This window comes from Trichoplusia ni, chromosome 26 (assembly GCF_003590095.1).
Source record: "Trichoplusia ni isolate ovarian cell line Hi5 chromosome 26, tn1, whole genome shotgun sequence".
Lineage (NCBI taxonomy): Eukaryota > Metazoa > Arthropoda > Insecta > Lepidoptera > Noctuidae > Trichoplusia > Trichoplusia ni.
This window is the reverse complement of record NC_039503.1, coordinates 2168655-2240743: the sequence shown is the minus strand read 5'-3', so window position 1 is coordinate 2240743 and position 72089 is coordinate 2168655. Positions and strand designations below refer to the sequence as shown.

The window sequence follows — 72089 nt, the reverse complement described above, 5'->3', positions numbered from 1 at the left end:
GGATCGTAGTTTTTGAATAAGTCACCATCAGTACGACACTGAAGCCGACTGAAGCGAGCATCCCGCACAGGATGCGCGATCACCGATGCGATCGGTTATGGCGACTGAATACCATACATATCTATACCTACGTAGGTATGCAGTAAATATGGTACGGAGATGATGGACAAGATAAACAGAAGGCGATCATCATGTTCATATCGCCGTCTCGCTCTCGCGGCGGCGGCGCGGGCAGGAGGCGGCGCGCTGGGAGGTGCGCGCCGGTGGAGATGGTTATTTTTTTGTATCTTGTCAATGAAGGGACGGGTAGGGGCGGGCCGACGCCGGCGCAGGACTCAGTAGTTGCAGTGCGGCTGCGCTTACCATACGCACATGTTGCTTCACGGTGCGCGTTACGCTTAGTTAACCGTAAAACGATGAATTACGAAAGTTGTGAAAATAGAACAGTGCCAATAAAGCGCGAGGAGGATCTCGAGTACCCGGAGGATGAGGAGCAATACTACGGGTACGTGCCGGTAGAAGTCGAGCGACACTCTGAGGCACAGGGCTTCGCGCCCTCCTCGCCCACACACCTCATGGACCTGAGCAACGGCTCCGAGCGACCTTCGCAACAACATCCTTGGCCTTCCAACGTCGTCTTTGATGGCGAGGACCGCGATTACCAGCAAGCAGCTTACCCAACCTTCGATCAGCAATTTATAGATCAACGACAGAGACAAATTCCCAGAAACTACTGTTTACTATTCGACGATTCCAATTCACAAGATAGAGCGAGAAGCTTTTACGATACGGCGGAAATGCCGAAGATGGGCGAAGCTGTATATAGAGGAAACGATGACAGGAGAGACGAGACAGAAGAACAAAGGAGATCGAGATCGAAGAGGTCGAAAGCCTCACGAAAGAAAACTCAGTCGTTTGAAGAGATGCAGATACAGCGAGTAATGGCCAACGTGAGGGAACGACAGCGGACGCAGAGCCTGAACGAAGCATTCGCCAGCCTGCGACAAATAATACCCTCCTTGCCGAGTGATAAGTTATCAAAGATACAAACTTTGCAACTGGCGACGCAGTACATAGAATTTTTGTACCAGATACTGTCAAACAGTGACTCAGCGGGTAATAGCGACACGAATAGTGACGCGGGCAGTGAGCACGGCAAGTACCTCGCGCAGGACAAGCTCAGTTACGCGTTCTCTGTCTGGAGGATGGAAGGTGAGTGGACGAACGGGCAGACGTGACGAAACATGCACTGTGACGTCATGGACTAGGGAAACTTAAAAGACGCTTACAATATTCCATTATAATTGATAACAGTGATAAGTGAGGTGTAAATGACAAATAATAAGATTATAAATAAAGAAATTAATGATCGATGTGATAGTAATTAAGTAGCAATTAGGGTTTAAGAGAAATTAAATTGTAGATAATGTATACGTGTAAAGCAAAGACAATGTTAGTATTAATGATTTATTTCGATTAAAATGTGGCAACAAAACATACAGCTGTATACCAAAAATTTCATAACAATGTGCCATTCTATCAATGTAAAAAACATTTTTATTGATGAATATATTTCCAATAAACTGATTATATTAAAAAATTATGTAGCATTTTTATTTTGAGTCCTTCATGACATTTTATGGACTAGAACAAACACTGATAAACATTACTCTGATTTTCTATAAAAACAAATTAAGAAAATAATCGTAGTTGCAAATTTTTCATTGACATTTACATGATAAATATTAAATTCAAGTGAATAGACAAACAATTCTGTTAACTACAGTGTGCGTTATTCTCTGGACATCACAACTCATACATATTGTCAATAGATATTACATATTTATAATATAAACACATCCTTATTACTAAATATTTACACTCCTATTAAAACCTAGGTATGGGAAGTAGCTGGTAATTTAAGTAGATAATTATTATCTAAAAATTTATATCTCAATGTTACAGTAATTGGGATAGATCTACAAATATGTTTTAACTCTATAAGTAAACCTTTACAGGTTTATTTCAGTAGCATTCGTTATATAGGCAATTAGGTTCTTACAACGATTAATTCCTGACGTTTAGCATAAAATGTACATAACAGTTCAAGAACAAAAACAGTACCTTAAAGTAACAATTTAAAACAACCCCCTGCCCCCCGCCTTGTATTTACAATTTCTAAATACAATACGTCTATAATTAAAGGCTTATTTAGACGATGCGAGAAATGTACAAGTTGTTATACATTGCTGGATGATACTCCGATAGCAACAAAAGTCATTGATCATTGACGGCAATGTAAAGCAACTTGCATGCTACTCCTCGCACCGTCTAAAACGGCTTTAAAAAGGTAAATGGATTGCATTCTTAAATAATGTGGGTCCGGGTTTTAATTATATTATGCGTTGCAACCAACGTCGATGACTTTCCCGACGGGAATACGGGATTTTTATCTAATAATTTAAAAATATTATAATTCCCATAATAATAAACCCCGTATTATTAAACTTACAGTCAGCAAGAACATGCATATGAGATAAGTTTAGTCAAATATAATCATTCCTTTGCTGACCGTACAATAACTATTCCGTAGTTTACACACTAAGAGCCCTTGCAGAGTCCAGACTTTTATCGGATGAGCTTCAAATGAGCCTAAATTAACTGGTTGTCTGCTTATTAAGTAGTAGTCAATAACAGACAAACAGACGCTCTCAAATGTACATATCTAGTTTGTATATGCTCTCAAAAACCATTCCGATCACAGTAAACAGTAGCGCAGGCGTTGCATGATTCGCCGAATTGATGAGGCTTGAAGACTCCCCAGCCAATTGTCTATGGTCTCCAGCTCTATCGCTCGATAAGGGCCCCAATTCCGCTATTTACAATGGCAGATGAATTAATGGAAATTTGATTAAATTTGACAGTGTTTCGCCCCGTAGCTACTCTATGTCTACTTATTGTGTTGCAAAATTCAAATAGCGGAATTGGGAGGATAACCGGAAGCTCATTCTGAACGATATTAATTTACTGAATATGTACAAGGAAATTAAAACCTTAACAAATGATTTGAATTTTCGAATAAGGATCATCTGTTTTATTAATTCTGAATTAATTTTTTTATGCTATAATTGTACCTAACAAGTGATATACAATTTTTATACCACGATTGCACTAAAACCCCTTTATAACCATTCAAATTGGAGTGACTAACAAATTCATTTCATATTCATCACTATTTTACGGACATGATTATTCTATGTATCTTATTCTGTAATTACATAGTTAATTACCAAAGTGTGACCTTAAATTTATTGTTTAATTTCAATATAAGGGTATATGTCTCACTAATTTGATATTGCATAATATACTTAAGAGCACCTGAGGTGTTATTGTGGTTCTGTCATAAACTTACTATCATAGAAATATTATTACTGCACTTGTATATGGAACTTTATATCTAGTGAAATGAATGAAAGGAGATTGAAAACTTGTCACGGAATTTTGAACTCTATTGAGCAAATTATAAGTAGTTTTTGATTGAAATCATTCGATCATCAACAAAATCATAATGTGTTCATTTATTTTCATTTTACTTTGCGATTTACATTGGATGAGATTAATTGACGGAAATTCAGTTGCTGACATGATCTAATTTATCCTAGAACGACCTCACTTCCGCAATAGTAATTAATCTGCCTAAAAGTCAAAAGTATTTTCAAAAGTAATCTAGTTTTGTAATCAGCACAACTGCTGCGAAGAAAAGATATGAAGGGCTTCGCTCACGGCCTCGACCGAATGTCAGATGTCACCAAAAAGTAAACTGTCCAAAATATTATCAAATCGTTGATCGTTAGGTTTATTATTGGTATGAATTGGTATGAAAACCTCACATCTCCTCACCCTAAATCTATTTCAAACTATTTATTCAACTGTTTCGTTAATTACCTACTTTAATAGTGTACTATAATGTAAGTCCTAAAGTATTAAGGAACAATGAGCTCACTTTCATTCGTCCCCAGGTCAGATATCTGTAATCAAGGACGACTATTCAATTGAAATAAAAGAAAATCTCCCAGACTTCTTTAGTAATGCATAAGTCGCTAATGAGATTATGATAATATTAGTACCACAAGCTAATCCGCGACAACCTTGGGTCTAGCTCAAATTTACCAGTATTAATTATTGTATTTGGGAAATGATTAAAATCAGCAAGATTTAAAATTAATAGAATTTTCAAAGAAGTTCTACGAAAGCATATTATTTTTTTACAAGACATTCATTAGCTGAGATTTCACAAACATTTTTACCACATACATACAGACATTTATTACATTGCTTATATGATAACTTACAAGTAATATCGGGCTAAAGACTTACAAATGTTTATGACAAATTAATATATAACACTCGGTTTCTAAAAGGCTTACCAACACAAAAATGTTGCTAACCGCTGGCAGTGTTGTTAATCCAATCGTTGTTTTAAGTTAAAATTTAAATCTTGCAAAGGATTATTTATGTCAGTCGTTACCTAAGGTGATTGCACAATATTTTTTTTTACTACATTTCAGTGGCTTTTGGGTAAGGTGGGAGGGGCCTGAACCGCCCCTTACCTGGACCCGCCATTGACCATCCGCTAATTCACATTTAAAGCGCTGTCATTGGTTGTAAGTTTTTTGGTCAACCGATTACAATAGTAAGCTTCGAGCTTCTAGAAACTATGGGATCGTCGAGGAGCTAACGTCTCTGTCTAAAAAATGCTCACCTCTTGCGTCAAATCTTTGTTAAGCTCTTGTATTCCTTCCGTGTCGGTGTCAGGATTCCAGTCTTCATCTGTAGCCATCTGTAAGAAGGTTTCATGTCTAAAATGTATGTCTGTTATATAATACCAGTCTTTGTACGTCTAACTGGGGACATGCCTCTTCCCGTATAAGGGAGGTTTGAGCATTGGTCACCACGGTAGCTCACTGCGAGTTAGCAATTACAGATTCTTATTTGGAATCCAGGATGCGTCTCGAAGTTTTTCTTCACCTTTTTATTCGTGATGTCTTAGAATAATTAAGTAATTACATATAACTTTGGTACACATTGGTAACCAATCGTGCTAATCGTGCAAATCAATCTATGTAGAACCGCAAGGTAATGTTATAACAAGTACTGGTAATATCTGTGAGTGATCTAATACATATCTAGAACCTAAGTTTAGGTCGTATAATCGATTTTATGATAGGTAAAAAATCTGTATTTGCTTTTAAGTTCGTTTTTTCTTTAAACTTGAAATACATGAATCGCGAAAATTGCCAGTAGCAAATAACATACTTTACCTTCCGGTAGTAAAATCCCGTCGGCGTACATCTAAACAAAGTGAGTCGCGGTTTGAAGACAGGTCTCGTGTTATGTCCGTTCGTATGAAAGCTTTATGTAGTAGAAAGTACAAAGCGGAGGAAACTTTAGCCTTTCAAAGCAGGAACACTATATTTAGAACTGAACAAACGACATATTTTTGTTTTTGCATAATAACAAAATAAATATATTTAGTTCGTTGTGCGTCAGCGAGCTCGTGATTGCAGAATCCGTTTTATTAGGAATATGTTTTCGTTAATTACAATAAATTAGCTTAGCTGTGTGAGGGGGAAAAGTAATATATCCTTGGATAGAGATAGAGAGCACTATTCCTTGATCGTGAAACGCAGATTCAAGGTAGTTAAGTTCCTACTGATAATCAGGGATAGCAATCTTTCGGTTATCTTAGATAGGTTATTGAAAAAGGCCGTTAGTAACATAGACAAACTCACTAAGATACAAACAATTCCATCGAAATTACTTTCATAAAAAAAATCATACGAATATGTAGGTTGTACAGGATTTCTTTCAAGTGTTTTGTATATCATCACTGCAAGGCAAAGACCACGCTACTCTTACCATTGACCTACACTTTTCTGCTGACTAAAGCTAAATTGACCAAAAAATACGAATATTATCTATTTTTATGCATATTGTATTCTTACCACTCTCGGCGGCGACTGTTCCTCTTGCTTGTGTACTTGTTTGATGTGGTCCTTGAGTGCGAAGGCCCGCGCGTAGCTGGCGCCGCACAGCTGACACGAGAACTTCAAGTTGTTCTGGCGCGCGTGAGTCTCCGTGTGGACGCGGACCGCGTAGAGAGACGCGAAAGGACTGCAAGTGGAGAAAATATTAATTATAAGTGTATTAATTAATAGTTATTATAAGTGTGTGAGTAGTCAAAAGAGGATAATTATTCCTGTCCTCTTATGCATCTTTTCAACACAATAATTGGCCGGAGTGTTCCGCCCCATACTGAATTTTGTTGGGAATAATACAAATAGTGCCAATTTAATCTCCATTTAATTTCTATCCATTCATTCATCGGCCATTGTAAGCAGGAATAGTGGTTCTTTCGTAAAATGTGAAAAACAAATGCATAGTTATTTAATTCGTACATTTTTAGATACCGTAGACTTATAACTGGGTAAAACGTTAGGAATGGAAAAATTGTGAGACAGGAAATGTGTTTCACGGATAGTTTAAAATAAGAAAAAAAAATAAGACAGCGGTTACAATGCGGGCGCCGTCAAAATAACGAAGTAAGTATGAAAAAAAACAGGCTGAAATATGATACTTCACGATGAAATTAATTAAAAACTTTAGCAGATAGATACATGACCATAACGGTCACCAGTTTACCATCGTATTTGATTTACACTGGTATTTTCAGAGTATTTCATTAACTTACTACACTAAGGAATGCCTGGGTTATTCATTTTCTACACAAAAGGGATGACGACATTTTCTTTTTTCAGTATCCATCTTGTAGTTTAATGTGTAACAATGTACGTACTTTATAATACGTATTTTTAATTTGTCCGGCAAACATAAATTCATCAAACTACAGTGAATGAAACTTACGCGTGACGTCACGATTGGATATAAATTTTCCGGAATCGCTACGTCAAAAACCCTCCCCTAGACTTCAAAACAGTTTATTTTTGGCTATTTCAGTTTTTCGGGAAAAGAAAAATGATGAGTGTCTAATAGATTTTTTCTTTTTATACCCAGTCGTCATACCTATACCTTTTTTGAAAATGAACTGAACTCGACTTACCCTTACCGTCATCATCGGCCTAGCCTTTTACCAACTTTGTTGGGGTCGGCTGCCAGTCTAACCGGATTCAGCTAAGTACCAGTGTTTTACAAGGCGCGACTGACTATCTGACTCCTCACCCAGTTACCTGGGCAACACGGTACCCTTTGGTTATTGGTTACTCACTCTACGAAATTGAACTCTACTCACCGATTACAATGTTGGCAGGAGAAGGGTTTAGTGTGAGAATTCTTATGTCCAGCCAGTTGCACGGACGTCTTGAAGGCTTTCGGGCAGTACGGGCATTTGTAGGCGCGGACCTCGGAGTGCGTCAGTAAATGGTGGTTGTATACGCTGTGAGCTTTGAACCTATATAAGGAAAGGGAATCATATATTAAAACTTTTAATATGTACGCTCATTTGTGCGTGTGTCTCAAATAAAAAAGTCTTAGTAAAGTAAAGTAGTCTTCATTGACGGGCGGATAGACTTATTTTTTGGTTGGTAGTAGTAAGTTGTGTGGGAAGATAGAGATGTAACATGATACTCAATTTTATACACGGTACACTTATTTTTGATAGTAAACTTATGTTATTAATGAAAGAATATTGTTACTAAAAAAATTTTGTAAGTACTTTTGCAGTAAATCTTATGGGATCGTTATACACATAAGTAATGCATTATTCTGTTGTCTATTTTCAATCTTATACGTGATATTCATACGTATTGGATTGTTTTCTTAGAAACAGATTCTTATATGATCTTTTACATCTGTGCAGGCGACCTTAGACCTAAGAAACCGGGCTTATTAGCTTCTTTTGTCCAATATTCTTATTTTATTCTTCTATCCACACAACTAATTCGTAGTTATGTTTTAATTCATTTCTCTGCTCCTGATTCACACAATTCATCGTTGTATCTCCCATAAATAAACATTATCTTCCCATTCACAATTACGCGTGCTATGAGTACATACCTCTTCCCGCAGTGCGGACAGGCGTAGGGCCGCGCGCCCGTGTGGGTGCGCATGTGCAGCGTGAGGCAGTACGACACGCGGAACGACTTGCCGCAGATCTCACACGAGTGGGGCTTCTCTCCTATAAGAACATACAGGAGAATAATATTCAACAACTTTTAAACAACGCCATCTAGTCTCAAACTAAGCAAAGCTTTTGTTTAGTACTAGATTACTGATAAACATAATATATTTATACATTTGTAGATAAATTACACCGAGACACAAATCACGATTGTGCTCATGACACGAATTTTTGTCCTGGGTGGGAATCGAACTCACGACCTCCGGTATAGCGTCGGGATCACTAGCCTATATTAACAGTCTCCTCTCTTATTTGGAGTACATTTGCATAATTTAATTTGAAGTATAATAATAATTCACGACTTTTTGCAAAAAAAACATGGAAGAACATGTTTTTTTAGAATTGCTTCAGTTTTAAGTTTAGTAAACATAAACAAATTTTGTGTCGTCAGTCGGTATGCGACAGTTGTTGATAAATATCATATTTGTACAAGAATTTGGCACAAACCTGTATGAATCCTTTCGTGTTTGACTTTTTCGTGCGGCCTGGCGAACCTCCGGTTGCAATATAAACAGGTGTATGGAAGACTTTCATCTTGTTGACTTATTGGAACCTACAAATATAATTTAGATTGATTTGTGTCGCCTATAGTACAAATGGTTAATTAAAGATAGGGAAACCAATGAATGCCAATAATCTGTTGAAAGGGTCACTCGAGAATATTTCAGCCTAAAAATTACTAACGCCAAAAGTCTATTGAATAAACATCTTATTTTATTGGGTTTAAGATCTAGATTTAAATTACAAGAAAATCATATATTTGTGATTATTTCAGCACAGCTAAAGTGGCAGTCATAAATAAAGTCATGTCAACTTAACAGAACTCGTCATATATATACATTTGAATGTTTATGAAACCGCGACACCATAATGCGGGAGTCGTTTATAAAAAAAATGGTATATCACGTAACTAGCTTAACCAACATACCTTATCCATATTATGTACATTCATATGCATTTCAAGATACTCCATTGAGTTGAACTTCTTGTTACAGATACCGCAGTTCATTATATTGGAGGTCTTGTGTGAGTTCTGGTGTATCGTCCTGTAGTACTCCGGTATCATCTTGTCACAGACCAGACAGTGATATTTATCCTCGTTCACTTCTGAACCGTCTGAGTTTTCTACTGGAGCTTCTATGGGACGAGATCTAAAGGAAACACGTGAACAACAATTACACTTGTATTTTGGAATTTAATAGTCAGAACAATAAAATAATCTAAAACTTTCACATTAGGCTAAGCTTGTATTATGAGTACTAGACAACTGACAAACATACTTATACTAATTGTATCTCTTAATACAAACCCAGAAAAAATGATCGTGCTCATCACACAAGCATTTGTCTGAACAATGGTGGGAATCGAACGTACGACCCCAAGTATAGAAGACAGGCCCACTAACCACAAGACCAACAGGCCAGTCAAAAATAAAAAATGAGCGAAGCTTCGTCTGCTTCAACGTACTATGCATCAGTGCCATTGTGGAAGCGAGAGAGCGCAATATAAAGCGCGTAGCATCGTCTTTTACAGTATTGCTTTTAAAGATCGTAGTAAATCAGAAGGTTGGCCTTGTAACTATTTTCTACCCACTAATAACGGTATATATCAAGAACATACTCAAGAATCAACTTATCGAAAATAAAAGTGACTAAAAAGATAACAGTGTCTCGAACCAATTTCATATTTTTATATTATAAGCTGTTCCACTTTTCATAACATCCTACTGAAAAAAACTCACAAGCATATCGCAATACTCACTTAATTGGATCGTGCATCCGTTTGTGTAGCTTCAATGACTTGTTTGTTGGGAACACTGTACAGCATATCTCACACTCGTACGGTATGGGGTCATCGACGACACTGTCTTTTAAAAGAAAAAAATGGGTAATAATAAGGTTGCAAGAAGTAAAGGGAAAGTTTGAACTAGTTTTCATGTTTAGAGAATCGGGATGTTACATCGAACTAATTACTATGGCTGAACAAAAAATGTGGAAAGTGCTCTTTTTTGTAATAAGAACATTTTTCAATCGACTTGAAAAAGAGATGGTTCTCAATTCGTCTGTAGTTTTTTATGTTGGTTTCGTCATAGCTTCGGACGGGATGGCCAGGATTTTTTTCTTAAACTTGTATTAGCTGTCATTTGGTCCCATAAAATTTATTTAATTTGGCTGCTTAGATTTTCATTTAAACTCTGTCTGTGCAACTTGATCTGTTGGTCGTTGTTTAAACTAGTTGTAAAGTATATTTCTGAAATACGACCGATGAAGTTTAGATGAAGACTAAATTCTGTTGGTACATACCTGCTTTAACTTTGTGTACTTTCATGTGAGCGCTTAGAGATTTCGAGTTATCATAAGCCACAGGACAATGCGGGCACGAGTATTTCACTAAAAAACAAAGTAAAAATATATTACATAGTTTGTTCAGGTTCACTAGATATGTATACAGAATGCTATGAGTAAGTATGGTATGTTTCGAAGTGTTGGACATTTCAAATATTTAAGTTCTTTTAAAGCGCGAGCTGGTTAGTGGGAGGCCTTTGCCCAGCAGTGGGACACAGTGGGCTAGAGAAAAAAGGCCTATATCAAGACTGGCCCCACTGGCCTGTCCACTTCTTTGCCCAAAGTTTCTTTCCATATTCCCATACAGTAACATTTTAATTCATAATATAAACAAACTTACAGAAACATAAATGTAATACAACTACTGCACAAATTACTATAATGAATTACTTACATGTTTTACACGGATGGCTTTTGAACTCTTCGAGATTGGGGACGCAGACTTCACAAGACAAGCAGTGGTACATCTTGATCGCGAAGCCGCAGTCCGTTTGCACCTCTTTGACTGTAACCTTATGATAGTGACCCGGTTTTTCTGCCGAACATTATTTTATTTTAATATGATAAAAATAAACAATGAAATGAAACCATTTATTCTCCAAAAATGATATTTCATACTTTTACGTGTCTTTTTTGAGAACATTGGAGTCGACATTTCCTATCTGACTACCCTGAGAAAAACGGTCGAAACAAACTAGCAGTCTCAAGTCAAACATGTGATTGAGTCTCAGTAGTTATAATTGTAGATATTTTAATAAATAGTTGTGTGTTATAAACTTGATACTGGGCTGATTTGTCTATTTAATTAAACCATCCAAAGCACCTATAAAATGCATACAAAAAATATTTAAATCGGTCCAGCCGTTTACATACACACATGAGTAGAAAGATGATAATGGGAAAAAAAGCGTATTTTGATAATGGAAGAAACATTTGCAATGTCTCCAATAAAACCTTTATACATTTATTATAACAGGCCAAATGCATCATAATAATATATCGTTATCATAGCATTATATTATCGAATTATTTTAAACAACGACTGGTGTTGCCTGGTCCATCGACCTATTTTAATGATTTAAAACTTAGTAGCTGAAAGACAAAACGAAATAGAATCGTCTATTTTCTGAACTAGACTACCTAGGGTTGCCACAAGAATATGTATTATATTTATGGAAATTCGTCATACATAAAAGAAGCATATAGGACTGCAAGCAATGCAAATTTTATTGTCACGAGACATGTGTTGAACAATTCAAACCTCACCTAAAATTGACAGTTATTATTAAATGTGACCCTGACGAGTGACAACCCTATTCGAATAACAAGAGATTTGTCGACCTACACCAATAAATAACTCAGGTGTTACTTGTAACATTACTTCTAAAAGGCGGATCTAACAGACTGTTTCAATAATAATAGCTCGGCATACATCTAAATGCCAGAGCACCTGGCGAATCGCATTTTTCAACGGCAATTGAAGATTTACTGCCTCTTATTAATATGATATAGAATTATAGATATAGCTAGTTAAGCTATAAAACATATTCGGTCTACAAGTATCGTTTTTTATAGGCGTTAAGGTCGATTTTATTAAGGTCGTCAATCATTTTTGTTCCTGATGTGTCATTAGAATTCTTACGTGATTATTTCTGATTTTGTATTTAATTTCCTTTTTTACACTTTAATTTTCATATTCTTGCGGTAAGTTCTCTCAACGTTATGTTGAGAGGGCTCATATTTAATAAAGATTGAATTCAGAATCTAATTCTTTCACAGTCTGTTACCGCCATGTCAGTCTGTTAATGTCGATTACATCATTCTCAGACATGCATGCAAAAGACGATATATCTTACTTTCAGAATAAATGATTTCATTTATACAATGGGAAGCAGGCATTGTTTTAAAAATAAAAAATACTCACCGGCAGCAGCTTTAGCTTTATCCTTAGCGGAGGAACTACACAGTTTATCTATTTGTTTCACTGCTAAGCCAGCCCGCGATGTTTTATCTTCCGTGACAACTTTCCGTGGACGCTTTTGAATAACTTCTGAATCAACAATACAATTTATGTCAATATTAATAGCTTTATTTTGGGACATGCAATATATTGCGACTTCGAAATACTCTAATTTAAGACCAAAAAAAACAAAGCGTGTGTTTCTTTCTCATGAGAAAGAAGAAACATGGATCTGCTGATCTTTTAGGACGATTCAAGTATTAACGAATTTAATCCTTGTATCATGTGGCTCTACTATTACTAACATTTAATTCATATTCAGAGAAGATAGACCTAGAACAAGTTTTATGTATAACAAAAATTGTCCTCTGCGGGGATCGAACCCGCGACACGTCGTTCACAATGGTAATCAGCTACGTTTTCTTTACTAATCCGTCCGGCCACAACAGCTAGGACATTAAATATAAAAAGAAGGTAAATAAAAGCATGTTACCTAAAGGAATAGTATCTTTCTGTGATATCTCCTCTGCTTTGAATACCAGTTGTTCCTCAACAATATCGCCCGTGTCAGTGATGACGCGGCGCGGCGCTTGCTTGTCCGTCGTGACCTGAGTATCCTCACTCTCCACAGTGCGATACTGTATTGTACCCGTGCCTCCATCATCTAGAGGCTCCTGTAAAATTATATTTACAATTAGTTACTGACATAAAATGAGATATTGACTAGTTGTATAATATGTATCTATTTATTGAATATAAAATATTTAAACTAAAAAACGACTCTCAGAAAATAATATTATTTTAACAACAAAAACATATCAAATAAAAAACTATTGAGCCAAACTTGATGAAATTTTTGTGAGACATACGTATCTCACGTAAAATTAAAAATAAACAACAAAATCGGTTCATCTAGTCTGACGACTTCAGAATGAAATGCGGAACATCCTCTTTTTTGAACCGTGAATCTTTTCACAATGTTTTTTTGCAATGGTTGATAAAGTTTCGTATCATCAAGTATCAAGTATGCAATACGTAATACCTCGACTACAACTTCTTGATCCGTGTGGTAGTTCTGTATATGCTCTATAACTGATGAGAAGGATACTTTGCAGGTGTTACAGCTGTAGGCTTCAATGGTCTCTTCTTGTTGGGCACCCTCTGCTATCACTGCATCTGTTACTATATTCATATCTGCAATGCAAAATAAACCTTATTTTAAAACAGTTAAGTGCTATAATCTATTTTAAATGTTTTTACAGTTTACTTGGGTTGAATTTAAAATATATTATTAGATTTTTACTGTTTATCCATAAATGTATAAAAATAATAAGCTACTTCATCAAAGGAACTATTACATGCACAAAAAAAAATGAACAAATCAATTTGTGTAAACTGAAACTAGACTATATTTTATTTTATTTTTGATTTTGTTTAGAAATATTGTACTTATTTATGTTTTTATTACTATTTCCAATATATTTAATCTGGTAATCTGTCAGTATTTTGGTACCAAAGTTTTTGGTATGTTCCTTAGCAACATCAAATGACATACTTCTTATTTTCAAATAACAACATTATTTACCTTTCACAGTTGTCAAAGATATAGTACCATCTATATTTTGTTTTGTCACAATAGTGCTTTCAGCATTCACCTCCCCATCATCCTGTGTAATTATCATGTACCGACTCTCTCCATTCTCCTTCACGAGTTTTAGCTCCCTTGTTTGCAAGCAAGGTTTTGTCAACTGTTTACTGATAAACTCCACATACATCTTGTTGCTGTCATTCGGATCAACATGAGCTTCGTAACTATGTTCTTCATTGAAACTTGTATTGGCATTACTGGTAGCAATTTCTGTAAAATATATTTAAAATGTTTTTTTTTAAACATTCTTTGCAAGGGTTGCCTGAAACGGGTAAGTCGATTTTTTAAAATATTTATTTTCTGTTAATATCAGAGATATTAAAAACATAATTCCGAAATATGATAATTTCCAAAATACTTTTAAGTATTACAAAGTTTTTTTAGCTCCTCCTATAAATCATACAATCAAACTTTACTCTGTAGTTTAAGCATACATCATCATCATTTTCCTCTAGAGCTAGTATTAGTCATTATGATAAAGGCCTTGGGTCATGAGAAAATATTTGTTATTTATCTATAAATTCTTTAATGTACACAAATAATTATAATAGTAAAATTACATAGAAAGTATGTATGGCCAAAAGCCAAAGGCTATGATTCTATTATTTGTTGATTCTTTACCAAACATAACATTGATATCAATAGGATTGGTATGAAAAATCTTACCATGTTCATATTCTTTGGTTTGAGAACTTTGTGTATCTGCTGAATTTTGGTCATTATTCCCTTCTGTGTTTTCATCCTCATATATTATAGTATGCCGGAGACTTGGTCCTGGCTGGCAGTCATTCTGACCTATATGATTTATGAGCTCTAATATTGAAGTTGATTTACTATTGCAAATAGTACAATACAAGTTATCCAATACATTTGATAAGTGCTCCTGCAGTGATTCTCTACAGGTAAAGGTTTTATTACAACAGAGGGGACAATTTATGGAAAGACCTCCCATTTTATTGAAAATACATCAATTTAACGCCATTGCAGTACTTAGACAACAATCATTCTTGAGAAAGACGATTTTATTTTGTAAACATCACATTCATTCAACCTCATTTATGTGCTACATTCAGTTTGTATCTAAATTCTCAACACAAAACCATATTAAATCAGAAGAACTTCACACTAATTTGTTAAACATGAAGAATGCACCGAACGAAGAACGCACCATTTTTGTCAAAACTGACATAAGTCTGATTATGTATTACGTGTCGTTTATGAAGATAGGTAAGTGCTAAACGTGGAATTAATCGAAATAAAACCTAAGTCTCTTAATTAATTCAGAGGTGCAACAGTTAACTCTCGAGTAATTATCATGATTTTTCGACTAGTATTGGACCCAAGACCCAACCGGAGTCGTTAATCATTGGCTGACGCATGAAAGTTACTATGACAATAATGAGTTTCTTTGTTAAATTTAACCGAACCGAAGTTGTAAGAAAACCTTCTGAATTTCTATATATATCCAAAAAAGAAAGAAAATCAGAGTAAGTATTGTTGCAGTTATGATAAAAAGGTAGATTTCGCAACTTTATTCAGTTTAGAGTCAGCTATCTCTGTAAATGCACGTTGACAATCGAAACTATCCACGTATGTATACCATTTACATTTCTACTATTTTCTACCTGCACAAAAACGAAGTTTCTTTTTGTATTGATGAACAATTAAAGCAATGGTGTAGTGATCGTGTAAGACAATCATTAAGACGAGAATTCAAAAATTATTTGTATAATGCTTATATCAAATAGTACGTTTTTGTAAATTATAAATCTTTAGCTGATAAGTTGATAACTGGCAACATTAAGAAGTTCGCCATTTTGTCGTGGTGGTTTTTTAATCCTAGCTATTTTTATTTATTCGTGTTAATTATTTCTTTACAGTGAAAATACACTATTAAAATTATTAACCAAACACCAGATTGTGCCTCCATATAATATTAACTAGTTCGAAAAAATACGCTTTAAGAACGAGATATTGACGCTTGATATGTTTATGTTGGAGTGTTTTCGCGGGTAAATTTGATTGCAACAACATGTTGGGAAAGAGAATGCACCATAATACCAAAGGAAGATTGGCTAGCAAGGGCCACGATAATGGAAAACCCTCAAGCCCGGGGCTATCACCTTACAACAAGCCTGCCAAAATACCAGGGGCTGTATCAGTTGGTAAAACTAAGGTAGAAGTCTGTCCAATACCCTATATAAAAATACAAGACAATGCTGTGCACTTACCGCGCTTCACAGCTATCGCAGCTAGGTCTGCTGATGAGCCAATAGGCATGGATGAACTGGACTCTCTGCAGTTGGAGTTGGAATCACTTTTAGGGAATACAGCTCTTCGTATCAGATATTACCAAGCTGAAATTGAAAGTATTGACACAAATGAATCTAAGCGAGAGAAGAAAGGAAAAGCTGCTGGTAAACAATTACAATACCCTGTCAAGAGAAAATTTCCTGATGACAAATTAGTGAAAACCAAAGATTACACTAAGTTGTCGAACCAACCCAAAATGTCCAAGTTTAAAGTAGCCAATGCTTCTACAGGTGGATCCCACAATTACTCTAATGATGTTGTGAATTCAGATAACTCTGTCAAACTAGAACTTTCACAGTTTGCACTGCCAAAGAATAATATTCCATACAAATTCTGGAATTCAGTTGATCCCTATTGTGCTCCAGTAACTTTAGATGACATCAAATTTCTGGAATCTCTGCTTGCACAGAGTAGCAACACAACTTTACCTCCAATCCCACCTCTTGGACGGCACTATTCTGAGGTATGGGCTGATGAACACCTTGCTGAAGACCAAAATGCATCAAACCCTAACAAACAAAAATCATCTATGTCCCCTGACGCATCAAGCATTCGTAAAAAACTTGAGAAATCAAATGAAAACATGATTACTGGGCCTTTGACACAAAGATTGGTATCAGCACTTATGGAAGAAAATTTAATGAATTATGAGGTCCCTGACGTAAAAGTGAAACAGACAACAAATACCAAAAGTAGCTATAAGAATTCACTGACATTAGAAAAATGCTTAAGAAAGGAGTTAGTGGAGCAAGGTATATTGGATCCAGAAGATTTGCCACCTCTGACAAACCCAGCAGATGATGAAATACTGGCTGAAATCAAAAAGTGCCAAACTGAACTGACAGCAGTAAAGAAAGATAATTGTCGTAACTTGAAGCATCTCATTGGGCTGTGTAAACAAGAAATGATTAGACTGAATCTTAAAAAACAGCTGGATCAAGTTGATATGGAATGTATTGATATTTATAAGAAAATGGTAGCGGCTAAGCAGAAGAAGAGACCTATCACTAAGAAAGAAAAAGAAGATGCTTGGAGAGCTATTAATGAGCAGATCAGGCTCAACAAAGAAATTAATGCTTTGCCTTTGACAGGTCCAAATTCAATCTAAACAATATTTTTAAATTTAAAGTATTCTATGGGGCTAGTTTAAGATTGTTATAGGTACCTATTATTTAGAAATAAATAACATCAATAATTAAATGTCTCACTTATTTACTGTCCTGTTATAGGTATTTGCTAAGAGTCCAAGCCAATGTACACTTATAAATTCTGAATAGTGGAGTAATTTAAGTATTACAACTTTCAGCATTAGATACTATTCCATTTATTCAATATGTATGCTTTTTTTTAGAAGATATAAAGGCTTGTGTACCTGACTAATGAAAATATACAGATGAACAGTCATTTTGTTATGTCTGTGTAAGGATTGATAAATAAAATCAAATAAAACTACTATTAATATTTATTTTTCATTTATACCCGAAAAGACCTATTGCTACAGGAACTACTACTATACCAAAGTTTAAACCTAGAACCTGGGCGAGAGCATGTATGACATCTAAATCTAAATAATCAAATCGAACGCCAATATTATATAAACTTATGTTTACAGTCGTAGGTAAATTATATTTATGACGTCTATTAAATTTATGCCTGCCCTCATTATAAAGAACTCCAATCACTCATGACTAAAATATTCAATGCAAAATGTATAACAGGGATCATCACTAAGAGTTTTGTTAACTTGATAGGTAGTCATCGTTTAATTCAAAAAAGCTAATGTGCTTTTCAAAACACATCGAAAATGTTGAACTTTTGCCGTTGAGATATGTATTTAATTTTGTTTATAAAATAAAGTTTTTACAGTGAGTCAAAAGACACGATGTCAAACTGCCCCAACATTACTTCTAAAAGCATGAATGACGTATTGGGAAATATTTGAAAAATAACGAAAGTACTCGAATCAGTAGATTCCATTTTAAATAATATTATTGTGTGCTATTAATAGGAGGCATAAAGTGCTTCACAATGGATAATCCACTTACTCCAAACAAAATACAAAGACTCATACATCTAGCTGAGGATAAATCGTTTAATGTGCCTCGTCGGTTACTTCTCAACGATGAAGACTTGAAACGGTACGAGCGTCCCTTTTAGAAAGTGTATTTACTTATTACAGCTGTTTATTTTCAAGTTAATGTAGTTCTTGTTATAGATTGGCGTCGAACCAAGCGTCAATGAACAGAACCAACTTAAATAACTGTGAGTCTTCTTCTGGCATTTTGGACTTAGACAGAGTTGAAGGTAACGTAACTTATTTGTTAAAGTTTGAACATTAGGATACATAGTTTGTTAAGTTTTAACCAAATCGACGGTTCTCTAATATTCTGTCATTAATTCTAGGTTTTGGAGAATCTGGCATAGGAGATCTGTCTCTCAGTAAATCTGTGAGTAAACATTATTTTCTTCAAAAAGAGTTCGATCTCAAAGTTTTTCAAACTTTTTAGTAACTGAACTTAAAACTCATGACCTGATTTGCCTTCAGCATACATTATTATTATCCCAAACATAACTATTGCTCATGAATGATTTATATAATTCCAGACTGCATTTAACCCTGGTGAGATGACTGGAAGATCAACTGGAGCTGAGGATTACAAATTGATGCAAATGCCTTTAGGACGGCATTCAATAGCCCTGGAGAACCTCACCAGCCAGATGGACAAGCAAACATCTGAGATTCAGGATATTATGAGACATTCTATTGCCTCTAATTACTCATTTCATTCAAAGGTACTTTTACTTTGATTTTTTTTTTAAAACAAGAATACAGGTGAAGTACATGTGCGGTAAAGACCTAATCCCATTGACAACTAAAACAGATTTCAACATATTTTAATCTGAAGCCATTACTTAGTAACAATAGGAATAAGCAGACCTTCTCCTCTCACCCCTCCCTTGTATCCTTACCCATATAATTTTTATAATCAGCATTTTGTATTTTCCAGAGAGACCTAACAGCTGATGAGGCATCTCTAATTGTGAGGGAAGCACCATTACCAGTGCCTAGTTCTGCACAGTTGCAATTTGCTGATAGCATTTCGTAAGTTTTTATCTCTCAAGGAATCTTTTACTTCATTTTTATATTGTTATAAACCGATGTAAAATTCCAGAATGAATAATTCAAACCTGTCTGTGGGAGCTTACTTCAAGAACAGATGTCCAGAGTTTGGCAAAATACTTTGTAAGACTGACAGTCCGGACCGGTCTTGCATGCCAAGCATTACTGAAGGTGAGTTACCTGTGTATTTTCTTAATTCTCGTATGTTGAACACTTCTTAAAAGTTTTCAAATAGCAGAAGACCTAATAAAAGACTGCTATTTTGGTCTTCTGTTTAGTAAGGTACTAAACATATATAATTTACAATTTATTGATTGCATCCACCATTCATATGAAAAAAAAATTTTAATTTATAATTTTAGTGTCTGCCACCCACTCGGATTCATTACGGTCCAAGCAATCTTTACACAAGATGGACCAAACACTAGATTGTGTACCAGTGAGGCAACCAAGGAACATCATGGATGAATACTCAGAAAAACAAAATAATGCCCTACCTCAGAACACATTTACAATGCCCCAAACAGAAAAACCCATTGAACCTTCCAGTAGCAAAGTGGAACAGGAACAATTCTTCATGAGTCAAGTTCCAGATAAACCAAAGTATGTCCAAATGACTTTGAACTCTGTGTCACCACAAAAACCTGTGCACCCACATCCACAAAAGGCTGGTCCTGCTAGAGAAACTGATTTGTTATTGAAGAATCTGCAAGCGTCACTCAGATTAGTTGGAGATGATACAGAAGGATCAGTCGAGAATTCTTTGAGCATTTCTAGAATCGCTGACTATCTTGGTAAGTCGGAAATGTTTTACCACACTTCCAAAAACTTGTTTATATGTTTTTAAAAGAATGTGCCAATAAAGTCTTAAAATGTTTACAGGCAAGCAGTCCAATGTCAGTGTCACTGACATGCTGCAATTTAACAACAAAAAGAAACTCTTAAATAAGAAGCAACCGCTCACAGAATTACACATGAACATTCCGGAAAGCAAGAAGATCAATCAGGATGTTCAAGTCACCCACCTAAAAGATACTAAAATGACCGAAGCCGCTAGTTCCTCTGGTTCGGTAAATACAGTCATATCACAAAACAAATTCAAACAACTAAATGAACCGGATGTACCAGCTGTTGTGGTAACACATCATAATGAAGTCCCTCATAAAGAAATAGAGGTTGAAGAAGCCAGTTCCAAGAGAACAGTAAGGTCTAAATCGCCTTCTAGCAAAAGCCAATCTACTCTCAGCACGGTACATGAAAACTTTACCAGCTTCAAGTCTGGAGATAGTCCTTTACATAACAGCAAAGGTATATGTTTGTAGCGTGAAGTGTTTTTAATACAAATAAACTATTTTAATCTTTATACAGACAACGATTTTGGTTGCCTTGCCATTTTGCGTGCAAAGTCGTTGTTTGTTTAAGCTCTTATATGTTTAGTTTTCCTATGTATTATATGACAATTGGGCTCGATTGGTTGAACTTTCTAGTTAAAATTTTCAGGCGAGGCCAATGCATCACATGTTCCTTCCCCAAATATTGTATATAAAGAATTAGATAAGTCTGTAGATTGGCACGAAGTAATGCAACAGAAACGTTTGAAACAGGAGGGCTTAGCTAAAGGTTTGTGGGCCTCGCTTCTTCTGTACTGGGTGCTTAACATTTGATAACATTGTTAACAAACTAATTTTTTTCAGCCTCTGGTAACTGACTTTTACTCACTGGGAATGTTTTAGGTTGATGATAATACTAACTATTTCATAATGTTCTCACTCATTTTTTTTTATTTCTTCCATTTACAATCTCATTCCATATTCATTATCTTTACTTTTCTCAATTATTCTAAATTTATGCTTTATATGATACATATTATCGTAAAAAAGGACGTAACTTTTATGTTTCGTGTGAGTTTTGTTACAACACGGAAGATAGGTGTAAATTTCATATGAAATAATTCGGCATTCATTACGCGTAGTTTATTATTATTGACAGTCAAAATTACAATCACGATATGTTAAAATCCTGTCGTTTTCATTTCAGAACAATGGGTGGAAATTTCAGCTTCAATTGCCAACGGATATGTGGGTAAGTAGTTTAAATATGCAACCAAAAATCATTTTAATCTTCAATAGTATTTTTATTGATAGAGATGCCTTCTACATTTCTCTATCCATAATAAAATATGAAGCTTTAAATGATAAAAATTGCTTGCTTTTTCTTTCAGGTGTTAGTTGTCCTGTAATTCTGACGGTCACAACGTTATCGGACAGTTGGCTGACTGCTAAGCTTCAGTTCGACGACCTACCTAACAACGGCCAAGATATTTCCGTCGAACTGCCCCGAATGCCGCTCCTGCTATCTCCTGGCAAATGTGAAAAGATCACATTGAACATAACTTCCAACATAGAATTGAATACGACTTTGAATTATACTGTATTCTTAAAAGACGCATCAGTCGATGGTGACATAGAACAGAAGGGTGAGGTTGAAGTTAATATCAAAATGCCTGTCATCCAGGCGATGTCCTGTGATGGTGTTAACAAAGTCAGCTTCCCTCCGATACAAGAAAACAGTACGCTGATCAAGTCTTTCGTACTCATAAGTGATTGTCCCACTGATCTTCAGTTAGCATTGTCAGTCGTCGAGGGCGACAGCATATTCACGATTAAAAGTGTTCAAGAGATTAAGAAAAGCGACATTAACAAGATTCTGATGGAGCGTCAAGCGTCTACTGATGATGCGCCACAAGGGAAAGCTAAGGGCAAGGGAATTAATAAGCAGCTGTGCAGACTGACGAGCGGGAACGCAATTAAAGTAACGATTAAGTTCACCGCTCCTAAGCTGTCAGATATTCAGATAGGTAAGTGTCTTAGTTATGATAAACCTCTTAAATATTTAGCGCCCAGAATGCATGAAACATTGTAACCGCACAGTTGTAAAATTTTCGCGTTATGATAACTTGGGTTGTCGCATGTACGAGGAGCCTAGTTTACACAGAAGTAGTTACAAAAACTACCACAATAATAAATTAGGAGTTTTCTGTCTGTTCTTCTCCATAGGAATTCTTTGGATGGCTTTTTAAAGGGCCAATTTAAAAAAAAAATGTTTTGTTTCTTTTTTTAACTGATGACTTGGAATAAAACAATATTATCATAGGAATATTAAACAAATATATGTTTGTATCATTCACAGCGGACTCAATAGTCACTTTCAATGGCGTGATGACGGTGAATTTGATTGGTATCAACACAGTCTTGCGTAAAGTGGACCTGATAGGCGTCGTGGGCACTGTGAGCCTTGTGCTGAACCCAGCCGTAAATAAACTGCAATTAACACAAGGTAACTATGTCCTATATGTTACATGATATTGTTTGGACAACAAAAATATACAACCAATTTCAGATAAAACACTATTGAGCTAATCTTAATGACGTACTTTGCTCAAAATATCCTTCTGTAAGCCTCGAATTCTCTCGAATTGAGAAACTCCTCACACAGTGAACGCTTCTAAGCACACTTTTGCGCCTAAAAACTGCTTTAACAAAGAAAATAACTGAAAACTCATTTACTGTTTTTAGTTACAGGAAATTTTAGTTACTTTGCCTTGAGTAAACTACTAATTTGATAGAAGCGCTTAAGAGCTCAAATCAAAGGCATAATGCAGTTTCACTATTCAAGGCAACAAAAATAAGAATTACCGACTGCTATTTTTTAGAAACTAGAAGCTAATGACTTCACTAAATAATAAAAGCAAAATGGACTTAGTTTTCGTCACAGCTCTTTATCTCACTAATCAATGTTTCAGATCCCACAAGCATAGATTTATGTAACAAAGGATCTATATCTGGTATTTGGATTGTTAAGTTCAAGACGAACTCGCCGACGGACAGCTTTCCCTTCAAGATATCTCCTTCGAAGTTCGAGATACGTCCGGGGACTTCGAAACCTGTCAGTCTGATGTATACTGGACCTCCAGACAGTTGCTGTGAAGCGTAAGTGGAGTATTTTTTTTTTAGTCGCGATTTCGGACTTTCCGTTTCAAACTTATAATTCACACCATACGTCATACAGGCTATCTCTCTTATGTTAGTCTAAGCTTGTGAAAGCATACTCGAACTTTAACTATGAAATTATACTTATTTTCCTCCTTTTCAGATCCTTAGTATTTGAAGATATAGTAACTGGTAACAAAACAACAATAGAAATAACTGGAGGATCAGAAAAACCGAAATCTTTTCCAATTAAAACTAATTACAGTTCCATATCATTTGTTCGTCCCGGAAGAAAGGAGTTGAGCTTGAAGAATGCTACCAACAAAAAGATTTACGTGAGATGTCAAATAGTCGGCGATGGGTTTGCTATTGATTTACCGAGAGAGTCGCGCGGGATATATAGCCTGCCTTTTGGGCCCTGCGAGTGTCGACCGCTGCCTATAGTTTTCTCGCCGACTTCGAACGCGCCCCATAAAGCTACGCTACACTTAGTTTACGACAAAAACTCTGATTATTCAAGAAAGGTGAGTGATGTTTTAAAAAAACACAAATAAAGATTCAGCATAATTGAATTGAAACAAACAGTCAAACACCAAATAAATTCAAAACAATATCTTTCTTTGATTGAAGTTTCAGAATTTTCTGAATTTAAAATGATTTAAGGTCTGTAATGCTATTGTAACACTCTTAAAATAAAAGTAAATTCTGACATTGGTCATATAATCAGTCGCTTGCCGCCCTTGCTTTGGCTAGTTACTCCGTCATGTGTGCCGGTCTCGTGCAGGTGGTCCTGTACGGCTGCGCGAGCGGCGAGGCGGTGCGCTGGTCGGGGCTGGTGACGTACGGCGACACGGCGCTGGTGCGGGCCCTCAGCCGCGCGCCCGTCACGCTGCAGCTCTACAACAAGGCCGCCGCGCCCGCCTTCATCTGCGCCAGGGTGCACTTCAACTGTGAGCGGGGTTTACTTTATGGACTTCACTCGCAGCTAGCTTTTTCGTCAGGATTTTCAAGTGCTAGTCGTCGTGGGGAAAGTGCTGTTGGCAAAACGCACACGCAGATTATAATTATTTCTTTGTTTCCCTCTCCTATAGTAATTGTATAACCTGCTCATTCCGCTTTTGGGGTACATGATAGTAATAGCGAGTTGTTCCGCAGTGCAATACCTGTGCGTGTCGGAAGGCGCAGTCCTGTCGGGCGCGCGGCAGGTGTGCGGGGCGCGGGCCCGCGCGCGCCTGGAGCTGCGCGTGGACTGGGCGCGGCTGGAGCGGCGCGCGCGCTGCCCGCCCGCCGCCTCCGCGCTCGCCACGCTCACCGTGCTCACCGGCGCAGACTACACGCGCCGCAGGATACTCAAGTGAGCGCCAATACTTACTGTACACAACTACACACTATGGTCCAGCAATGACTTTTAAGAGGTCCTTTCTGGACACAGCATGATGCTGGCAAATAGTGAGGGTGGTCAGCGACCTGTTTGTGCTGACTACTAATAGTACTAATATACACTCAGTGGCACCAAAGAGGCTAGCACAGGACCATAGAAATTGGCACGAGAAAGGGGAGGCCTATGCCCAGCAGTGGGAGGATAAAGGCAGTGGATGATGATGATGATGATGACCTTTGGCAGCGAATAGCCATAAAGAATTCCAGCCATTTATACATACCCTAATAAATAAGAACTAAACATTAACATCCCCACTATGCTTTAATAAGACATTCCTTCATGCCATACTAAAGAAGCTGAAAGCGTTTCATCTATAAATCCACCATGATGCTTATCAGGATTGATTGTAAAGTTCTGCCACCTACATGGCGATTCCACTTTTTGTGTTGTCACTACCATACCACCTTCAGTAAACTTTTTTTGTGAATTGGTATCTTTGTGCATGTAATGTGATGTGACTGTTAGTGAAAGTCACAGGATCTTAATTCTTTTTTTTTTTTAGGAAAAATAAATATTCTTCTTACTTCTAACTTTTTTCAATTAATCATTGCTTTTCACAGGGTCATCCGTGATGAATGTAATGGGGAGCTGGACACTTCCCTTTTGCCAGAGCACCTAAGAGCATTGGCTGATAAATTCGATGGAGAAGACAAATCAATGGATGATCAAATTGCTGATTTTAAAGAAACCAAGGTTTGTAAATTTTCTTATTATTCAAACTGACAACCTTGCCTTTTAAAGTGATGGCATTTTCTTTTGCTCAATTTTGTACAAGAGAAAACCCTTGTCAAACTAGGTTTCTCTAGATGTCATTATTTAAATTGCCGTCATTCGTCGACGGCGCTCCCAAAATCTAATTTGTGACGAAAATTATAACCCTGTTATTTAAAACTACATCTCATTTTTTACAGGCGTCGCTAAATGAACTGATTGGTGGTCTGCAGGAACTGACTGCTCAAATCGATCTTCCGCAGGACTTTGCAGAAGAAAATACTATTCTCATTAGTGATGATACAGTGGTTGAGCACCACACGCTGTGCGACTAAAAGCTCATAATTAGGTAACTTTATTTTATAAGCTCTAATTTATGTATGTACCTATTGATTTAATATCCAGTATTCTGTTGTATGATTATGGTAATGATGAATGTGGTTTAATTTGATCTGAATTTCATTTATTGTATCTCGCTGTTTGGAGCATGTTTCTGGTAACTTATTTGATAATAGAAATATAAAAGTAATATGAATAATTATGTATTTTGAATTATTAATGTCAGTCCGTCCTAATATGCCTTCATGGAATGTTTGATCATTGTGATAGTAAAAAAATGTGCAAAAGTAATAAAAAAACTATTTTTAATTTATATCATTTATTATTTTCTTAACCATATTTATTATTCCAATCGTTTTTCCTATTTTTTTTAAATCATTGTATCTAAGAGATTCGACTGTCAATCGCAGTTATCCATTAGAAATGACCTTTTAAAAATATTGCCTACAACTTATAAAACTAAAATGCATTTCCACTTACAATAAAGTCATTAAACACCGCAAAATGATAAACTTTAATATATACAGGACTAAATTTGACGATTCATAGAATTCACATGGTTATTTGTTGCTAATAATTATACTAATCCTTTATAGTAAACCCCTTGTATTGAGGATGTAGATAGAAGTGCGGGAGACAGATAATAACATTATTCCACATAAAACAATTTAAAATTCCGGGTGTTCAAATAGGAAAGTGTTGGTCCTTTTATTTGTGAGGTTTACCATAAAAGACTATCTCAACAATACATCGAGCTTGGTGTATTTTATATTATCATGATTATATCTCTTACACGAAAAATATCTGCGTGTCGTGTGTGAGCACGCTACCGCATCACTCGTCGTCCATCACTCTAGCACATGCACACATGCACATACAACTCCGCTGCACATTCACACCTCGCATTTGGCAGTTTATCTTAGTCATTCTCACATTTGTCAATATTCACATAAAACTCTTTGCAACCCATACAAAAAATAGCGACGAAATGTCGCCGCGCTAATTAAAAAGATTTAATTCATTCAGTATAGAGATAAAATGTGAATATTAACGCCATATAAAAGTGAGCTCCACTTGGGGTGTCTACCTTGCCATACAATCTACATATGAAAAAATCTTATTAAAATGGAAGTACTTACACATTTTTATAAAGGTTACGATACAACTAATTGGATCAAAATGGCTGACAAATTGTTTATAGTGCTTCGAAAATTACTATTTTCATGAATTCATGGAATTACACCTATAAGTCTAATAGTCGCAAAAGAAGACATTGTGGAGACACGATTCGCAATATACGCAGTCTAAATAACCTAATAATGAAATAAAATTGCTCCAAAATATAACAGCTAAATATTCCTGGTGACACATTAGTTGTGGTTGCGATGCGTCGTATAATATATACAATACACACTCACACATTTTTACAATAGGAATTAAAACATTAAACTAAAGTAAACCAGTCGCTTAATGAGCTATAAAATAGATTGCCAACGATACACTGGCCTAGTGCGGGCCGCGGGACCTCGCGGTGTTCGCGGCCCGCTGTTATGCTATTGTTATAACAACAATGACATCTCTAACATATTATTAGTAATTGCCGAGGCTCGTGAGTTATTACAATTTGCAGTTGTTCATTCTAAATTATTTATTAACAAGTTACATACGTATTTCTGCTGACGCCCGGTGTAAAGCTGAGTATCGGCAGATAACGTACTGTTAAAGAGATCAATATGGCTTTATTCGTGTGGCTTGCATTAAAGTTGAACAATGTTTACACAGGTTTTGGCATATTTAATGCCACTTCTATCTTATAAATAGTATCGTATATAAATTGTCCAAATTTATTCGGTAACAGAACAGTACCATGTTCGCCCACTATGTAAACTTTACAGAACAAAATGGGTTCACAGCTCACAAACCCGTCACCACTACTCGAGGCTCCAATATCGACATCAAACAAATGAACTTATGTGAAAGTATAATGCATTGAATTCAGAGAAATGTATGCTGATTTCAATTTGTCATTAAAGTAAAATTATCACAGATAACGTTAAAATAAAAGTAGGGTATTCGCGTAGAAATCGTTGCGGGGGTGCCAAACAATTTTAACTAAATCTAACGATTACAGATTTGTCGTGTGCTTATAATAAATTACAATTTGTTTGTATCTAGTGCCGACATCGCGATCGGCATCGAGTTGCGGCTGAAGATTCTGATTGTCCGGCGTTAGAAAATGTTACTTTTAACGTAAACCGCACAGTCTGTATTCAATATTCGTTTGTACACTCGACGCTCACCGCGACACTCCACCACTTTATGCTAACATGTCAGAATTAATCAATGTTCCTTTAAAGTTCTATCGCTTTTCTAATCACACTTGTAAATCGGACAAAACCGTGCGTATTTTGTAAATATAATGAATCTGCTGCTTTCTTTGTCTATTACATTTATACCTCTTATATTCGTATATGGAAGTCATAGTTTACAGGTACCCGTCAAAGTGTCGGTCACATAAAGCACATCTCTGGTTCCCGGGCGGACAAGGACTAGTTATCGGTTTATGCTAATCGGAATCGGCCGAGCGGAGCAAGTCCGCTATGTAGTAAAGTGCGACAGCACTAGATGCATGGCCGACGTTCACTCTTCGTTTTGGTCGCGTTGCATTTCCACAATCAGTGTTTCAGTACTACGAAAATATCTTGCTGTCGTCCTGAACAGTCCGCCTCTTCCATTAAGTACATTCAAGCGCTGAAAATAAAACCCTATTCGGTCGTGTCGGGCGCGGCGGCGGGGCTTGGGGAGTCCGATTTACGCGTGCGGCGGGCCGGCGACTGCGCCGGGCTTGGGGCCTGGGCCCCGCCGGGCTCGGGGCCCGCGGCCGGGGCCTGGCCCGGGGCCGCGTGGGGCTCGGGCTAGGGCGCGCGGTACAGCAGGTAGGCGGTGAGCGCGGGCGGCAGCGCCAGGCGGGACGCCGCCGCGCGCAGCCGCGGCCGCCCCACGCGCTGCCGGATCACGCGTCTGCACAGCTCCATCAGCGGTAAGGGTTCGGCTGGAACAAGGCAAACATGTATTGTATGTATACTGTGTTTTGTAGTCATTAAAATTCTTGTTTTGATAAAAAAGAAATAACTTGAACTGAGTACTATATTCGCCTAACGAAAGCCATGTTGGTGATCATCATATTAGCCAACCAGCGCCTACTGCTATTACTGCTAAGGCCTTTCCAAACGTTTATTACTAGTAAATACTTACGATCGAGCCCCCCGATGTATTTCATGGTGATCTCGGCATGGCCCCAGACGGCGGACACGATAGGGTGCAGCGTCTTCCCGCGCAGGCCCCTGGCCGCCACTCCCAGATACCGTCCGTCCGCGCAGAAGGCCAGCGTGCCCTCGTCCATGTCCAGCACCACCAGCAGCCGGTCGGGGACTAGGAACTGCTCGTCGGGCCGCAGTAACGCCGGGTACGTCGTGCCGCTGCCGCCTGTGCCTTTCGCGTTGTGGTATACCTGGAACATGGTAAAGGTTACATTAGTTATGGATTTTACACGGTTTAACAATTTGTGTCATTAATACGTTTACAATTGACTATGCCTACTAGGTAAATTTAAATTTTTAACTTTTGATATTGGTTAACTTAGCTACGATTCATATAGGTAAGCATTCTCTAAAAGACAACCAAAAGCTGGTACAAAAAAACAAGAACGGACTCAACATACGGGCTGAGACCCAAAGAAAACCCAAAATTGTTAAAACATCCATAATAAACTTTTTAGTTTAACATACCTTATTTCTGCCCAAATCCCAGCCCCAGCTCTGGTCAGTAGCGCCGACTAGGCTCTGATAACCCACAGAATGTAAGGGTGCGTGCGCGGTAGCCACTCCGACGACCGCGTGTGTTCCTCTTTGTCTCGCCGGCCACACAACTTCCCAACAGTGGAGTCCGCGAGAGTAGCCCACCCGGCCTCTGATACAGTCTGTACTCTGAGCTACTGGGTGCCGGTGGAACGTTAATGCATCTTCTTCCTTTACGAATATGTTTAGTGATCTGAAATTTTATAGAAGTAGGTTATATTATGCTGGTCCGACGTTATGAATAGATTGACATTGTTTTAGTAATTATTCTCAATATGGTTTCAAAAATGCCAGTCAAGGCGAACATCAGATTACCATTTTTGAGCAGTAGACGACTATCACAATACTGTTTTATAGCTTGCTCCTAAACCAGTTCTGATTGTTTTTGTCTAAAGTTCTCAAGGTTTGGTTGGTGTTCGGCTTTACCTGTCGTCTGGGTTCCAAGCGTGCTTGAGCTGCAGCTCGGGATGCGCGGGCGGCGCGTCTAGCAGCGCGTCCAGACGCGCGGGCCGCGGCGGCTCGGGCGCCAGCTCGCGCGCAACTACCGCCTGGGTGAGCAGATACGTACACGTTAAAGTCAGGAGAAAAATGTAGTTAAAATAAGGAATATGTGGAAGTTTTCTGATTTAATTGAAGGCGCTAAGGAGGAGACGGAACAAACAAAAAGGGTGGTTCAGTTTAGTAGTTAGATAAGCAGATGTAAATGTATTCCGGCCTTTCATGAACATTAGAAGATTTGATAGAAGTGATACCTTGAAGGGCGCCGTGCACTCGCGCGACACCGACTTGACTCCGCCGGACAGCTTTTGCCCCATGTTCATGCCCCTACAGCGAGTGCGGGCGCGCTTGGGCAGCGCCTTGAGGCCGCCGCGCCGCGCCTCCTCCGCGCCGCCGCCGCCCCCGCCCCTCACTGAGCGCACCCCGCTCTTGTACCTGCAACAATACATTTCATATTAAGACTAGAAACATCACAACAGAAACAAAAATGTTCATTTACCAAGGTAGGATAATTTTTAAATCTTTGATACGAAATTAAATGGTCTCTTGCAGGGAAAATCTATTTTATGTAATCTGTTTATCTTAACAAACAATGCTAATTTATTGCATCGAACAAATGACCAAAAACCAATCACAGTTCCTAGGATTACCAGATGAATGCCGAATTTTGTTAATCACATTATATGCTTTGTGTTTCCGATAAAGATTTTCTAAGCAACCCTCCCCTGGTACTAATCGACAGGAGCACGGAACAATTTAGTTTACTTTCCTTTGCTCAACATTGGTAGATGTTACGTCAAATCCTAGAACCGTATTTTATGCTGGTTGCAATCACTTCCTGAAGGACGTGTGCGTTAGTGGTAGATCGTCATAACATGGGTGTTTTGTCAAAGTTCGAAAGAACCGGTTTCCAAGTGACCGGTGAGCGGTGGTGTCGTCACAGCAGATGCCGGGGCGTCAGCGGAGTACCCGCGCATCTTATGTAACGCGCCGGCCGTCTAACCGTGAAAGTCACCGCTCAAAAGCCAAGGTTAACACGGCCATGGAACCTCGTTCCTACACATGCGAATGTTCTATGATCGCTTCTTGTTAATAGATTTATTTTAATTGCTGTTTATTTTTTTTCCTCAGTCGTGATGTCATGTAATGGTTTCGTTATTATTTAATTACAAATATGGCAGTGAAGTTTGTCGGATTTCAAATGACTTCCAAATATCAGCTTCGTCGCACAAGCACAGGCAATTGAGTGTGATGATGTCACTGGAAGACACTCATAGTTTTGCTACATCGAGAAGGCATACATTTAGAAAAAAAATGAAAATAAATTACAAATTATTAAGTAGCTTCCACATAGCACGGGCAATTTTTGATTACTGCAGGTGGAAACTGGTCAAACTGGTGACATGATTGGGCTAATGGCTCGCATGCGTATCAGATTGGTATACAGTCTATGTAGGATGAGAAGGGACACCTAGAAGGTACGCAAGCTACAAGGCCGTCTGCCTTTCCGTCGCCTAGAGCGGCCTCATGACAAAAGCGGGAAGTGAAAGGCAGTGAATGCGTCCCCTCACGTCGCGCCGCCTCTTGACTTCGAAGCAACACCGTTGTTTGGCAGAGCACTTTTAAATATTGCGTAGTTATACGAATTCATTATATGCCTAAATATTTATTAAGTTATACTTTGGTAAATTATTTTTAAAAATATATATGTACACACACCTAAAGCTAGCGGAGGCGTTTATACCTAGGAGGCACACTGTACCATTGAAAATGTTTGACAAACAACATTTTGGCCAAAGTCAGGCTTACTATTATTGCCTAGAACTGCTTTTATCTCCACAGGATATTAGATTATACATTGATTTTCGAATGCAACAGTGGAGTTTCTGAAATTTAACATTGTTAAGTAAATGAAATACAGTGTGAGATCACACATAAATTAAGATATCACAACACTAAAGGAATTTATTTATAGACAGTACGACACGTGCGTATGATATCTCTTCAACAAATTTAATAATTAATTCATTGTATTGTGAGGGCCTCAGTTAATATTTGACCGACACTGGAAGATAATCTGGCGAACTCACGTGGCGGTCGATAAACAAACAGAGAGGACACGTGACCATTCGATCTCTGACGTCTTCCACCACGTGCACCAATAAGCTAACGATCGTTCGGCAACACCTATTTTACAACCCTAAAATAGACCAAGAACTAGTGTGAATAATGTCCAACAATCAATTCAAATTAATTATGAATAAGTATTCCATTCTTCCTTAAAGTAAGTTTGGTGTATCATCCAGGAAAATCACATCAACAGTTTACAACAAATGCGCGTGTCATGTTTATAAGGAATTATTACTATTTTATTCCGAGTATTCAGCACACGGACATTCACACGGACGATTTGTTAAAGTCATGTGCTGCTTAAATAGCTGTGATATCACTTTGTAAGTTTGCAATAGGAACGCCGCGGTAGACATCGTGGGAAACGTCAGTTTGCTGTGCCGAGTGTTTTGCCAGGACTTTCTGCGTAAATGGTTACTGGCTGACTTGACTTTTGAAAACTCTGAATAAACGTCGTCGGGTGTGGTCACATGCAATATAACCGTTCACGCTCGGTGAGAGGTGAATGGAACATTGGAAGAGAACGTTGCTAGGCCGACAACATTAGCGTGTGCCAACGCGCGCGAACAATGAACTAGTCGAATGACGTACGTCTGTGTCACTATTGTAAATATTAAATCCCGTGCTTGTTACTCTCAACAGAAACATTCACGAGCGTCACCGCCTCGCACTCGATTGCATCCATAGATCGACTACTGCATGATCGTATTTGGGATATAAAAGCAAAAATAAGTATTTTACCCCCATGAAATATAAATATTCAAGCACTAGATTTACCGAGGATAACACGATGATGCGAAGTTTGGAAGGATTCACCGAACAGAAATCATTGTACCGGAAAGTAATTAAATGGAGTTATGTAACTAAATTTGCACTTACCTACATACATACCTACTGATATTATTGGATATTTATTTTTTGTCGAAGGTTTATGTATACAGTTGAAATGGAGGTGTGTCTAACTAAAATTTAGCAGCATAGGTATAGCGTTAATGTAATGATTATATGACCACAAATAATGTTTACGAGATTTTAAGATCTTTGCTTTAAGTGTGTCAATATTTTTGCGCCTGATAAACTACAAATTCACACATAGCAGTCGATAAACCTAGACTAGGTTAAATAAAACCTTGATTGCCGACATTTTAATTTGTAATACAAACAAAAGTGTCATCTACATGCGAAATTGAAACGTTGGTCCGAAACTGAATTGAATACTGAACCAACGGGGATGAGGGGATTAATTGTTAATTGAATCACAGCATGTACATTTATTATTTAACCGAATTTAAAACGATACCCTGCCAGACATTGCTTAATTGGAGAAGTGAAGAGGATATCGTAAATAACACAAATGTATTCGTACCTATGTACATTAAAAAAGTAACTTTATTGTAACTTTCGATTAAAGCTATACACTTTGTCCGAATATACGAGTTTGTTTCCTCCAGCCTCAACTGCATGAACACACTTTAACATTTCTCGTGACAGTTGTAGAAAGCGTCGACTTCGATTCAGGGGTCATCTTACGAAAGAGTCACCGAGCGATGTCGTGCCATCTGGAGGTAGGTATGCGTTTAATTTTTATCGTGGCCTTTACTTATTATCATTTTATTTTCAACGGTAATTATTCTGCGAAGGAACAACTTTCTCAGATGTTGCGGCTCTTCAACTGCTTTTTAAATCGGCAAATGATGTCAGTTACAAAATTATCTTCGTCCTTTCGTGTCTCTATGACACGAGCTTGCTCTCAGAGCCTACTTCTGAATACCGTAGAATGCTAAGCCATTAGACACTACGGTTTATATTTCGTAAGCTTCGAAGTCATGATATTCATTAAGTTAGCATTAATTAATGAATATATTTTACTATGCGTTTCAGCTGAACTTTCCATTTTTGTTGTCATACTTCGAGTTCATCTTCGTCAATAGGTTTTCTAAGCAAAATTAAATAAATTAGAATAAAAGTCAGTGCGTAAAATTTCGGCTCTTGCTGAAAACCACTTTAACCTTAGTTGATATTTTTTCATCGCTTGGTTAACTTAATCTTAAGGTTTTCATTTTGCGACGATGAACTATCTCTGGTTTAAATAACAATTAAATAATCGCTAGGGCGTGTCGGTGCAACCTTGTACCGGTTGCTGCGTTGCAACAGGGCCTTGTGTCAAGGAAAAACCTACTTAGCGTTTTCCCTGGCCCCGAATGCTGAGTTTTTTTTTGATAATTCCAAAGAAGTGTCAAGTGTTGGGAAATGCCGACTGTTGAGTAAAAGTGATATTGTGACTGCCTTTGTTACAATACGATGTGTTTGTTATGTATGTTCCGAGTGTATGCTGCCGAGTCGCGGTGCATTAGTCGACAAGCAGTATGATATAAGAGATGTTAAATAACTAGTGGTGGGTGATGATTACATAACGAGTGTCGGTGAGGCGACGCGGCGCGTGCATGCTGCGGTGCACTGCGCCGCTCCTCATGTCAAGGATGCCTTGACTCCGTCTTATTATAATGAAGCTTTTGTGCCATGGTCACACATATCACAAAAGATAATGATGTCAAATAATTTTATGTTTGTAAAACTTTGATTGTGTCCTTCACATTGTGGTTGGTACATTTGAATGAAAACTGTTTGCCGAGAGAAAGTTCATCAAACTTTTGAAAAAAAGATCGAGGCTACCAATTTCCTCATTCAGAATTCAAACTGCGTAAAAGTATTATGACGTTCTGTATGATATAGTTAGTCACATAAATGACAAACAGGTAAAACTATGAATATGTACTCATAATTGGTTAACATAGTACACATGGAAAATCCAGTTTTAAAAACGTTACGAAGCTATTTTAAAATTCTACGAACAACAGATAGGTATACTGTAAATAAATATTACGAGTTCAATACTGACATTAATTATTATCAGTGATTTTAGAAATCTGCGTATGTTGTAGTTGTGATTGAAGCTGATTTTGTTTGTTCGTTAAGTGGGAGTGCGTTTTGTCGGGTCGAGCGCATGCAGCAGTCGAGGGCCTTGACTGCAATGCCCGCGCGCCGTAGCGTGTCAAGGGAGCGCTGCTTTCGCTGCCACACCTGCACCCGACCTATACAGTCATGATGGAGAAAAAACCTAATAAGGTAATTAAAATAAACATACTAACTTTGCAAGTTTTGGTGGCAAAGTCGGGGTAAAGAGGTCGGAAATAATAACGATGGGTTACTATAGTATTCCCACAAAACAACAAATGAGGAAGCTTGTACGGATGTCTGAAGGAGAATCTGGGTCATTGAATATTAGCTCAGTATTAGTACACAATGGCTTATAACAATATGGTGAAGGCAAGAACAATTTAAACAAGGCCTTCGTCGCGCAGTTGTGTAGGCCCAACGTGTCATGCGAATTACCTATGCGAATGCATCGTTGCTAGGCGAACGCAGTGTGATTACGTAAAAATACGCCGATGTAACCAGAACTGCTACTATGTCATGCTGGTGTACGAATAGAGCTTAAACGAATAGCAACACTCAATTACGCTAAATCACAGCGCGAGAAGATTCCAATTTTCAGTTCAATCGTGCAAACTAAACAGGCCTGCTGTAAATAAATCTAAAACCCAAATTGGAGGCGAGACCCGGAGTATAAAGAAGTATCGTGCGAAGACAAAGCCGAGCAATCTTCTAAGTGGTCTGGAAGGCCGGCGCGCGAACAAAGCCACCCTACACCCCACTGGCACCGCCCTCCACAGATAAGCACACCCTCCGCTTTTAAATGCCTTTAGCGTCGCTGAATGAGTACGCGTCTAAGAAGCCCAATGACAAACTTAGGATATCTTCATCAGAAGACATATCTTACAAGAAATGTATAAGGAAATATTGAGAAGGCACGATTGCAACTACTGATGTTATTTTTTATTTTTCTGTTGACTAATTAATAAAAGTTTAGACAACATAATAAGTCTTATTGCTCGAGTAAAACAGCACTCATTTAACCCGGAGATTAAAGTTAGATGCAGAATATTAAATATGCCAAACTACCGATAAACGAACCCATTAACATAAAAATTGGGACGAAAGACAATGTTGGTAGACGCAAGTTTTTGTCCTAGATTTTTATTTAGACATAATTTCCAAAGTCTTGCGTATTTCCCTCTCGCTGAAAGTTAAAAAACGTTTTCGGCTCGCACATAAAACTGGCAGGAAAGCTTTTCGAGTGGTGTGCGCAAATAAGCGTCGCTCTTTGAGTTAGAGGCACATTATACTCGTGCCTCAGGAATGTTACAAGACTCGTCTGTCTGAGCCAACGCCGGCCGCAATTTTCGGTTGAGGGATTATTTAAAAAGGATTTTTTGCTGGCATTTATCATGTTAACCCAATTTTACACTTCATATGGCTTTACATTTTATTTTATTTTGCACTACTTCCTTCTTCCCAAATGATTAAAATTTGAAGTTAACGCTTATAATAAATGTGCATACAAAACAACAAAAGTATGCAACATTACACACAAGGCTAGTTCTAGCCTACCGATCTTAAGTTAGTATGATTAGCAATAAGTAATTCATTTTTACCTTCTACGAATCAAAGTTTCAGTATTTCTAGGTGGGTAAGGGTTGGCTGCATAAATTATTCATGCCTGAACTTATCGTCAGCCTACGCTGCTACCCCTTTAGGCAAGGTACTTTTCAGGTCACGATCTTTAAGGTCTACATATTTTCATGGAAGTTTCAACATAAAACTTAAACGCAGTGCTAGTAGGTTGTACGTTATTAACAAAATAGGATTGTGCTGCAAAAAACAAGACACAATTATTTAATAGTTTAGCTGTTGCTGGCTAGAAGGAACACGTGAAGTTCTTACTAAAATATGGTTGTGGCAGGAAGCAGCTCTATTTGCTAAGCAAATCGCGTCAACGAAGCGTGACCCAGGTTGATGACGAGGATTCAGTCGCTTCCGTGAACACTAATGCCATCCAATCTTTCATTGTCTTTTAAAATGACTTACAATAAAAGCATACTTTACTAGAGTTTATTTAATTAAATATACTAATGTACATTTGCGACAAAATTCAAATGAAATGGTAACACAAGTAAAGTAAAGATAGCAAGCAAGCAAGCAGCGGGCAGCGTGGAACAAAAAACAGATTGTTTCATTTTGTTTTTCTGTGGAAGGATCAACATTGCCGTCTCGGCTTGCTGGAAACCGGTATGAGGCGCGGTGGTGGCCGGATCAAACGCCTCGCGGGTATCGACCATAACTTCAATGTCAATCCTGGTACTTTTCTACTTCAAAGATACTGATAATTTACTCTTTTCAGAAAAGCATTTGCAAAGTTATAGCTCGCTTTAGGTAAATATTAGTAACGTTCCTTTGTAGGGCCTTTTAGAAAATAAGAGAATTTGGGTTATAGCAGGTAGAGAAAGTTTAAAAAAAGCACATGTTCCTCAATATGAAGGTCTAATAATAGTAAGCTTTGTTGAATGAATAACGGATTCAATCCGTCAACATAAAGAGTTCCTGGTGTAGTGAATAGAATTTGTGTACCGAATCGAATGACAATCACTTGTCCATGCAAAATGGATAAACCGGGAGCGTGCAAACGAAAAAAGCTTAGGGATATACAGTATGCGCTAAAACGCTATAAATAATAGAGAGCACAAAAGGCAATGGATAAATTGTGTGGCGTGCGTATGTGTTGCATGGGGCTGCGAGTGGGGTCAACGACACGCACCCCGGCTCGCAGTGGGGCACACAGGACGTGAGTCACTGCTGGGGTTACCAGCTGCTGCGGCAAAAACTACCCTCGGCATCCACACGAGTGTACGCTAAGCTTTATTATGTACTAATTAAACCACGTCATTTGGTTGGCACGCTTACTGTTCCTTCATTTATATAATGGCAAACATTAAATAATGTGAGCTTAGTAAAAAAATAATTAATTTAATGGTTTCTTTGAACTTAACCCCGTATTTTATAGGAGCTTGTCTGATATAGATTACAATGCAACAGTTGAGGAACGTTTGGTACCGTTAAATACGACGATTTATGTTCTATGAGCACGCATGCATCTTGTATGTTTCCAATCACATGCAACTTTAAGCTAGAGTTCGAAATTCGAGTTTGTCGCCGGTTTGTTTCGCGACTACGCACGACGATATACGTAATATTGATTGTGATGTTGGGAGTGAAAGCGGCAACATATGCCGGCCTCATTCGCTTTATGAAGTGTGGATCTCGACGCCATATGGTACAGGCAGCTGATTCAACTCATTGGACAAAGATTTAAATATAAATGTAGGTGAAAGGTTTTCTGATATCTTTTCACCGCAAATTTAATGATTTAGACTATAATATGGATTATTCTACTACACCAGATGAGTTAAAAGCATATGGCATGTGTAAAGTATATTCTTATTAGCTATAAATATAATGCTCTATAGATTTGTATTTACGAGGAAAAATATAAGGTAAATAAGTGTTCTTTGTCAATGGAGCGCAGCTCATACAAAGGGCGAGGAACTAGACAACCGTCCTTCACCTAGGGTTCGCTGGCCATCGATCCTGTGTCTGCTCTGGTCTGCACAAACGAGTATTTATAAATACCTATCTACTACAATGGAAGTCGCTTTTGCTCAGAACATTAACAGAAGCAGTAAAACTGAAGCCTTTTGACGTATATTTTTGGATTAACATAAGGACAATGCACTTAAGCCTTTACTTAGTTACGTTGTTTGCTTACAATACATTGTATGCTGCCGATTTATTATAAAGCGTGTCAGTTGCGTGACTCACGTCGTTAACTACCAAACTTTGAAGGCGGAAACTCGCTTAGCAAATGACGTAATAACTATTGTAGTTATTCATTATAACAAGATCGTCGTGAGAACAATTGCTACAAGGAGAAGGCGAGCATTAAGCGGGCTCGAGTGGCTCGACATTGCTATTAGTGTTCCCATGATAAAGAATAGTAGTTAGGTGAAGGCACCAAGCTGCGAGGCGTCAATAACCTCGTCGGTACGGATCGTGGAGGTTGCAATAAATACGACATCGGCGGCGCTGGCCTGGTCAAGAGCCTTTCAAGGCCGGGAGGCGAGGCGGGGAGTGCGCCCGCGCCCCACATCTGCGCCTGGGCCGAGCCACTCTTGCCCTACCGCTTGCATTCCACCAGAAATGAGGCACTCTCGCAACCGGCACACTAATGTAATGGTACTGTATAACTTTTGTGCAATCTGTCGAAATAGGGCACTGAAGGTTTCACTTAATTACACTATATTTTTGACAAATTTCACAGAATCTTAGGCGAAATTAAGTCGATACAGTTGCAATCAAATCCATCAACTTTCATAGGTTTAAGATTGCAGAAGTTAATCGTGAGCACTAAGTTCCAAGACATGCATGTTCTAGGGTCACTGATTTTATAACTTAGCTGTCAAGGTCAGAACACAACACTAATGACTTTGTACTTGAAACCGACGTTACATGGATTTATTGCAAAAATGGTAATCGTAAAAGCTTTAGCGGCACCAAGTATACTACTTAACAATGAGTCCGCATTTAAAAACAGCACTGATGCAAAGCCATGTGGTTGTTAAACATTCTTACAGGATCATAGAAACACCTCAGGTGAAACACAAACACTTAAACCATCGGATTCAACAGGTAAAACGCGTTGAAAAGAGACGGACACACGTCACTCGGAGGATTCAACTTCAACAAAGGATCAGAGAATCGTTCGTGACGGAAAGCGTCGTACGGCGATACGAACTCACCGCAGCTCGAGGAAACGCGCCGCCCTTGTTCTCCTGTCACAGGACATGACGTATATCAATGGATCCACTTCTAAAACCACTTCACAAACGAGATGTAAAAACCATAATTGCGAACAACACGCGTGCGTCCGCGCACCACAAACACTACCAGCGCCGGCGAGAGAACGCGCGCACTGAACCACGTTCGGCGTAGCTCAAGCTACCTGCCGTTTCCGCGGCGCGGTGAAGCGGAGGTGCGCATCGCGGCGCACGCGCAGGTATACGTGCCGCGGTCGGGGGGCAGCCACTCTCCTAAGCCTCAGGCCCCGCCAGGGCTCATTCCCCGTCAAAACAATCCCGTCGCCGCCCCCGCCCTCCCGTGCCATAAAGGTATCCGATACAATGTAGTCATAGCGACGTCATTGTCGTCACACATTATATCAAAAAGACTAGGGCTGACAAGTATCTGTAGTTCTTTGTGTATGTTAGTGCATTGAAAAGATTCTTAAAACTATACTAAATGAGCTAATTATACATAACATTAGTTTGTTCAAAATTACGTTAGCTATACGTATTATTTTTAAACCAAGGTTAATATGAAGTCGATATCAAAATTAATAACAGTCAGGCGAGGAACTGTAAATGTGAATGTTTTAACCAAACGTGCCTTTAAGTAAAGGCATGTGTATGCGTTTGTCCTAATTAACACGTGAATATTGTTTCTTCAAATACGAGTCATTTCGGAAGACTTGGCCAACTTTCTCCGACACTCGTGCTACCATAATTAACAGGACAATTTGTACACAAGTTGATCCTAATGATCTTTGTTCGGCTTGCCATGCATTCCAAAAATACATAATTTAATTATTTCCATTGATAGGGATGGTTTCATAGTAATATTAATTACGTGTTAAATTAGGTATAAATCACCGATAACCATGTGTCGTAAGGCTAAGAACGGCTGGAATTTTAAACAGTCGAGAATATGCAAATCGCTGTTCTCTTAGTCTGGACAAAAGAACTGTTCCCAACTCGCATTAGTGCCAGCAAAGAAGTGCTGGATCCCATTAGCGACATTTTAATAATGGCCTTTTAAAAAGCGGTCAAAAAGCGATCATGAATAATGAAAGTTGAAAAAAGAAAGAAAAATGTATCCTAGAGTACGACACGAGGCGTTGACAGGAGTTACCCTTCCATATTTTGGTACAGAAGAGCACACCTGCGATTGAGCTGTGACGTCACAAAGTTCCTTCACCTGTCTGTCGATCGACTATTCATTTCGTCCCCCGATTACAAGCATTGCAAGGACAATAAAGTAGTCTTGGACTAGGGACAAGATCACTTTGATAAAGTATAGATTTTATTTGAAATGTTAAATTACATAAAACATGGACATCTACAAGATATTTATTCAGTGCCCTAACTATTTTTACTCTATGCGTTACTTATATAAAATAACCGGCTTCCTAGCATATGCCATGTATATTTATCAAACTAAACTATGGTACGTAGTATTTATTACATGCTCTTCAAGACATTGGTTGAGTGTCATGTCAAGTAAAAATGTTTTATTGATCTGAAATCAAATTGAGCGTTGTTGATAGAGAACCCTATCAAAGTTACATCACAATTTGACATTGTTTAAGGCACATAAAATATATTTTTTTAAACAATCAAGAATAGTTAAATTACCATTTTGATTGAATCCTTCAACGTATAACTTGGACTATTCTTTAATCAAAACAGTATCAGTTTTCTATAAATCCATCATGGCAGTTCACTCAGGGCAATAAATTGAACAGAAAACTAATCCGGATGCGATGGAAACGATTCCAAATAACCCTTTTAAGCGTCGAATTTCGATTTTATCGTGTTTCAATCAGAGTTTGTGATATCCAGTATGTATGAATGAATGTAGACGTATGTTATATAGATAGGGGTCGGACTTTTATTCTCTTTTATGAATATTTTTGTGATGTGTGCGCTGTATATAAGTTTCATTGATTAGCTGGCTTGGCTTTCAATGTTTTTATTTGATTCTCAGCTCAATTCAGTTTTTGATTCTTTTATCTACTACTCCTACTGTTATAGACCTTACTGAGCAAGGGCATCACCCTTGCTCAGTTATTCGACTATACGATCGTTATTCAGAACACCAACAATGGGTTGCGCTTCAAATATGTTACTAGTGTTTAAAGAAAATATGTTAAGAGCAGCAATGGTTTTATGCAATTAAAGGATTCATCAAGATACATTATTAATTAGTTCTTTGCACATAAATGAAGCAATAGTATATAATGTTACATTGTAAGTTACATCAAACAATAAATGAAAACTTTAATATTTTGATTCTAATATTTTTAATATGTCGTGAATTAGGTGGGATTCTTTTTTTTTGGTTTTATAGACTTTTAATGACAACACTTAATTAAAATGTTGATGCTAGAGTTTGTGATGTTTTATATTTCTATGAGGAATTGTAACAAGAACACCTCAGCAATTTAAAGGAAATAACAAAATAATCTAATAAAACGATGTATAACGATAACATCCCTTAGTAATTAATTATTCTGGAAATATAAATAGGATATAATGTTCGTATAGCATCAAGAATTTCCGAGTGCTTCTCGGCTGCTTGGGTTGTTTCCGTGGCTCGCCTACAAAACGGGACGGGATGTGAATTCCCACCGGAATCCTGAAACGACCCTCTTGTTTTTTCATCACTACCGAAATATCATTGTTGCCTTGCTCCCCGTTGTTCTCGGTGTAATTTAGTTTATTGTACACCAGTCAGAAACTGAGAGGCGGCGCGTAGACAACGAATTCGCATTTAAAAAGATGAGGGAATTTCTAAGGAATACTTTGTTATCTTGATGTTATTATTAACCTACTTTATTTTAGTAAATCAAGATTGTACTGAAATTAAATTCTGATGGTCCCGTTTGCCTGAAGCCAGGAGGAAACGAGGAGACAAAATTATTGTTCGTAAACTAACATTAATATAATGTGTGAAAAAATGACCTAGTAATTTATTTTAAGTAAAAACAATGCCGTCGCGTCGAACCACTAGCGCGGATTGGCCAACCAGCTCTACTCAAAACGAGTATAATAAAGTCCGAATCGATAGCCATCGTGGCTTCGATATTTATGGTTACCGAAAATACACTGAATGCGACCAACACACTAAAGTAATTGTTATGGTTATTATTTACGACGGCACTATAACTACCAACTTTAGAAGCTGTTATAGCAGGCTCGGTAAGTGTTCTTGGGCTTCTATACTCTTAGAAGGCAAATAACTCCGTGCGTCAACATTCAGCAATCGATTTAGTTGTTTGTGATATGCTACTGCCAACAGCTTAGAAATTCTTCTAGGATCGTTTGTTTTTAGCACCATTGTTAGATACATAAAGGTTTATAGAATGCAGTGTGTACATACACAGCAGGTTGGGTAGGCAGTAATAAAAAAGCTAAATGCACGCGAAGCCGCCATTAGGAAATGGGCGCCGCCGCAACGAACAGACGATAACGATTTCACTAGGCGGCCATAGTGAATGGAGAAAATTGCGCTTTTCAGCGAAATGAAAGCCCGCTACCGTTGCAGAATTCCTGCTAGATAAAAAAGATATTATAAATTTTCGGTTCCGCTTCTCTTTCATATTTATATGCATCCACAACTCGCAATAAATCCCTAACGTGCAGCCGAAATTTAATTTTTATTGTTTATGGTTTTGCAGATTTACCTAGTAAAGAGACTTTATTGCTGTTCCTTCAGTTTACGGCTTTTGCAGAGGTTAATACTTCGTCAGACAGCTAATATTTCGTCGGCTGCCACGCAAGTTTCAGTTTCAGTGATACTTGCGTGATAATATTGAGAAATTCCAGGTAAATTATAGTATCATAGAACCTAATTATTAGATAGGCTTCATATGCAGGCATATTCGAAACAGTAGCAGATGCCAAGATGCGGTTACAGCTGTTACCGGTTGTACCCACCAGGTGTAAATGACTTGATTATACCACAGCTAGATATATGTTGCTTGTCGGTTAGACCTATTTACAATCAAAGTACATTTCCGACCTAGCTTCTATGGAAGATTTACATAAATTCATGCATCCTCGTTTGGCAGCATATTCTTACACGACATTTAATACAATGTTCTTCAGTACAAAGCTTTCGTTCCTGCCTAAAATAAAGGTCAGTTGCCGGCACCGGACGGTAGCAAGTAATTTAGTTTTCTCCCGGCCTGTCGGTAGCTTGTAAAAGCTGTATGTTCTGAATCTTTTTAACCCGTGCACTGAAATCCTTATATTTATTCCAAAAGTACCGTCTTTGTTTTTGAAAATGGGAAGTGACACTTTCAAGCTAAAGCTAGAGTTTTAAGTATAAAAGTTAGTGAAAGTAATAGAAAAGAACTTCTAGTTTTTGTTTTGACCCTAGATGACAAAATAAGCTTTGCATAAAATATGCTCTCTTTATAACTCTTTTAATACTCATATCACTATCAAAAGATGACTATTATTGGCTTCAAATATGAGGTAATTAAGTGGGACGTAATAAGAATAAGATTGTCAAACTAAGCAAAATCATATCTATTTGAAACTTTGATATTTATACTTCAGCCCATTATTTATACCTTCAGTGTTTAATCATTATTTCGAATCTAGGCTAGAGCTATTTCTAACGAAGCTTGTACATTAGCACTAATGGCCATGTATCCATTAATGAAATATTTCTCTTTGTGGTCGACAAGATAATGTAGTTTCGCTATTAGCTTGTGGTTTTACAAGTTAAATGTAAATGCGTGTCAGTTATTTACTTTGGTAGCAAAGTTTTTGTTAGGCGGAGACGAACAAACAGTCGATCGGCGGAAGTGGGGCAACAGCATTGTGCCTCGAACACTACAACTAGGAAGAGGAAGAGATGTGTCTTACGCAATAAAGGTCGTCGCGAATAAGCAGAAAAAATACTTTGTTGACAAATTTCGCACGACTGCGTCCTCAGCTAACTATGCAAACGTTAAAATATGTATAAATAAACCTTCTAAAGCAGCTATCTCACGCACAGTATCGATATTATCAGCAAGCATTATGTTTTTGTTTTAATGCATGTATTTTATGTGTTAGAGTTGATTAATATTTCCAACTTGTATCTATCTAATAGGTACCTGTTTTTATTTACATTCACGTTGAAATAAGAATCGGTGGGAAAATTGCAAAAGATTTATTTAGAATCAAGGTTAATTCAAATGTGTTCATTTTAAGTCACTGAATGAAGTTTATTGCTTTTAAATCAAGAGTATCGATAGCGAATAATTTGAATGCGCTGTTTAAATAGAATTTGAGGAGCATTACTTTATCTGAATACTGAAATGCAAACAACTATACAAGGGCGTTATTTAATTGTTTGTTACCGTTTGTATAACTGTTGACAATTGGACGCTGTTCCCGCTGAGGTTCGAAACGAATTTGAAAGCTGTCGATAGAGGATTTGCCAAAAGCCGAGCTCCCTAACGAAGCCACGCTTGTTTGAGCACGGAACGTGTACCCCGGTGCGAATCTAGATTTTATCAACATTCAAAGCTTTTTAAATCCTCTTTTAAGTAACAACAACGTCTGTCTGCACGTTACAAAAGGAAAGAGAAACAAAAAGTTCTAAATAACTACAGATATAACCTAACAAAGTTCGAGTTATATGGCAGAAATGTGTCATTTACTTTGCGTATGATTATGTGGAATAGTCACATTTACGTTTCTGATTTAACATTCAGATTCGATAAGAGGGGTATAAGTTTGCATGAAACGATAACTTACGAGGAGTCTGCTCTGATGGAGGATAGTTAGGAGTTTCGTTGAGTATGGATACCGTAAGCGACACCGAACGAAGCCCCGTAAAATTAACTATGCATATTTAGGCTAGCTTGACGTAAATCCTACGTCATTATGATGTCGGGAACTTGGGATTCTCTACGTAAACACTATGTACTGTACTAACGCCATGCATAATTTATTATATGTCAGTTACGTGGTATTGTTGCCTTGATACCGGGATCGAATATCTGCTAAGCATATCACCTTGATATTGCGTAAATGTAAAGTATAAATAAAAGATTATCTTGACAATTAAAGTTGAGAAAGGAATAAAACGATATAAATATCCACAAGAATACGTCTCTTAAGAGGTGTCAGATATATCAACAATAATAAGGAAAATAACTGATACCGCAGGCTAGATGAGTCCGGTATTGTTAGGTAAAGGTAGAAAAATACGTGTGTGACATAACGCTGGCTATCCTTACACAAATTGTGATTTGTACTCGCGAATAAAATACCAGCAAACATTTCTCTTTGTTTGCTAGAGAACGTCGCTTTGGGAAAACAGAGCAGTCGAATAATACACGTAGGTGGTGCAAAATCTCTGAGCGCACCCCCTATATTTGTTTCTTGTCACGGTGGCGTACGTGGCCTCATTACTGGATACATTGTACCTATGCATCGCCTGATATCCACGCAGTATACACGGTTATAGGCGACGTTTTAATATGCAAGAAACCTTGTTCGTTGAGGCTACAAGGTGAGGCAGAACGCAGCATCTTCAAAAGATAAAAATCATGTCTTATTTAAATGAATAATACAACCACGTTGGAATGTTCAAGTTGTTTCAATGCCACATCACTTCGAGTGTAAATTAATTATTGAAGTACGGTGTCTTCGGTGTTTCTTATAAACCTCTTTTAGTTTCGAAATAACTTTGTTTCGTCTATTTAGAAGGAAAAATATTTCGATTTTCCTTTTTCAGATCAGCCGTCAGCTCTGAATAAGCTGTGACACAAATATTTGCTTAATTCGCATAGAACGGTTAGTGCAGTGGTGCCGCTCAATAACCATGTACTCTTACCTCCATACTCGATAATACCAAGGCTTTCCACTTTCCGTAAGCAACGTTTAGGTCGCGACACGGCATTCGTATTGAAACGCAAATTTTGGCCCTCGTTAATGTTTACGTTGAATGCTAGTGTGTTCATTGTGTTTTAAAAGGACTGTTTAAATTTGAAAGCTGTACAGTGTACATTAAGGTTAATTTGACGAAGCTTGTTCATTGACAACTTTCAAAACGAGTCCAAAACTGGAATTTTCATTGCCAAAATATTAACAAATATAGGCGAAGTTTAATAGTACGTAAGTGTAGAGCTATTCTAAGAATGCTCGATAAAATTAGAAGTTTAAACGTCAGAGCGGCCAATCGAGGGGTCACATGCGACGTATAACATCCGCGCTGATAACGGATAAGCGAAGTAAGCAGCTCTTGCGTACGTACGTCTTGCCGATGCCGTCTGTTAATAGTAGTATTTACAGCATCATCGATATCGCGACCGTAAACTGTTACTTCTTATAAAATGGTTGTATTTGGTACTAGTCGCATATGAATTCAAGGTAAATCAAAACGTTATAAGCTTTTTATTCAAGGAATTTTAAGTGAGGCATTCATAAGTATAGGATTACTCTTTGGAATAAAGGACGTAAAGCATGACTATTATTGATAGTGTTTACTGGTATATGATACCCCCATTTATTCATTAAATTGTTTAACGTTACCAAGTTGGAGTGCGGTTGACATTATACATAACCACCATCTCAATGTCACTAAAACCAATTCAACGCATGCAAAGCCGCAGGCGAGCCGCAAGTATATAATGTAATATAATAACGTTGAAATAAATGTAAAACTTTTAACATCACGTGAATTCGTTCAAGGCTCATAACAAGAATTATAACGTTTGAATAAATCTTACAAGGAATAATTTAATACGTAATAAGTTTTAATGAAGCCTCTAAACTCGGTCGGGAGAAGTAAGATACGCCAGAAGTGGATATAAAAGTTAGAAGGGTCCAGCAATTGATACGGGATTGGTATATTTGAAGAGATTGTTGAACCTAATAATATCGGCCCTTTCAAAAAGTGGTAGTGGGTGCTTGCTATCCTCGGCCTAGCTATTTATATTTGTAAAACTCTCACTATTTTCGTTACGAAAATGTTCTATCTATTAATAAACAAATCTAAAGGGAACTTCCTCTATCATAACTTATTTGATGTAAACACAAGTACATATTATAGGTTCTACTTACGTACAAATACGGCCACGAAGCAATGCAATACATATAAGGCCTAATTGTTTTTTAAACAGTACACAACGTCAACATACTCCGTTAGAAACAAGGCAACACTGAATGGTGAATATCGATCCCATTATCGGCACCACTGGAAGATATCACAACAGAAAGTGATTTATAACGGTATTTAAAGATATGCACATAATGTTTGTGTGTGTATATAAACACAAAATGTTGTAAATACACGTGCTCGGTGCAACGCGCCGAAACCAACTGGGACGGGTGACGATCTATTATACCGGTGCGCGTGCACAGGCTCTCGGTCCATTTCCCCCACGCAACTCACTCCGTTAGATGTTTGCCGTATCGATAGTGTAGAATGCTATTACTTCACGTACACCATATATAACGCTGTGTTCGGAAAATAATACGGAACACATTAATCACGTAGAGATAGATGTTATCTTGGTAAGTATTTAATTAAAAACTATATCGGACGTTTTCAACACCTTTTTTAAAGTTTTATGTAAAAAAATCTACGACTATTATTTAGGAGGCAAACCTTAAAAAAAAAAACTAGCTTTGAATGGAAGAACGGAGGCAGGTCGTATTTTACCTGAATTAGGCACGACGTATAAAGCAATTACGAAAACACGAACGTGAGGGTATAGGTAATAGGTAGTTAAGTAATGCTTGTACATAGATAACAATTACGAGCGAGGCAGTATAATATTTCGGACGAAACCTACTAGGGTAATGATGACTCTGAGTGCCTAACATTATAAGAAAAGTCCCAATTTGCTAGAAGTAGCGCAGAAACGACGTTTACAAATGGGTTTATATGATGTATGTCAGTGTATAGGAAAGCGCAGATGTGGTTTAGATTCGCCGTTATGCGTTCAAGTTTTTCCATGCATTCGTGATATCGGTTACGTAGCGTTAGTACGAAGGCCGTTATTCACCGGTGTCGGGACAGGTGTCGCACTTATTGTCACGTTCTTTGACGTTGCAGTACAATCTCTCAGTTTTTCAAAATACTTTCTTTCTTTAATACAAGACATTTGAAAAACAAATAGCTGTTCCACTTTTCTCCTATGTAAATTTGTTAAATTAGGCAACTTATTTATACATTCATTCATCATCGAATGTATGAGGCCTTTAAATTAAATTACTAAGGAAACCTTGGCGTCTTCGGTTTTGAATAACAGAATCTGTAAGTTAGTGTCACAATCAGTATGACAGACAAACTTGGAGCGGACGAAATATGTTGAAATTTTGACATTATCGGAATGTTTATTCCGTCACAAGGAATTTTAACTTCGATATGAAAACCACTTAAGGGGTAGCTTGTCTGGTTCATAATCCTAGGAAGGAATGTCTGTTACTTACAAAACGGTACATCTTATTCGCATATCAGCTTCTTAAGCTTACATCCAAATTACCTGTAACAAAGTTAAGGATATTTACTATGGGGATTACGAAACTTCGGTCAGTTATTACACGTGTTAGATACGAATTATAAACATAATATTATGCACTAGTTGGAATTTATTCATGCAAACATCAATTATGTTATTGTTTATAGATGTAATAGAATAACTTAGAACAATCGAAGAAACATTTAATAACAAGCCTTTTTATGCTAGAAAACAACGAGTTAACATTGTAATGAGATTTGATCGAGTGTAAACAATGCGATCCAAATAGTTGACTTCAGACCAGGTTAATAAAACTGGTTTATTTTTATTAGCTTTTTAAAACTGTTATTCCTATGAGCTACGCCTGGGAAGTAAACATTATTAGAGAAGACTTGCGCTCCCGAAGCAGACACGTTTTACGTTCAGTATCAGATCAATGTTGAGCATGTGACGACGGCAATAGCGTCGCTATGAATAGTGAAGTATGACATCCCTTGGTTTTCGCCTATCATGAGTATAAGGAGACAAAATTCTTATCGTCATTTCTCTCAATATAGCATCACATTTTCCAACGCTTAAACCTTAAGTGGTAATTGAAATACTAGACATTAAAATGAATTGTGTGAAAATGTTGTCTTTGTTATCCTGGACCATAAAGACTTCACAGCCTTCATACGTTAAAACAGAAATAACATGGCAATAATTGCATAATGCTAAAACCAAAACTTGTTTTACTAAAGAGGTCAAGTTCTAGAACCACTTTGCCTTGTAATTAACGATACAGTTGCTTATTTCTTGTAAATTTATAATTTTATGGTAATACAAGCATGGTTGAAACGTCAAACCTCACAGATTTAATAAAGTTTGCCATACAAATAAACGTAAGCCTCCTAAGATATTACAATAATGGTCAAGCAAACAACACAATTGCGAAATGTTTACTAAAGACGAATAGTGAATTACGATTCGAGTGCCAAACCCGCGGCTTCGGCCTTGTGAATGACTAACGAGTAGATGAGGCGGTAAGGTAATAGTCGGTAACGTTTGCCGCCGGCGAATGGAGCAAGGTTAGCAGTCAAGTGTACGTTTGAGGGTCACTGGAAATATTACGTATGATCGAACGTCCACGGCTGTCTTCGGCACTTCATGGTTGGCCATTAACATCAGGCTAGCACGATGATGCGTCGCCCATTAATACGGCATGATACGCATCTACCCATACGCATACGATGTCTTGTTGCGGTTTGCACACGCTACAACCCCTGCATATAACATGTCCACTTTATTACGAGCGATAGTATAATGAACGTAGTAATTTCCGTGGCGTAATAATTTACTTTGATGAATTATACGTTTACCTCCGATGTATTTTTACTTTGTATTATAAATGGGATCAAATTAATGGACGATCGACAAGCACGCCTCTGGTGCTATTGGAAACGCCCCAATTTTCATTTAAAATATAATTTGATAGGTTAAAATTCAACCTATTTTTCCAACTTATCAGTTTTTTAGTATAATTGCTTCAGTAAATAAGAAATAGGTAGATACGTTCACTACATTTGCAGTAAAAGTATTTCTTATTTTAAATATCAAGAAAATTTTAGTCGAAATCAAATTATATTCTACTAAGGGAATATTAATCAGAAAAGGGATCGTTGTAGCATATCTCGTTCCCCAAAAGCCGTACTAGCCGTTTATCCGACCTTAGAGGGTGCCGTCGCGTCGACAAAGATATTCGGCAATTCGATATCTTCAGTCCCAGCGGGTTAGGCAAGGTTTTGATCTTGGTTTTAGGTTAAAGATTGTTTAATCGTCGGCTTTAATCAACGTAGCTTCGCTCTTAATGATATTAAAATTAAAGACCTTCTCAATTAAACAGTGTCTTAAGATGTTAAAAATATTTTTTACAGCTTTTATGATAAATTTATACTTTACCAGCAGACGTATGTTTCTCTTTTATATTAACGAACGTCGTGAATTTCTTGTAAGTCTTGTCTTTTTAGTCTGTAGTGTTTTGTATACTTGCGGTTAGGGTGAAGATACAACGGGACTATTTATCACGTGGGAGGATGTCAGATAAGCGACCCCGCCTGGGAGCGGGGGGAGACCGCCAACGATCCACACAGCTGATCGCGTCTATTACACGCCGCAAACTATGTTGAGTCGTGCGTACAATCGGCACGACTCACGCTTATTTTGTTGGAATGGTTCAGGTGTTGATTAGAATTCAATACGGCAATTACTCCTGGATCTGGCCACTGAACTGAAGATATTGCAAGGAATATAGGCGACTGTATTGCGCTAGACATACAGATTGGTTATGTATAGGAAGTAGATGGTCGATGACATTCTGGTGGGTCCTAAGTGCTGAGTGGAGTGTCGTAGCATGCCGACGAAACGCTTCACCGACCGTCTGTGTACACTTGGGCAGACGCTGCGCGCGCACACCGATCAATACGCCTCGGCTGCGACGAGTTCGCACCACGCGGGCTCTTCTCTAAATTCGTGTGCTTATTTTTTGCTATGCAGCCAAATGGTTTTAATGGAAATTTAACAGCAGCAACGAAAACAATTTTATGCTGACCGGCCTGTACCGCAGAAAGTTTACATTAGTAGTTGGCTAACTTATTTACATCGAAAGTTGGCTTGTAGTTTGTTGACGAGTAGGACCTCGTTGCAGTATGACTTAGTAAACATGTGTATTAAAAACACGGCATTACGTTTACTTTAGGTGCAGTATAGCTCACTAGAAAGATTGGTTGCACTATAGTGAAGGAAATCGATACATATCTACTTAGCTACTAGCTACGTGGATCCAGACATTGTAAGTAACTTATGGGCAATTTGCTTCAGCCTCAGTTCTAAGTAGTTAGGACTTTCACGATGCATTATTTCTGGCGTTTATCTCTAACCTTCTTAAGTCATTTCTAAGAAACTTTCAAACACAAATTTGTTAAATCATATGCAAAAAATATAATGTTTTCAATATCAAGAACTGGATTTCATCTAGAGAAGTTATTCAGATATTGTTTTACTCAAAGTTTTTGAAATTATTGTTAACGTTATCAAGTTGTATAATCGTACTTTTGACCAGATATCTTAGTCGTTAAGCATCTTTATTGCCTTTTTATTTTTCTTTTATATTGCAGAGTCTACAGAAACGTGATGTTCAATACGATTAACTATTTAGTTGACGGGCCTAAGACAAAGAGTCGGAGTTTACAATGTGAATCTTAGAACGGAGAGCAGCGCACTATGCGACTGAGGAAGTGACAATAGCGACTCGTACGTCACAATGACGGGCTGGGTGGGCGGTACACGGGTTGATTGAACTCCATTGTCAATCTCCAGGTACCAGCGAATGCCTTCACCTTCGCACACCATGCGTCCCTCAATGAAATGCAAACTTCTATAGAGGGGACCAACAATGCACATTCGGCGACTGAATGGCGTCTAAAAACTACCGGAGAATGCAAATTTTTGAAAGCATCGTTTCCTGCACGATAATTTAAGAGAGTTCTTAAAACTTCCTAGCAGTTTTTGAAAGTTTCGGAGAGTGTTTGGAAGGGTTTACTCATGCGGAACATGAGATGTCTCCATTTCACAATGCAGTAAGTATGTGCATAAGATGAGGAGTAAAGCACGTAAGGCGCGCAAAATATGAATATTTTAGTGAGTTAAAACAGTATCCAAGTTGGAGAGCACCGGGTGTCGTGTGTTGCCGGTGCACACGTGTTGTCGCGGTTAAATATAACCGGCAGTTCAACGCACGAGGGGGCGCGACGCGTCCGGTTAACCTACAACTGCAACATTCTCGGCTTTTGTGGGTAAATATCTAAATTGGACACAAAATTTTAGTCGTCCACTTAAAAAATAAGGATACCATCAAAAAAAAAAAACTTACACCTACCTATCTAATATAACGCAACTACTAACCTCAGATAAACTAACTTCAGAAGTCTTAAATAAAATGATATAATAAGTATTATCTGGTTAAAATTTGTTACATAATATGAGTTAATAGCAACTTCCTTGAGATAAACATAACGATTGAATCAATCGTAAACACATTACAAATTCGATTCGATCATTTACTAAACATATTAGTAGGCGAGCAACAAGTTAGTGGAGTATAAAAAAACACTAATATGTTTTAATTTTAGTTAGCGGACGCGCTACTCTGTACATTCTGGTAAATTGATAACTAAGTTACGGGCTTCGCTTATATTCCCGCATGCCCCCAGTCAAGGTAACATAATAAAACAATGATCTCATTACGTAACTTTTCTGCAACTATCTATCCATTAAAAGTAGCTGCTGTCATGTTTGCGGCGCAACTTTAGAATTATATTTAATTGTGTGTTGTCATTTAACTGAAGCTAATAGAAAACATTTCCTTTTGTGCTATGCAATAGATATTGAAACGAATGATGTGGATCAATGCAACACTATTGAAACTGACACCACAAGAACAAATGCAGCGTCATCGGATATGACGTAGTTGCACAATGTCTCCTCCAGAGAGCGTTTAAACATCTACTTTGTTAGTACAGTCGAGAAAATTGTGAGGCTGCAATAAAGGCAGACAGTTTACGGAAGAGTGAGCACTGGCGTTGGCAATAAGTTGGAAACCAGATTAACATTGCATTTACTAAAGCTAATCTGTACTGTACACAGATTAACTGTGACATCCGAATAAACGTTGCAAGTCAAGTGGATACAATTGATATTGACTTTTGGTAATAAAACTCGGCTAATTACATAGTTTCGTGTCGCGACTGAGAGCATATTGTAACCTTGACTAATTTGCTGCCTAGTTAGTGCCCAAATAAATGAACTGCTACAAATGGACCCGCATTTTGAACATAAGTACGAACAAATTACAGATTTCTTCTTTTGTTTTCACACGTTATTAATTGAGTGACAAATAAACACATCTGATTGTTGACTCTGAATAACATTTTTATTTTTGCTTTAGTTTGTCATCAAGAAAAACATGAAGAACGATACTTGTCGTGGTGTTGTGCACGAATTTGCCCAGTTTATCCTCTAAGAATAGATCAACGGTTTACAAATCTCAGGAAATCGAGCTTGATTGACTCTATGCTTTGTTCGCTGCGTTTACTAACCGGAATGTTCTCAGAATCAGTCAAGCAGGTCGTTAACAAATCGAGTGATTTTCCATGTGCTTGTTCTATGAAAAAAGATTATGCATATAATAGCAAGAATAGTTACTATTATTAATTTAAATTTTAATACTTAAAACTTTGTCTGAGCGCCCAGGCTTCTCAGAAAACGTGATTAGCTCAGAGGATTAGGTTATGGTAGATTTAATTTAGGTAAGTCAGAGAACGGGTTGCGTGCATAAAGTTGTATGTGAATAACCGCAAATGGCTTTAGAGGTAAGCCTGCTTCGAAAAATAGACAAAGAGGTTCACACGGCCTTGCTGGCGTGTGCCGCACCGACAGAACGCTGACGAATGCGGAAATGTCCGACGAACTGCCGCCTACAAACTTTACGAATTAAGTGGCACCATGATGACGATTTTCCTCTCAACTCAACGGCTTTGATGTTTGAACAAGCGATCAATTCCAGTTCCTATAACCATTTAGAAATATATAAATGCACATGTTTTATTTGTTGTTTGTCTGCATGGAAAATTAATAAAGAGCGATAACAGCTTGCTATTGAGACTACATTATGACGTCAATTTTCTCGAACGATACGGTTTAAACTTATAGGAAGCAAGTTATCGGCATAACCTCCTAACACTGATGACTTAATTTGTAATGTTACGATAACAGTCTAGCATTTAGACCAAAATTACGCCAATAATTATAACAGATTATGTGCAAAACTTAAAACAGTAGCTACGAGTATAAAACACAGCATCATCACAACAACTACATCCTTATTACGTGTCGTAATGTTGTGTCCGTGACAGAATTAATTATGAATATATTTTTGTTAATTATATTTCCTCACGTTTGGATAGCATAGTGCTTGTTCAGTCGTATAAACATTTTACATTTACAACAATACTATGTTTTGTTTTTCAGTTGCACAAACGAGAACACAAACTTTATTTTGTTTGTAATATATACAGGCTGGATTATTTACGTACAGCTAAAATCTTAAAAATATACGTAGATTGCAGAGCGGATTTTATTATGTCAAAACTTGCATAATCAATGACTTTAATAAATAATTTCTAATGTGAAGAAATTATCTTATTCATATATGATTATGCTATTAGTTTCAATTGCCAATCAGCGATTATTAAAGTGCAATGACCGAAGTCGTCGTATTTACTCAATTAGGTTTTAAATTTGAAGATTTACTTATTATGTTAAACTTTACAATAAAACTGTACTTTAATAATATTATTTTGCTTAGGCGTATCTTTTTAGAGCTCTATAACTCAAATTTCCATTCAACTGGAGTTCCTTTTGAATCAAAACAGTCCAGTATGTAAGCAGTAAGGAAACTATTCCTTGGACAGTAGTTTTCTAATAACATGACGCTATCACCATCTCGTGCGGTGAATCAGACGTATTCCCCAAAGATCGTTCCTTCCATCGCTAGGTAGGGGAACATCCACAGCAACACATGTTCACTGAACAAGCTGGTATTACCAATACAAGCATGTTGTCATAGATGTGTTTATTGCGCCGACTTTACAATACACAAACAGCACGTATATAATTTTATTTCGGCTAACAATACACAAATAAAATATGACAAATGATACGGAAGTTCATACCTTATTGAAACAGATGTTATCATCATGATCTACATACGAACACGACTATTATTTTCGCTAATCAGTCAACAAGTACATTGAAATTGTCTTAGACTGTCTAGTGACTACACATTGTATAAATAAAAAATGTGTTATAGCTTACGTAGTGAACGTTCACACATAGGAGGCCATTCGAGTGGTTCTCTGGCACTCGCCACACATGTTTACATGCCCACACCGGTACACTGAACTCGGATAAATTGTTGGCAGTTCGTGGAAACGGGACAAGTGCGAACGGCGGTCCTTTCGTCCGCGTCTGCCGTGTGTGACTGTACGACTAAAACAACACATACCATTTCCGAAACCAGTTCATTGACTAAATTAAGTATCAACGCTGCTAATTGTACACAAATGTTGTATAAAAACATGAACAGAAACCATTCACCTGTGTAGGACTTAAACAACTTTTAAAAATTAATAATAAATAATCTGGTTTCGTGCACGCACTTTTATTCTTTTTCAAAGCTCAAGCTCGGTATAAAGGCATCAAGATTACTTACGTAATATTAAATTTTCCAAACGATTACCCAGTCAAAAAGTAGATTATTTCACTACAAGGGGTTTGTTCGTGGAGCGCGTTCAAAGTTGCGTGATACTCAGTCTTTACGGACTGTTCCATGGCAAATTACTTAAGATCAGCTAAACTTGATAGACCGATATACATTTATCGATTGTAAACCTGTACATTAAAACTGTTTAACATCATTTATTTTTGTTTTCTTTAATAAAATGCGATTGGCCTTCGATGGCGTATTTCAGTAGTTATAAAGAAAAATAATTCAGGAAGTTTCATTTATGTATCCACCTTCCTATTTATGTAAATATATGTTTACGCTAAAATATCTTTTGCCTTTTGGTTCATGTAAAACAAAGCATATATTACATATACTGTCATGTAATTAACTAACTAACATTTACTAACTATTTCATGCATTTCCTTTCACAGTGTTCAAAAAGTTGAAGCGTTCTAAGGGTTTCGTACCAAATGGTTAAAAATTGAATCCAAACACTAATGCACCACTGTCTGTTAGTCCAGTCAAGCTTTTTCTATTCTGATCTCTATAATATATTAAAATCTTACAACATAAGAAAGGTATAATTTAGATGTCGTCTTAATTTTAAGTTTTATTGAATAAAAATAAATCGCTCTAGTTTATTTTACATTGTATGTACGATATCGCAATAATGTCAGTATGGCAGCTAGATCTATCAATGGCAGTGTCGACTGTCAAGTAAATGCCATATTTCGCGAGATTGCAAACGCCGAGCACACTCGAGACGCGACAACTCCTTGGGGAGAGGAGATAGATTGCCATTGTACAACATAACTTGGAAGAGGTGTTAAAGCTACATACTACACCACTTATACCGAAGTCGGTATAAAGGATGATACTTTATACTATGACCGGGGCATCGCAGTGTATATAATAGTATAAAATGACATGTGAACTACGGTCGGCTGTCCACAGTATCATAACATTTTGCCACCAACATAGGTGTCTCCGATTTCGTCGTGAGGCCGTGAGCGTCAAACGACGCGGGTGGTACGCTCCGATGAATATAAACGTTCCATAAATGTTACGTGGCTACTAGAATTCACTGTAAGACCGTGGGGGTTATGAATAACAGAGTAACTACATTATATTCATTGGACAGTTTTGTTGTCTGTGAATTTTTGTTTCCACGAAAACCTATTTGGATCGTTTACAAACGTTTCACGAGTGATAAGCCAGTCGCGTGTTTCGGCTTCACTAGTTATATCGTGGCATGTTCAGTTTAATCGCATTACAGATAGCCTTTAATAGTTGCACCATAGTTGGTTGTGTTTTATTGTTGATCTAGCTATATTGTTGATGACATCAGACTTCGTGTTATTGTTATTATATTGATCATTCAACACAAATGTTTGTTAATGATATAACGATCCAACTATCAACACTCGTTTCGTCCGAATGCCTTTTCAACGCTGTGGCATTCAAGCAAAATAATGTTAAGAAATGCTCTGGACCATATGAATTTATTAGGAGTGTTTGTATGTTATTACTACAGATAACTATTTATAAATACAGACGACAAGCAAGAGTTACCCAAAATAAGTTATTTATAATTATAATACCTAATATCGGTTTACTGATAATCATAGTTCCAGTCAAAAGAAATTAACATGCGAGTATTTTGAACATGTTTAATGATACACAGTTGGAAGAATATAAATCTACACAGATATTGAAAGATGTAAAATTATATATCAAAGCCAAATGCGATGTGCGTGACGTTACAGCAAGTAAGGTTACACTACTGTCCAATCTTTATTTATTTAATGTACATAGTTATACAAGGAAATCCTAGATTATATTAGCATTTGAATTATAATGAAGGTCTTGTGTAGTATTTGACGTAAACACACTTAAAATTATAATTGGGGATACTTCATCAAATGTATATGATGTAATAAATATCTGTCATGTTTTTACTTTTGTTGGTGATAAGAGCACAGTATCCAGTGAACATATTGACATAATTATAAGTGAGTGGTATTAAATAATATTGGTACCTAGTTAGGTCAAGAGCAGCTGGCATTCCAGCCGGTGGCGGCACAAACCGGCAGGGCGGCCGCGGCGTGCACATCCGCTGCGGCGCGCGGCGGTGCTCTCACGCGACCATGCACCCACAGCACCGTCCAGCACACGAAGCTCACAGTCCCGGCACCAACAACCACCAGATGCACATTCACCACACAAGTAAAAACTTAACGAGTCAATGTCAACGTAGTGTCATGGTTCAGCGCGCCTTAATTGACCTGAATACAGATAACGGTGACGCAAAACCGTTTGGCAACTAAGGATTACGATCAGCACAGCCTCGATGATCTACGAGTTTTCCGGATAGTGAAACAGAGGATAAAAAATGCAGACTGTATTTAATTAACCAATCGAGGAAATCATTGAAGAAGGAAATGAAGCGATTGTGTCGCAACGTTTACTGATACAAATTGTATGCTATGAATCGTAGTCGAGCTAGACACGCTACCCAGAGAGCAAAAGTAATAAAAATATTAAAGCTATAAAAGGGCAGAATCGAGAGCGACCGGATTTTTCAACAAACTTTAGGGGAGTCAATAATTAAAGGGAGCGATTGGCTGAGTGATGTGAATAAGGGTTGTTATGGCTGCAATGTTAGGGTCGATAAACTTTTTGTTTAGGATAAAATTCTTAATAAATGAAATGATGAATATACCATCCACGGAATACGTTGCCCGGTATAGCTAGCAACAGCTCTCCTGGAAAGTGTTAGACTTGAAGGAAAGTGAACATGTAATTGTTTGTTTCGCGGAAGACTACGATGTGCGGTCGCGTGGCGCGAGGCGATCGGTCTGTGTGTCGCTCGGTGTGGCACTGACGTCTGACACCGGCCCGCTCCGGCTCCGCGTACAGACTAGCGAGTGCCGCTGCGCCGCTCGCCCGCCCCCGCGCTGCTCCCAAAGTGCCCTGTGCTTGAGCCGCCCTATGATAGCGCAGTTTGCCCTGCCGTTGCGTCGCTCCCTCAACTTAAACGTGACGCTAAATTCATTATTACTTTACGTCAAACTTTTAGAGTAAATTTTAAAATATTGTGACTATGAACAGTCCCCGTCTTAAGATTTATTTTGCAAGTTAGAGAATGGAGAGTAGATACCACTGGAGAGTACTCAATATTAAGGACAGAAAATTTTCTTAAGTAGGTAAATGGCGCTTGATTTAAATTTAAATTTAGCTCTATATTTAAATAATTGTCTCAAATGAGTGCCAGGTACTAAGCGCACCAGAAATTCACTCCGAATTTACAGGTCAAGGGAGCCATATGATACAATAACGATTTTTTACAATTAGACTGCCCTATTAGAGTAACCGTAACAAGCGAATTATCTATGTGAAAAGAGTAATGAAAATTCATCGTTGTCGTTACCTGGAGGTTGATCAGGGGTTCGGAAACATGGATTTGCTAAACGGATCTCGATTTACTACCCAAGGCACGTACTGACGACATTGGCTATAAACCATTCCGATATCGGACGTCGAGGAACTGAGCCGTTCGACTCAGAAATAATAGTGGCTCACGAGCGACAAAGAAACCCAAGTCTATCTATACTATTTCTGAGTATAGGGGTACACGGATTGGCAGGGTCAATTTTTTTACTTACTTAATTGGATCGCTTAGTCTAACCCAATTTTTTCAGACGGTTGTCATCGATTATGCCTAATAATCACAGTATGCCAATGGTAATTAATTTCATACCAATATAGCAATAGTACGTTATCCCTAAACAAGGCACAGGTTAAAGATTGCCGTAAAATAGGTTCTTTATCTTGACTCTCAACTTGAAAATTCTTGTGAACCTTTCCACTTCAACAAGAGAAGCCTTTTTAGATAATTCTACACTCTACAGTAAGATAGAGATAATACTCGCCAAGCACGTAACGCCCATGGGTCTCGTGATTTGTCTCAGCCAGAATCAGATAACTATACAAGTATACATAAGTACACACAAACATTTCTACAATCTCTTGTGTAGTTCACTGGTCCCTGCAGAAATTGACCGCTGTGATCGAAATTCGGTCAGGAGGACATTACTTAACGTTGCTACCCCAATCAATGTTACAATTTAGATGCCTTAAATATATGACTAAAGGCGCAGTTAATTGGGTATTATTTTATGATCCCTTCTTATATATTTCAGTTATTTACAGTTAACGTGATGGATAAAAAAGTTACTGTAATAACAATAAAATTACCGCAATGTAAGCGTGGTTCTCTTATCACGTTTTATTTTTTTCATAATTTAGAATAATGCTATTTATTCAGGATAAAACCTCGACGCTTTTCTTGTTTAGCAATTGTCTATTAAAAAACAATCATCCATATATTCATTTGATATATCTACTGTGATAAAAGCTATAAGTGGTAGCATATTATAAGCTAAATATTGATTCTATTGTCTATTCTAAACCGCTACCATAAACTATGGCCCTATCAACATTAATAAAGTATGTAAATGTAGGGATATAATTCTAAATAGAGTAATAACAATGATAATGTTTTAGAAACACGCTTCTGATGATTTATTATAATGACAATTATAAAAAAATAGTTCCAGTGAACGAAGTAATTAATTTAAATACTGTTATTTTTATAAGCCGTTTATTTACAACAAGTGTTACTTTCAATAGTCAGTAAGATAGTTTAAGACTAAAGAGTTCTAGTTAAGTTTTATGGTCTATTATTATGTTAATTGTGAGCCAAGTAATCGTTCACGCCCGTTACAATCGTAATCAGTGCTAATTAAATATTATTTATTAGTTACTGGGAACCGCCCTGAGTAAGTCAAGGAGAGTTATGATAAGATGCTAATCTTATCGTGCATCACGTTAAAGGTTGTCGGGCCAATAATGACATTCAGCTATCCTGGGAAACAAATTAATGGATAGCGATCGAGATACTTGCAGTTTTTACGCTGAACAGATTACATTGCCGTCTCAAGTACTGTGGCGAAAAGAAAACGCTTCTTAACGATCGATGTAAAGCTAAGTTTTAAGTGTAGGTAGGATTGTCTTTTCTGATCGAAAACGTAGAGCTACTTCAAGTAGTTTCAGGCTTGGAACGGTGCCCGCGAGTGTCACTTTATATCACACTAGGATCTGTCTAGATACGTTTTTGTAAACAAAGTCTTTTATTTGGTGCTGGCACGTTGACATATAATGACAGTCAGATGGTGTTCACGGTACAAATAACATAGATTTACTTGGTGTGGTTGTTAAAGATTTAGGTTTTCGGCTTTTGGCTTTTTAGATAAATAAAATGTTACAGACATGAGTGATTCATAAGTAATATAGCATGCAAAGAAGTATAGTAATAAACAAAATTCAAATATTTCGTACGGGTTTATGGACTTTACCAAGTTGTTTTCGTTTTCCTCATGCACATTTACGTATGCATCCAAATAGAATTGAGGAAAAAAATGTAGCAAACAATTAAGTGCTTAGTCTAACCTCAAATATATGCCTGTTGTCTGAGGTTAGCTTAGTGTAAATATTTTGGTTTCGTCAACGTTTTCTCTTCGTGAGTCGATTAATAAGACAGTAAGCTACATGTTTATTCAATAACTTACTGTTCCCCAAAAATGTCTTGTATGTAGAATAGAGAAGAAAAGGAGGATAAGCCACTGTTTCAGGGTAGATACAAAGTTATTGAGTCAGTCATTCAAAAAGGGCAGCAAGCACTAATAAAAAACTATTTACCAAGTATCGTGTCCTTGTCTTTTAAATGTTTCTTAGAAATATAAGGGACAGAGCAAGGTTGCAATACAATTAAGGCATTGGCCGCAGGACTCGAAAAATAACAATGACCACTCATTAAAATAGTAGCATAAAGAATAATGAAACGCGGTGGAAGATTAGCACACAATTTGGATTGGCACAACAAGAACCAACAAACCATGTTGAAATACATTTTGACAAAACTAAAATATTTCAAACTTGCTTCTTATCAGTCAAGTGACAGCGTAATTATTGTATCGAAGTATTTCCCACGTCGCACTACATTATCTGTCACTCAACTTTAATGAGGTCGTTATGATATGTAATAGTAAATAGTGAAGATTTCGGCTGTCTACGTATACAGGCTACAAGAACTCGGGTCATAAATGAACGCAGCGTGGGTCTTTAACAAAAAGAGCATAACAGATCATGTATAGAGAAAGCGTGTTATGGTTTAAATTTCATTTCGAAATGTTTTCACCCACCGTTGGCTTGGATGTTTGGGGATATCGGAGTCGCCATCTTTACTGGTTTATTTAACGAGGTTTTAATTTAAACAGATGTTATTTTATATCATTCATGCGTTTTATTGGTGTTTTAGTTAATAAGGTAGTCAAAGTTATTAATTTTGTTTTGTTATTGACAAATTTTATACCTGAGGAGTCAGGTTTATGAAATCTGTGTAAAACCTTTTAAACCTAGACTTACGTCTCGTCTTTGTACCTAATGACTTTCAGAACTCGTTCTCTTTTAAAAGCTTGATATTAAAAATGAATTTCAAGCCTGACATGTTTACATCTCATACATTAGACTAAGCAACGGTAGTCAGAGGATAAGTTGCAATATATCTTGATACCTTTTACTTTTATGAGATAGAAACGCGAATGCTACACAAGACAGGAACTTCATGATGTACAAAACTTGTTTACAGCACCGCTATCCCATACTTGTTTTGCACGACTTTTATCTGCAAATGCGAATAAGCAAAAATATGTTACGTGCTATACGCAATTTACATTTAGATATAAGATAGGATTGTTGCAAAATGACTTTCATTTTGATAAAATAGACGTAATGGACAATATGCAGTTCAAGAGACTAGTTTTCGTTCTGAATGCAGGGATAAATATAATGTAGAAAGCGTTGCTTTCTCGTTAAATCAGAAGGCACCGGCGGATACAGTTGACATGTGGTATAACCGCGTTGTTGACCTTTCGCACGATGTGAACGTTGATGAAATACACAATGCAGTTGACACAAGGTGAAATTTTGTACAAAGTGAACGGCTCGGCTAAAGTAAGGATGCTTGCTGAGGACACGTTGACCCGCGGTAAAAACCTTGATTGCGTTCCCTCTGCACTGTTGCCCAATTCCATTGCTAATGACTGTATAATCACAACTATAACCTTAGATCAAAATTAACATGGCAATGGAAATCAAACAACTTAAAAATCGTTACTTCTATACATATTGTTGGGTTTTAAGTAAGAGGTATTTATAATTCACAACATTTATTAATCTTTTTTCGGGGTTTTAATTTATTTTGTTCAATCACGTCTGCTGTAGTCTGTCTAGACAATGGAGTATAAGTAAGAAAAATATAAAGAAAATCATACGTGAAAAATACATAATGATGATACATCACGTAGGCAGCTTCACAACCTCGACTGTTATTTAGCCTTCAAGCCGCCTTACTGTTGAGTGTCGCGAGGTAGCATTGCGAAAGTTGACAACACCGTACGTGAGCAGATTGTAGAGGATTGACATTCTGTAGCGTTCGCTTTGCATTTCAGTTCCAATTCTAATACAATATCGCCGCTACATTACATATTGAATTGGAGATTTAATTAACTGTTATAAAAGTTTTTATGGCTCAATAAATCGATGCTCCAGTGCCTTATTGCCCATCATAGTAGATGTCACTTGCTACTATTTTAACGACAGCCGCATAGAACATTAAACTATATTAAATACAGAGATCTAGAAGAGCTAGGTTAAGGGGCAGTTTATGTCGCAAAACGATATCATAAGAAGCAGTTGTGTGCAGATCATAATTAAGTACATAGTGTCCAGACTCTTGACGTTGTTAATGGGTTCGGTAGTAACAATGCGATATTACGACCCACTCGGTACCCACACAAACAGCAAATATCCTTACACATCAAACTAATGAGCGCTAGGACAACAAGGTTGCGGTGACTAGGTACATGCAGTAACACCGAACGAGAAAACGAATTGACGTTTCATAAGTCGCTGTCAATACTAATAAAACTCTTAAAACTATGGTTTAAGATATCACTCAAACATGATACGTTTGCATACATTCATCTTGGCTAGTCTTATAATTTATCGAAATAAACCATCGATAGTCACTTTCAAACTGTTACAGTCGCGTAATTAATTTGTGAATGCAATGGAAAGTATATTTTTTATTGCAGGAAGTACCTCCTTACAAAATGCGACCTTAGTACCAAACAAATCAAGCCCAGGTCGGGCTTGGGAAATAATTAATCTTCGTCCAAACGGTAACGTGATATGCCCAATGTCTGTAGGAATCGTGTTGCGGAATCTTATTAAATATCTACACCTCGCTGGAGTTATTGTTCACCACTCATTGTTATAATTAGTCATTAATAATCTGTCTTGTCAGCGTTGGTTGTATGATTAATAAACCGAGATATTAAACACCAGCTGGCCGCACTCAGAAACAATAGGTTTTTCTCGCGTAACAAACATAGATACAGATGTTGGAATTACGTACACAACCATAGCAGGTATAACTATTCATAATATTCCAATTGAAAACAATTTAATATGATAATTTCAATGTTATAAAATCAATTGCCAAGTCGCTTTATGATAGTTAATAGAAACTTATCAAGTTGTAAATCTAACTGACAAAACTGCTCATTAACTAATATGTAATTATGTGGTTGTTGGAATCAACGCATTTATGAACATAATACTTGATCAATTTGTGATAATTTATGTTTATTTTGCTTAAATGTCAAGTTGTTTCATAGTTATTTATAAACCAGATATCTAAGTCGCTAATCTTCCGTGTATTAGGAGGCTGAAACTTATGACCAATGACAGCCGTGAACTAAAGGGGCCATTTTGAGAGTGTTATTAAAAAGTTAATGATACCGCCACAGTAGAAGCGGGTCATCGTCATTTTGTGTCACTATCTGGTTAGGTACGTAATTACTTTAGTGGACAATTGTTGGAATGGTTATTTCAGGAGTTAGGTTAACGGCCTAGACGCACTCAAGGCTTAGAACAGCCCGGGCCAGCTGAGTGGTGAACTGTCGGCCAGTTCAAGGGCGTCAGGTGAATGCCACTAGTCAGGTTTTTTACCATCAAAACCCGCTTACGTGACGACTGGGCTTATCGAAGCCGGATGAACAGTGAGCGTTGCTAATACCTAACGACTTGGACTGTATAGAGCAGACTCACGTCATGTTACCAGATTAGGACATAGGAACTCAGTTCACATGTATACGTAGGTACATAATGAAACACAAAATTTACTACCTATAAATGCAATTGAAGAATCATCCAACTCAACTCGTAAAAGCGTAATTCGTAAACTTTACGCTGCCATGAGCAATTTAAAATCTCGTTTGAACTCTTCCGTTGTACGCAGAGCGAACCTTTACTTAATTTGAATAACGTATGAGATTCTACTCCGAGCGGTGTCGCAATGATAACGAGTCACAACCGTCTAAACACAAAACACTTTACGGCGGCTACTTCTACACCATACACATTTTTCTCTTGAGATCCTTGAGAAAAATAAAATAAAGGAATTCTCGGTAAAAGATAACAAGTTACCACCTGCGGGGAGCCCGTATAACTAGCTATAACTAGGTAAGAGAGTAAAACCTTTGTTCTTTCTCGTTCGTGGCCCGACTCTACGAAAAATTATCTTTTTACTTTTTTGCTGAGTCGCTCCCGAAGCGGTGCGGACCGCGCGAGCAGGTAGACTGCTGAATATAATAAACGTTTATTCTATACGTACACATTTAGGTAACATTTTGAAAACGTCGTTATGCATTACTGCTTAAATTCTACGCTGAACGTGTTTGAGCGAGACGAATGGCCTTTGGAAATCTTATCGACTAAAGTAAAAACAGAATAAAATTATAATTAGAATATTAATTGGATTTTCGAGTATCTAGAGTGGCAATAGATTTTCCGTAGTTATCTTAGTGCCACGCAATTAAAAAAACACTCAGACCGTGATTGGTTTTCATTAGCATTTTATTGGAAACTATAGTATCAAGGGACTGTAGGAAATTAAATAAAAAAATTGAATGATTTCTCTAGAAATAATTGTATTACCCAAATGTTTTTTTTTCAACAATCTGTACTCGTGGTTTTATATATATGAAACTATTAATAACTAATCATTACATACAGCAAATAATATTTTTTAATATGTGTTGAGTTAATAATGAAACAAGTATCAGAATACTCAGGTACCAGCAATTATGTGATCTACAAACCAGGAAATAAAGAATGCCCAAGTAACCAAGTATTGAGCAAAAAATAAATAACAATAATATAATCACTATGCATATGATTTAATAACATGATACCATAGTGATTAAGTATTTCGTTGGCAATAAAACTTACTGAGAAATCTGAGAATAAAACAGCTTTGTATAACATGAACTTTAAGTTGATTTGATTGAATTGAATTGCTCAATTATGTTATGATACCAACATAAATTATTTTGTAAAGGATTATAATTTGGGTACAGCATAAAAAGCATAGTTTATTGTATGACTTTCAGTTGGTATTACTTACCAACTTCAAATGTCATGTAAAGATTATAATTTTTTGTCATATATTACCTGAAAAAAAGGACAATGTATGTATTAGTATGGAAAATAACAGAACAGAAAACAAACACAAAGGATAAATTAGTTTAGAATATTTGAACAAAGGATTTAACTATTTCTCATTAAGATAGAGAGTCATTAAGATGAGTAATTTAATTAGGAAATAATTAAATTATTAAAACCGCACATGACTCAGTTTCCCATTTTAGATGTTATTATAATGTTTTAATGTAGTTAGTAATTTCTATAACTAAAACTAGAGGAAATACAATATCTTCTTGGACGGTTAAGGTAATGTATTTAACAAAAATAATTGTAATTTATATTTATTTTAAATAGGTAAGTATATGTTTTTTTCTGAGAAATAGTTGAAATGTAGGATGTGGCCGTTTTTAACAGTTGTATTACAATTATTAAATCAAATTGAGGTTTTTTTTAAAAAGTCTGCCAAGAATAATATTTATAAAAGTTCTTGTTATAAGATTAGGCAACATTAATACACTTTATTAAATTTAACAAACTGACAACATTGATAAAATACCAATCTTAGAAGTTGATAAGCTTTTATAAACAAACAAATTTGTCAGTATAGATATTTGCATGTAGGTACGAATTATAGATGCAACATTAATATATTATTGCTATATTATGAGTGAAACATAAATGAACCCTTACAAGTGAGAAGACTGAGTCAGAACTCGGACCTTGGCGTTCAAGAAACGCGAATGGCGTGAGGCGAGAGACGCCTGTTTATTTAGCTACGAAGTACAATACCCAGCTGTTCGCTAAACCACATGTACCTACCCAACTACCTGCATACAGGTAGATAGAAACTACCTGTGTTATGTTCACACTAACGGACATACCTCCTCTGCCAATACTTCCTCAATATTTAATAATACCGAATTGAAGCCGACAGGTTACATTTAATGATTATCGACCCATGTGGCTCGCGTTGCTCGCTAGCCCTAACTTTATCAAAAGACAAACTTTTAAGCACCCAAACATCAAGTCAAAGTAACTTTTATACTTAATCCTTGGACTGCCAAGTTTGAAGCTTGCCTAAAGCCATGGCGTCAATTTTTCTTTGCAAGCCAAGCGTCACTAGAAACAATGAAAACATTTTTTTTACCTTCGTTTTCGTGACTCCACGGTGCCGCTTTAGTTTCCCAGCGCTGAATACTATATTTATTCACAGCACTTATCATCACAATACTATAAATAGTTAAGTTACTTATTCTACCATCAAACTTTTGAAATAATCGTAATTAATTTAAATAACATAAAATACACAAGCTATGGATAATACAAGCAAGGGTTCGGGACATGACACAAATCACAAAACAAACCAATAGAAAAAGAGAAAAAAACAAAACGCACGACGCGCATGCGTCTCTTCGACTCTGTCGGTAAAGCAGTTGAATTATTGTTTTTAACATCAATAATAAGGCTGGCGTCATTTAGTTTCTATACATAATATTGAATCGTATCGAATTTTCAATAGCAAAATAGTTTTCAAAATTTTGTGATTAATAAACCGAATTAAATTACGCAAGTAAAGTTTACATTTTAATTGTTAGTTCTAAGAAATGTCAAAGTTGTTCTTGTTCACTATCGAAGTTTATATTATTTCTTACAAACGGATATTGTTATTGTTTTATAGTTTTGCAGGAATACAATCTAAAATTCAAGAAAGCGAAAGTATTAGCAATTATTATTAAAAAAAAATGCCAGAGTTCGATCACTAGTCGGTAAAACAGTCCAGAGCTCCATCTAGTGGCACACTTTGTAATTGATCAAATCACAGGCTGATGTTATAATTTTGACTAATGAACTAGATGTCGCTAAGATAGCTTTTTAGTTCGCAGGATTGCTTCGCATTGTGTTGGTGTGCGATCATTAATGAAGATGGCGCTAACACTGCTGGCACAACACTGCCACTAACACTAACACTGCTGGAACCTAATGGTCCAAGATATCTTTTTGCATCAATGGTCAATCATACATGCTATACTTATGCATATCTATAATAAATAAATAAACTATAATTTCGACTGACGCGCGACGAACAAACGGACACACGAGCGACTCTTTATAATGTTCAGTTATTCAGAGGTTCGGGACCGTAAAAATTGTCTAACGATAAAAGTTAAATCTCTTACCCCCAAAAACGACCTATGCAATGTAACTTATTAATAGTAAAATATAAACATTTATAATCAGCTACATAATAAGAATCCGTCAAATAACAAACGATAATTTGTTCGACATTCTTATGTTTATAACATCCCGATTTAAAACGCACCTAATAATAAAACAATAAGGTGAACTCTATTTCACGGTGACTTATCTTCGGCAGAATATCTTTAAAGACAAGCCATGAGCCATAAAGCAAACTCAGAGAGTCGCCGATTATCTACACTTGTTATAGACAGTTATAGAAATCGGATACATGCATCCTTCACGGCCGCATTGACGATTTGTTAAGGATTACTATATCTGCCGGTTCAAGTCAATTTTCAAAACGGCAAAATATGAATAATGATTTAAGAAATTGTCTGCCATAGTTTAGTATTTTTTTGGTACATGGGACAATGATGGGTACGGGTATTGTATTAGGTATTATTTGGATTTTGTATATAAGTGGTAAATTTTGGTTATACCTATAGGTATGTGTGGGAAAAAATAAAGACAAGAAGTAACAAAAAAACAATGTTGAGAAAGTAGGTCACAACACGAGGTAACAAACATAAAAAAAAAAATACAGTCGAATTGAGAACCTCCTCCTTTTTTTGAAGTCGGTTAAAAATAAAAACTGCTGAAAAAGAAAATTGTTAATCAGTCACTCTGTTTGTTTCAAACTAATGTTTAATTAATGTAGGTACGGTTTATGCTTATTTAAATAAAAAGCATAAATACTAAATGGCAACACTTAGATATAGGTACTTACGTAGGTACTTATTCGACTGGCAGCAACTTTCAATATTTCCTGCTACAATGATCTGATATTATTTTTTTAAGAGGATGATAAAGTCAATTACGTCTTATAAGAGCTGCTCTATTAAGGACTAAGGACAAACATAAACTTTCACGACCATTGAGTTTTTGTATACAAAATAAGTAATCTATAAATGGCATTGTTTTCAAAAAAATATTGTGTTTACAAAAATATCACTGCTGTGTTACATTATCCAAAACGCTTACCCTGTCTGTCACTTCAGGAACAAGTAGGTTACCGCCAAAAATCCACCTGACGTCTTACCTTTTTAAATTACCTTCATTTCGTCGGCACGTCAAAGGTGGAAAGGGCAAGGGAAGGCAGTCATACAGCCTCGAGTGGCCCTATTAGGTCCAGCCTCTTGCCTTTGTCGACTCAGCGGGGCTTGACGTGTCTTTGAGATAAGAATTGGGTCGACATTTTCTTGGAACATCAAAGAAAATGTCAAATATTCACCTTGTTAAGGAATTTCATTTTGTTTAAGCAGCTAAGTACCTAATAATGTTTATATAATTGGCGTTTATATATTTCGTAAGTAAATAACGGACTTAGAAGTCCGTAAATATGATTTAAAGCTGACTTTTAGGATACATTTGCGTGTTAATGTGTAATATGTTTTGTTCTGAATTATAGCTAAAAAAAGTAATATTTATAAGTAAGTATATTTTTAATACAGTAAACATACCTTGTGATATTTCTTGGTTTTTTAACCGTAACGTTAGTTTAAGTGCCATGAAATGTGGCTTTTTATTTGCCTGTTTTATCAATAAATTCTTACTAATATCAGAAATGCGAACATAGTACCTAATGCTCTTTGATACGATTCGAATCGCGGCTTGAAGGTTTTAATGAAATCGGGAAGATTAGATTTCAAATAATATTGACTAAAATAATTTTAGAAAAACATTTACCAACTTTTTCAATCTGGATTTTGTCGATCTAAGTCAGTAAGAAAGCTCATGTCGATATCATACCATGGATCCATTTTCGGTTACCTTAACATTTGTAACATCTTGCGTATCACCTAAGTTAGGTGACCTAACATACATCTTAACAATTAATGGCAAAGGTACTTGGCAAGGGCACGGACAATAAAACTCTACAATGTTTTGATTTAGAATGAGGGTCTCAACAATTACGACCGCCGGTACAACCGGTAACTCAGTATAATATGATTAATTATTAGGTGTAAGATATTTTTTTTATTACGTGCAATAATCCTTAGTTACCAACCTACAATTAGGGTGTCTCTTTTCTCCTTCCTTTTCCCTTCTTTCTAACCTTTTTGATATTACTGAACTATACGCTAAACACTGGCTTATCCAAAATACC

The 72089-nt window shown here is 37.1% G+C and overlaps 5 protein-coding genes across 13 annotated transcripts in view; 3 read left to right on the top strand and 2 right to left on the bottom strand.

Moving 5' to 3' along the window:
* The window catches only part of LOC113505630 (protein twist), a 2044-nt gene extending 664 nt beyond the window's left edge, over positions 1-1380 (top strand). Inside the window, exon 1 of the mRNA XM_026888427.1 lies at positions 1-1380. This exon is cut by the window's left edge and continues 664 nt beyond it. Within this exon, the coding sequence (XP_026744228.1) occupies positions 192-1238 (1047 nt within the window). The 5' untranslated portion in view covers positions 1-191 and the 3' untranslated portion in view covers positions 1239-1380.
* Positions 1381-1453: 73 nt separating this feature from the next.
* Positions 1454-15347, bottom strand: LOC113505628 (zinc finger protein 184-like). Of its 2 annotated transcripts, none has more exons than XM_026888423.1 (14): positions 14817-15347; positions 14088-14360; positions 13542-13696; positions 12996-13176; positions 12467-12592; positions 10937-11077; positions 10501-10587; positions 9959-10064; positions 9126-9348; positions 8645-8750; positions 8074-8194; positions 7310-7468; positions 6006-6174; positions 1454-4840 (listed from the first exon to the last, which is right to left on the bottom strand). In XM_026888423.1, the coding sequence occupies exons 1-14, from the start codon at positions 15100-15102 to the stop codon at positions 4748-4750; spliced, it is 2226 nt and encodes a 741-aa protein (XP_026744224.1). In that variant the 5' UTR covers positions 15103-15347; the 3' UTR covers positions 1454-4747. The 2 variants fall into 2 exon arrangements, with proteins under 2 accessions (XP_026744224.1, XP_026744226.1); XM_026888425.1 differs by having other exon boundaries at positions 13545-13696.
* Positions 15348-15771: 424 nt separating this feature from the next.
* LOC113505629 (transcriptional adapter 3-B) lies at positions 15772-17663 on the top strand. Its single transcript, XM_026888426.1, has 2 exons — positions 15772-15897; positions 16031-17663. The coding sequence occupies exon 2, from the start codon at positions 16183-16185 to the stop codon at positions 17569-17571; it is 1389 nt and encodes a 462-aa protein (XP_026744227.1). The 5' UTR covers positions 15772-15897; positions 16031-16182; the 3' UTR covers positions 17572-17663.
* Positions 17664-18374: 711 nt separating this feature from the next.
* On the top strand, positions 18375-26377 carry LOC113505626. Of its 4 annotated transcripts, none has more exons than XM_026888422.1 (18): positions 18375-18601; positions 18679-18725; positions 18867-18910; positions 19068-19256; positions 19472-19566; positions 19637-19755; positions 19947-20378; positions 20467-20892; positions 21085-21204; positions 21622-21666; positions 21806-22441; positions 22774-22920; positions 23387-23573; positions 23737-24097; positions 24358-24523; positions 24729-24927; positions 25575-25707; positions 25926-26377. In XM_026888422.1, exons 1-18 carry the CDS (start codon positions 18492-18494, stop codon positions 26058-26060), a joined length of 3591 nt encoding a protein of 1196 aa, XP_026744223.1. In that variant the 5' UTR covers positions 18375-18491; the 3' UTR covers positions 26061-26377. The 4 variants fall into 4 exon arrangements, with proteins under 4 accessions (XP_026744223.1, XP_026744221.1, XP_026744222.1 ...); XM_026888420.1 differs by having other exon boundaries at positions 18679-18767; XM_026888421.1 differs by having other exon boundaries at positions 18667-18725.
* A 2572-nt stretch (positions 26378-28949) lies between these two features.
* LOC113505631 (protein gustavus) lies at positions 28950-69179 on the bottom strand. 5 transcript variants are annotated; one of them, XM_026888432.1, is made up of 7 exons: positions 68892-69179; positions 48410-49836; positions 30674-30854; positions 30348-30469; positions 29853-30114; positions 29320-29575; positions 28950-29116 (listed from the first exon to the last, which is right to left on the bottom strand). In XM_026888432.1, exons 3-7 carry the CDS (start codon positions 30740-30742, stop codon positions 28980-28982), a joined length of 846 nt encoding a protein of 281 aa, XP_026744233.1. In that variant the 5' UTR covers positions 30743-30854; positions 48410-49836; positions 68892-69179; the 3' UTR covers positions 28950-28979. The 5 variants fall into 5 exon arrangements, with proteins under 5 accessions (XP_026744233.1, XP_026744232.1, XP_026744231.1 ...); XM_026888428.1 differs by lacking the exons at positions 48410-49836; positions 68892-69179 and adding exons at positions 59173-59488; positions 59856-60355 and having other exon boundaries at positions 28980-29116; XM_026888429.1 differs by lacking the exons at positions 48410-49836; positions 68892-69179 and adding exons at positions 59173-59418; positions 59856-60355 and having other exon boundaries at positions 28980-29116.
* Between the last annotated feature and the right edge of the window lie 2910 nt (positions 69180-72089).

What these genes read in the sequence shown, in the direction of transcription:
- LOC113505628 (XM_026888423.1), bottom strand. Translation starts at nt 15,102, where the DNA reads ATGGGAGGTCTTTCCATAAATTGTCCCCTCTGTTGTAATAAAACCTTT. An exon ending in CGGATGCACGATCCAATTAA is followed by an intron (nt 9,349 to 9,958) that starts GTGAGTATTGCG and finishes TGTTTCCTTTAG; the next exon opens with ATCTCGTCCCATAGAAGCTC. An exon ending in TGTCCGCACTGCGGGAAGAG is followed by an intron (nt 7,469 to 8,073) that starts GTATGTACTCAT and finishes TTCCTTATATAG; the next exon opens with GTTCAAAGCTCACAGCGTAT.
- LOC113505629 (XM_026888426.1), top strand. Translation starts at nt 16,183, where the DNA reads ATGTTGGGAAAGAGAATGCACCATAATACCAAAGGAAGATTGGCTAGC.
- LOC113505626 (XM_026888419.1), top strand. Translation starts at nt 18,492, where the DNA reads ATGGATAATCCACTTACTCCAAACAAAATACAAAGACTCATACATCTA. An exon ending in AACGATGAAGACTTGAAACG is followed by an intron (nt 18,602 to 18,666) that starts GTACGAGCGTCC and finishes AAGTTAATGTAG; the next exon opens with TTCTTGTTATAGATTGGCGT. An exon ending in ACGCGCCGCAGGATACTCAA is followed by an intron (nt 24,928 to 25,574) that starts GTGAGCGCCAAT and finishes TGCTTTTCACAG; the next exon opens with GGTCATCCGTGATGAATGTA.
- LOC113505631 (XM_026888428.1), bottom strand. Translation starts at nt 59,246, where the DNA reads ATGTGCACGCCGCGGCCGCCCTGCCGGTTTGTGCCGCCACCGGCTGGA. An exon ending in AGTGCACGGCGCCCTTCAAG is followed by an intron (nt 30,470 to 30,673) that starts GTATCACTTCTA and finishes CTGCTCACCCAG; the next exon opens with GCGGTAGTTGCGCGCGAGCT. An exon ending in GGGATTTGGGCAGAAATAAG is followed by an intron (nt 29,576 to 29,852) that starts GTATGTTAAACT and finishes ACCATGTTCCAG; the next exon opens with GTATACCACAACGCGAAAGG.